This window comes from Aptenodytes patagonicus, chromosome 9 (genome assembly GCF_965638725.1).
Source record: "Aptenodytes patagonicus chromosome 9, bAptPat1.pri.cur, whole genome shotgun sequence".
Classification (NCBI taxonomy): Eukaryota; Metazoa; Chordata; class Aves; order Sphenisciformes; family Spheniscidae; genus Aptenodytes; species Aptenodytes patagonicus.
This window is the reverse complement of record NC_134957.1, coordinates 12,363,451-12,433,040: the sequence shown is the minus strand read 5'-3', so window position 1 is coordinate 12,433,040 and position 69,590 is coordinate 12,363,451. Positions and strand designations below refer to the sequence as shown.

The 69,590-nt window shown below is 47.0% G+C and overlaps 4 protein-coding genes across 13 annotated transcripts; 1 reads left to right on the top strand and 3 right to left on the bottom strand.

Moving 5' to 3' along the window:
* Positions 1-23,501: 23,501 nt before the first annotated feature.
* RBM41 (RNA binding motif protein 41) lies at positions 23,502-31,317 on the bottom strand. The gene is made up of 7 exons (XM_076347199.1): positions 31,266-31,317; positions 30,188-30,304; positions 29,461-29,653; positions 26,848-27,052; positions 25,044-25,420; positions 24,316-24,463; positions 23,502-23,951 (listed from the first exon to the last, which is right to left on the bottom strand). The coding sequence occupies exons 1-7, from the start codon at positions 31,271-31,273 to the stop codon at positions 23,794-23,796; spliced, it is 1,206 nt and encodes a 401-aa protein (XP_076203314.1). The 5' UTR covers positions 31,274-31,317; the 3' UTR covers positions 23,502-23,793.
* Positions 31,318-31,706: 389 nt separating this feature from the next.
* On the bottom strand, positions 31,707-43,644 carry LOC143164516 (nuclear pore glycoprotein p62-like). Of its 3 annotated transcripts, XM_076347196.1 has the most exons (12): positions 43,240-43,644; positions 42,010-42,392; positions 41,048-41,128; positions 40,517-40,645; positions 39,007-39,102; positions 37,738-37,846; positions 37,442-37,586; positions 36,985-37,034; positions 36,727-36,861; positions 35,915-36,026; positions 34,968-35,034; positions 31,707-32,299 (listed from the first exon to the last, which is right to left on the bottom strand). In XM_076347196.1, exons 1-12 carry the CDS (start codon positions 43,518-43,520, stop codon positions 32,208-32,210), a joined length of 1,680 nt encoding a protein of 559 aa, XP_076203311.1. In that variant the 5' UTR covers positions 43,521-43,644; the 3' UTR covers positions 31,707-32,207. The 3 variants fall into 3 exon arrangements, with proteins under 3 accessions (XP_076203311.1, XP_076203313.1, XP_076203312.1); XM_076347198.1 differs by lacking the exon at positions 39,007-39,102; XM_076347197.1 differs by lacking the exon at positions 41,048-41,128.
* Positions 43,645-43,866: 222 nt separating this feature from the next.
* DNAAF6 (dynein axonemal assembly factor 6) lies at positions 43,867-67,598 on the top strand. Of its 6 annotated transcripts, none has more exons than XM_076347192.1 (8): positions 43,867-44,033; positions 44,564-44,675; positions 57,912-58,023; positions 59,730-59,793; positions 61,275-61,380; positions 63,436-63,532; positions 64,314-64,399; positions 66,818-67,598. In XM_076347192.1, exons 3-8 carry the CDS (start codon positions 57,931-57,933, stop codon positions 66,945-66,947), a joined length of 576 nt encoding a protein of 191 aa, XP_076203307.1. In that variant the 5' UTR covers positions 43,867-44,033; positions 44,564-44,675; positions 57,912-57,930; the 3' UTR covers positions 66,948-67,598. The 6 variants fall into 6 exon arrangements, with proteins under 6 accessions (XP_076203307.1, XP_076203305.1, XP_076203308.1 ...); XM_076347190.1 differs by having other exon boundaries at positions 43,867-44,099; XM_076347193.1 differs by lacking the exon at positions 43,867-44,033 and adding an exon at positions 44,314-44,330.
* LOC143164513 (nuclear pore glycoprotein p62-like) lies at positions 45,001-56,992 on the bottom strand. 3 transcript variants are annotated; one of them, XM_076347186.1, is made up of 12 exons: positions 56,588-56,992; positions 55,358-55,740; positions 54,396-54,476; positions 53,865-53,993; positions 52,355-52,450; positions 51,086-51,194; positions 50,790-50,934; positions 50,333-50,382; positions 50,075-50,209; positions 49,263-49,374; positions 48,316-48,382; positions 45,001-45,647 (listed from the first exon to the last, which is right to left on the bottom strand). In XM_076347186.1, the coding sequence occupies exons 1-12, from the start codon at positions 56,866-56,868 to the stop codon at positions 45,556-45,558; spliced, it is 1,680 nt and encodes a 559-aa protein (XP_076203301.1). In that variant the 5' UTR covers positions 56,869-56,992; the 3' UTR covers positions 45,001-45,555. The 3 variants fall into 3 exon arrangements, with proteins under 3 accessions (XP_076203301.1, XP_076203303.1, XP_076203302.1); XM_076347188.1 differs by lacking the exon at positions 52,355-52,450; XM_076347187.1 differs by lacking the exon at positions 54,396-54,476.
* Positions 67,599-69,590: the final 1,992 nt, after the last annotated feature.

Here is a 69,590-nt window from a genome sequence, read left to right as displayed (position 1 = left end):
GAAACCATGTTTGATTCAGGAAGCTTCTAAGCTGAAAATAAGTACAGGCTTGAACAATATTGAACTATATGCACTTGCCCTTGCACTTAGTTTCTTCCCATGAACCATGCTGGAGGCAGGACAAGGAGCTGCAGCATCCCTTGGTCTGAGTGCGACCATTCCCCTGTGTCATGTCTGGCTGCTCTCGAACCCCACATCTTCCTCCAAACACCCTGTTGTCCTCACCATTTCCCAGGTTAAAAGGATGGTCATGCTGCTGGCTAAAGAAGAGTCAAAGAAAATAAGCCTAAAAAGAAAGTTTAAAGGCAAAGCTCCCATGCAGGACATCTGTTGAAAGAAGCTGGGCTCAGCCATGCTAGCCCAGAGCCTTGCAGCAGATCTGACTGCAAGCCCCAGCATCACCATACCACTGACTGTTCCCATAGCTACACGGGAAGATAAATTTAGTTCAAGGAACCTTGTGTTGCTACATTATTTAACAAACAAACAGACACACTCAAGAAGAAAATACAGGCAGGGACCCAGTTTAGCTGCTGCGTGGGCTGATCAGACCTATGAACTCGAGACTGCTTCCCGGAGTGAAAGGGCCCAAATCCTTAACGTCAGCACCATGCTGCTCTAGCCCAAGCCAGTCAGCTGTGTTAGTCACAAGAAGACTCCAGCATGGCCACAGAGGAGTGCCAGGGCTGCACTCTCCTGGGATATTTCTTACACCAGGAGCCGGGCAGCCACTGCCAGGGTCTCCCTGCCTCTCTGCTACTCAACCCAGACTGCTAAGGAGCACAGCAAAGAGGCTGTTGGGGGTGTCTGCTGGCCAGGCATGACCCAGCCTGGCTGTGCTCGGAGCCATGCCCATGCTGCAGTCCCCTCTGCTTACACTGCCTCTGGGTTTCCACCATCTGGGGCACACCAGCCCCCAGCAATGGGGAGCAGAAGAGCCATACCAGTCCTGCAAGACCAGAGGAGGGTGAGAAGAACCCTCTGCCCCATAGAATGATGACCTAGAGCACAAGTAAAGAAACCAGGGTTTTATTAACGATCATGTGCAAAAGGCACAGTGGCAGGAGAGAGGGGACTACTCCAACATGAGGTTTGTCTCCTCCAGTATGGTCTGCAAGATCTCATCCACCTGATCTGACTCAAAGTTAATATCCTGGAGCTCCAAGTGGGGGAGGATGAACGAGAGAAGCCAGCTCACATTCATACGCAGGTTCTTAAGTTTCTCCATAACACTGTGGGCGAGAGGTCAAAAGCCAAGAGGAGAGTCAGTGGCAAGAGCCTGGATCTGATACTTCCCATCACACACCCAGCTGCTATCCCCGTTCCTACCAGGAGTACCATGTGCACTGGGGTTCCTTGCTCCATCCCATTCTTGTCTCCATTACAGACCAAACACTGTGTGAGGGATCCAGCAACAAGGTGCCACAGTATAGGACAGACACAGTATGGACAAAGCGCCTTTCTGTAGGGCATCTTTGAAGCCAGATCAATTATTTGGATTCATCTGGTGATTCCACCTCCTCACAACAGCAGGATCCTCACTTATAACCCAGTTACCTATACAACAGGGTGATGGATACCAGGGAAGCAGTGTCCTATGGAAATAGCAGCCCATGATGACTCCTGCCCTCTCCCCCCACCTTAGGGATGACAGGGACTGCCAACCAGACAACCCACAGCTCTGACCTCTTCACGTCTTCTTTCTCTGAGCCTCTGCAGGAAACCTTTGCCTCCCTCAGCACCCCTAAGTGCATCTCTCTATTCTTGAGTCTCTCTGTCAGTTCAGCCTTCTCCTCTGCAGACCTCGCCAGCTTTGCTTTCCACTTCTGCCACACAGCTTGGCACTAACATGTGTATTTCTTGCTGCAGGGCAAGCCTTCCATCTCCTGAGCTCTGAGCAGCGCCCAGTTCCTGTTGGCATTTCAAGAACTCTGTTTTCAGGCAACACTTCTCATGCTCAGTTTTCTCCACCTAAAATGGGAGGACGGTGCATGCACAGGAATTATATCAGTTGGTGTCGTGGTTTAACCTCGGCCAGCAACTAAGCCCCACACAGCCACTCACTCACTCCCCCCACGTGAGATGGGGGAGAGAAATCGGAAGGCTAAAAGAAAACTCACGTGTTGAATAAAGACAGTTTAGTAGGTAAAGCAAAAGCCATGAGCACAAGAAAAGCAAAATAAGGAATTCATTCAATACTTCCCATCAGCAGGCAGGTGTTTAGAGCCCACATGGAGGTATTGGGCCCCAAAGCCGGCTCAGGTCCAGTCACTGCTGCACTTGCACTGCTCCTTGTAAGGCTTGTCCTCCATTGGTTCAGGTGGTTCCTGCTATAGTAATTCCTGTAACATGCAACTCAAATCATGGCTTACAACAATTTAAAGGTATTTCCATTACAATCTCCACCCCTGGTCACTTTGGGCAAGGTTATAGGGTTTAACATTGCAATGAACTCCTCCCCTTGCCCCTGCTCTGGTTCAGACTCATCTACGGACCACAGACCCTTAGGGGTGTACCTGCTCCAAGTGGAGCCTTATCTATGAGCCAGCCTCTTCAGGGGTATACCTGCTGTGGCATAGTCTTATCCACAGCCACAGTTGCTTTGAGGTACACCTGATCCAGCATGGCCTTCTTCATGGGCCACAATGCCTTCAGAGATATACCTGCTCCAGCGTGGACTTACCCACAGTCCAGTCCCTTCAGAAGTAAACCTGCTCCAACATGGCCTTATCCATGACTGCAGTCCCTCCAGGGGTGTACCTGCTCTGTCATGGGCTTATCCATGGCCACATGCTTTGAGGTGCTCCAGCATGACCTTATGCACAGCCACTGATGCTTCAAGGTGTACCTGCTGCAGCATGGACTTATCCACAGCCACAGATGCTTCGAGATGTACCCTCTCCAGCGTGGACTTACCCTTGGGCCACAATACCTTCAGAGGTATACCTGCTGTGGCACAGACATAACCACGGCCCCAGATGCTTCGAGATGTACCTGCGCTGGCATGGTCTTATCCACGGCCACAGAGGCTTTGGGGTGTCCTGCTCCCGCGTGGACTCATCCACAGGTCACAGTCGTTTCGACTTGAGTTCACACTGGAGTTCCAGCCTGTCCAGTACCGCAGCACAGAGACAGCAGCGGTGCCCTGGCCGTCTGCCAGGCCAGGTGCATGGCCATTGCTGTTATCAGAATGTTCCCAGGCACAGCAGAGTAAGATGATAAGCAGCACAGCAGTACAGCGAGCAGCAAAAGCAAAATGCAGCCACTAATGAGCACTAGACTCTACTATACAGTAAGGCAAGCAAGCCCCATGGCAAGCACAGGAGCCTGCCAATTAATAGCTAAACAGCAGTAACAGCTATTAATTCGATCTAGCACATTCCAATCAAACCTGTCATTATCTCGAACCCTTCGAGCCCCATGTTGGGTGCCAAAAAGGACCGTCGTGGTTTAACCCCAGCCGACAACTAAGCCCCACACAGCCGCTCGCTCACTCCCCCCTGGTGGAATGGGGGAGAGAATCGGAAGGGTAGAAGTGAGAAAACTCGTGGGTTGAGATAAAGACAGTTTAATAGGTAAAGCAAAAGCCGCGCACGCAAGCAAAGCAAAACAAGGAATTCATTCACTCCTTCCCATCAGCAGGCAGGTGTTCATCTCCAGGAAAGCAGGGCTCCATCACGTGTAATGGTGACTGGGGAAGACAAATGCCATCACTGCGAATGTCCCCCCCTTCCTTCTTCTTCCCCCAGATTTATATGCTGAGCATGACATCATATGGTGTGGAATATCCCTTTGGTCAGTTTGGGTCAGCTGTCCCGGCTGTGTCCCCTCCCAGCTTCTTGTGCACCCCCAGCCTACTTGCTGGTGGGACAATGTGAGGAGCAGAAAAGGCCTTGACTCTGTGTAAGCACTGCTCAGCAATAGCTAAAACATGGGTGTGTTATCAAGGCTGTTTTAGTCACAACACTAAAACATAGCCCCATACTAGCTACTCTGAAGAAAATGAACTCTATCCCAGCCAAAACCAGCACAATCAGTAAGACAAAAAGAGCTTTGCCAGGCCTGAAGAATTTAAGAGTCAGCAGATCAAAGCAGCAGCCCACTACCTTCTTTATAGAGAAGTCACTCCTTCTCAACCCACTTTGACCTGCTCTCTCCAAAACCCTCCAAAGTAGCAGGGATGCATAGCCACAGATTCGTTACCTTGCACCTGAGCAAATCCCACTCTGCTGAAATAGTCCTCAGTTCCACAAAGATATTCTCTACTGGTCTTCTCACATTCTCCCACTCCATTATATCCTCCTGTTCCTGTGTGTTAAGGACCTGCAATTCTCCTCCTCCTCTGTCTCCTCTGCTGAGGCAAGGAGCTTTCTCCACCTTTGATCTGTCAAGTCTTGCCTTCCATCCAAAAGGGAAGAGACAAATGGGAGCTTCACCACTTGCAGCAGTCTTCAAAACACCAACTGCCACAAAGAATCCCTTGTCTATGTCTTTCGTGCTCCCGTATGAATTTACACACACACTCAAGTCTGAAGCCTGTCTTTTTGCTATTAAGTTTGGCATTTGCTTTTCCAGCTTCCCTTGGACCACACCAGTCTCCTTCTGATCTCCTGTTGAGCTACTGGGCAATGCTGCAGTGTCTGCCTTGAGGCAGTGTGATACACTGTTAGCAGGGCTGGTGCTGCTCAGAGTGCCCAGCTTTTCTTTGAGCAGACAGGTGTGCAAGCTGCCACCTACATTCATATCCTCCTGTTTTATGTGCAGAAGTTTTTCCCTTTCTTGGTAAGGTACTGCAAAGCTCTTCTGAAGGGGACAAGTAGGGGGGCTGGGACAAGTCAGTTCTGGAGGTGAAGCTTCCACTAGGTCCCCATGCTTTTCCAGTATTTCTTCTTTTATAGAATCATAGAATCATACAATAGTTTGGGTTGGAAGGGACCTCTAAAGTTCATCTAGTCCAACCCCCCTGCTGTGGGCAGGGACATCTTCAACTAAATGAGGTTGCTCAGAGCCCCATCCAACCTGACCTTGAATGTTTCCAGGGATGGGGCATCCACCACTTCTCTGGGCAACCTGTGCCAGTGCTTCACCACCCTCAGCGTAAAAAATTCCTTCCTTATATCTAGTCTATGGTCAACTTGGGCTTGCTAGAGAAAAAAAAAGAAAAAGAAAAAAGAAAAAGAGAGGATGAGCCACCTGGAGTGCCCCCAGTTCACAGCACAGCTGACCTCAGACCTCAATACCTGCTGCAGCTGTAGCAAACTACCAATCCCTTGACTGTGGGGATCAATCCTCCTCCCGGCCAGGCATTTGCTGCCCCAGCACAAAGGATTGCTGCTGAGGGAAACTCATGGCATCAGCCTCTCTCTATAGCATAATGCTCCTGATGCTCACTCTCATTTTAGGACAAGCAGCTATCATGCTCATTTCATGCAGGGGACATGTCAGTAGCAGAGCTACAAAGCCCAAAGACCCTGGCTCCCTACCTACCCAGCCCCACCGCCTGTCTCCCATCTGAGATAGCAGTGAGGTTGAACTGCAGTCCCTGAAGAGAAAACTCACAGAAATTTGCTAAATGTCCTGTCTGAAATACATTTGCCTGACGCATTTCACTAAACATGGCAGGCTGGTATGTTTCCGACAGGCTGCCATTCCAAGCTTTTTCAGCTATAAAATCATTTGGAGCGTGTTTGTCCACAAACCCAACCAGATCTTGTGCCTGTCAGAGCCCTGGATACCTGACCCATTTGTAACGCAATCAAAAGCCTGAATTCAGGAAGGGCAAGGCCAGTCCATCTGCATGTCCGTGTTATGGCCCAGGCCCTCCGATGGATTCCCAACAGCGCTGGGCAAACAGGACAAGGAACATGGGCACAAGGAGGAACATAGGAAAAAGTAGAGTGTGGGGGAGTTATAGGGATGTTGGGAGAGATGAACAGGGGTGGAGGGCAAAGATATTGATGGAGTTTGTTGGAGGTGCTGCGGAGAGCTCATATTTGGAAAAAGTAGTTCAGCATGGCAGCAGTGAAGAGAAACAAGAGCGGCCTGGGGAAGAGCTGAGGCAGGGAAAACAGGAGCAACAGATGTTTGGCCCCACCATCATGATGAGAGAAACAACTTTGAGAACTACTGCTGATGAGCAGGACTGTTCTTCTCACACAATGTTTTCAAAGCTGGTGTAACCCAGTGGCTTTCTCTTTCCCCAAGATCCTGCAAGGAGGAGCAGAAGGTCAACCAGATAGATCTGTGATCCACCAACCAGCTGCATCATGTGCAGAGGGCCACAGAGAGAGAGATGCCACGGTCCACTCGACTGCTCTCAACCCAGTAGCCCCATTGCAGGCCTTTCCCTGGGCAACCAGTGGGCACGACCAGTGGCCAGGCAGAAGGTACAAGTGCAGGACACAGCCGGGCAGCCCTTCAGCCAGGCAAGTAGTGCCACCGTGTGGGAGCAGCCCACATTGCTCTCTCATGACATGGGCAGTAACGGTTTCAGGAGGGGGTGAAAGAGAGAAGTTGAAAATAAATAAATAAATAAATAAATAAATAAATCCCATCTTCCCCCCCCCCCAAAAAAAAAAGTTAAAGAGAATGTGAGACTCATCCAGAGAAATTCTCTCAGCCAGAAACTTGCTTCCTTGCTGGAAGCCAGAAGGTATCTGGCTTCTCTTGGGTAAAGATGTCCTCCGTACAGACCAATTCACAGACAGAACTGAATGCTCCAGCAGTAGAGAGGCAGTCATGTCAGCTGCCATCCAGATTGACCATGGGGCTGGAGAACTGTATGCATGGAGATGAATTTAGCTCACAGGGGTGTGAAGGTATTAACACTGATACACAGAAACCAGGAGGATTTTAAAACACCAACTTGGCAAGGATTTCTGTTCCTCCCTCTGTTCCACCCTGCTCCCCTTCTCTGTCTGGACACAGCAGGATGAAGGAGCATTTGAGTCCTGCAGACCCCTCTCTCAAAAAGGGAGCGAAGAGAAAACTACCCAGGACAGATCCGCTAGCTCTGGCCAGGGCTCCTTCCAGCAAACTGCATCTCACCAAGACCTTCCACGTGGCCTCAGTATGGACCCAAAACAAGGGACGGAAGACAGAACATGGTGTGGGGCAGTAGCTTGCAACCTACCACTTACCTTGCTGTTAAGGGTCTGGTTTTCTCCTGAGGTCCATCTCCTCTCTGGACTGCAGTCATCTTTTTGAGAAAAGGGGGAAAGACAGTAGTCCCATAAGCACCTTTTTCTTCAGTCTCCAGCTTCACAGTGCAGGCAAAACTGCTGGGTCCAAGCAGGCCAGGGCATTGATGCAGGGGGCAACACCTAGAGAAGAAGTGAGATTTAAAAAGTGTGAATGACAGCCCTCAATATGTCAGCTGCACCACAGGAAACCAAGCCTTAGCCAAGAGGAAAGAGGCACAGTAAGACAACTGAGCCTCTTCTGTGCAGGTTCCACCAGCCAGGTATTAAATCAAGATCCCCCAACAATAACAATCCTTGGGACTCAACCAGCAGAGATCAGCTCCCAGTCCCTCTAACACCCGTTTGGCTACCAGGGACATTATCTCCATTACAGACCGAACACTGTGTGAGGGATCCAGCAACAAGGTGCCACAGTATAGGACAGACACAGTATGGACAAAGCGCCTTTCTGTAGGGCATCTTTGAAGCCAGATCAATTATTTGGATTCATCTGGTGATTCCACCTCCTCACAACAGCAGGATCCTCACTTATAACCCAGTTACCTATACAACAGGGTGATGGATACCAGGGAAGCAGTGTCCTATGGAAATAGCAGCCCATGATGACTCCTGCCCTCTCCCCTCACCTTAGGGATGACAGGGACTGCCAACAGACAACCCACAGCTCTGACCTCTTCACGTCTTCTTTCTCTGAGCCTCTGCAGGAAACCTTTGCCTCCCTCAGCACCCCTAAGTGCATCTCTCTATTCTTGAGTCTCTCTGTCAGTTCAGCCTTCTCCTCTGCAGACCTCGCCAGCTTTGCTTTCCACTTCTGCCACACAGCTTGGCACTAACATGTGTATTTCTTGCTGCAGGGCAAGCCTTCCATCTCCTGAGCTCTGAGCAGCACCCAGTTCCTGTTGGCATTTCAAGAACTCTGTTTTCAGGCAACACTTCTCATGCTCAGTTTTCTCCACCTAAAATGGGAGGACGGTGCATGCACAGGAATGATATCAATCAGCAAAATAAAAAGAGCTTTGCCAGGCCTGAAGAAGTTAAAAGTCAGCAGATCAAGGAAGAAGCCCACTACGTTCTTTATGGAGAAGTCACTCCTTCTCAACCCACTTTGACCTGCTCTCTCCAAAACCCTCCAAAGCAGCAGGGATGCATAGACATAAATTCGCTACCTTGCACTGGAGCACTTCCCACTCTGCTGAAATAGTCCTCAGTTCCACAAAAATATTCTCTACTGGTCTTCTCACATTCTCCCACTCCATTATATCCTCCTGTTCCTGTGTGTTAAGGACCTACAATTCTCCTCCTCCTCTGTCTCCTCTGCTGAGGCAAGGAGCTTTCTCCACCTTTGATCTGTCAAGTAGAATCATAGAGTATCTCGAGTTGGAAGGGACCCATAAGGATCATCAAGTGCAACTCCCTGCTCCTCGCAGGACTACCTAAAGCTAAACCATATGACTAAGAGCATCGTCCAGACACTCCTTGAACTCTGACAGGCTTGGTGCCATGACTACTTCCCTGGGGATCCTGTTCCAGTGACCGACCAATGTCTCAGTGAAGAATCTTTTCCTAATGTCCAATCTGAACTTCCCCTGACACAGCTTCATTCCATTTCCTCGTGTCCTGTTGCTGGTCACCAGAGAGAGGAGATCAGCACCTCCCCCTCCACTGCCCTCCTTAAGGAAGTTGTAGCCTGGGATAAGGTCCCCCCTCAGCCTTCTCTTCTCCAAGCTGAACAAACCACGTGACCTCAGCCGCTCCTCCTAAGTCTTGCCCTGGAGGCCTTTCACCATCTTGGTTGCTTTCCTCTGGACACACTCTAATGGTTTGATGTCCTTCTTATATTGAGGCACCCAAAACTGCACACAGTACTTGAGGTGGGGCTGCAGTGTAGATTGGGGCAATCACCTCCCTCGACAGGCTAGCTGTGCTGTGCTTGATGCACCACAGGATACTGTTGGCCCTTTTGGCTGCCAGGGCACACTGTTGACCCATATTCAACTTGCCGTTAACACAATCCCCCAGATCTCTTTCCACAGGGCTGCTCTCCAGTCTCTCATCCCCCAATTTGTACGTATAACCAGGATTACTCCACCCCAGGTGAAGAATCCGGCACTTGCCCTTGTTAAACTTCATGTGGTTGGTGATTGCCCAGCTCTCTAGTCTATCCAGCTCTCTCTCTAAGGCCTCTCTACCCTCAAGGGAGACCACAGTGCCTCCCAGTTTAGTATCATCAGCAAAATTACTTAATGTATATTCGATTCCTACGTCCAGATCATTTATAAAAATATTAAAGAGCACTGGCCCTAAAATTGAGCCCTGGGGAACCCCACTGGTGACTGGCCGCCAGCCTGATGTAACCCCATTTACTATAACCCTTTGAGCCTGACCCATCAGACAATTGTTCACCCAATGTATTATGGACTTGTCTGTCTGTGTGCTGGACATTTTATCCAGGATACTGTGAGAGACAGTATCAAAAGCTTTGCTAAAATCCAAAAAACCCACATCTACTGGCTTCCCTTGGTCAACTAGATGGGTCACCTTGTCATAAAAGGAAATTAAGTTTGTTAAACAGGACTTTCCCCTCGTGAACCCGTGCTGGCTACGACCAATGACTGCATTGTCTCTCAAGTGTTTTTCAGTAACTCCCAGCATAAACTTCTCCATAATTTTACCAGGAACTGAAGTGAGACTGACAGGCCTGTAATTACCAGGGTCTTCCTTCTTACCCTTCTTGAAAACTAGGACAACATTTGCCAGCTTCCAGTTGACTGGGACCTCTCCAGACTCCCAAGACCGTTGAAAAATAATGGAGAGAGTTCCCGTGATGACATCAACCAGCTCTTTCAGTACCCTGAGATGAATCCCATCGGGCCCCATAGACTTATGCGCATCCAACTGGAGCAGCGAGTCTCAAACAAGTTCAGGTTTGGCTGCAAGTTTATCATCCCCCCAGTCAGTCTTCCAACACAAGGCTCTGGGGGTCCCAGGGACCATCATTGGTGTTGAAGGCAGAGGTAAAGAAGTCATTAAATGTCTCTGCTTTGTCTGTGTCCCTATTTGTGAGGTGACTGACCTCATCAAGTAATGGACCAATGTTATCTCTGATCCTCCTTTTGCTGTTAACATATTTAAAAAAGCCCTTTCTGTTGTCCTTCACAGTACTGGCCAGCTTGAACTCCAGTTGAGCTTTGGCCACATGAATTTTCTCCCTACAATAGCAAACAGCATCTCTGTAGTCATCCTGTGTCACCTGTCCTTGCTTTCAATGTCCATACACTTTCCTTTTCCACCTAAGTTCTAGAAGATCCCTGCTCATCCAAGCTGGCCTTCTGCCCCACTTGCTTGACTTCCAACACTTTGGAATTGCCTGCTTCTGCGCTCTTAAGAGATGCTTTTAAAAAGTGACCAGCATTCATAGGCCCCAATACCTTCAAAAGCAGATTCCCAGGGGACCTTACTAACTGGTTGGCATATTGGGCCTTCTGTTCCACTCAGAAGAGTCTCCTATGACAATAACTTCTTTTTTTCTTAATGGAAGTGGTTTTGATGTGGTGCGCAGGCCGACTTGACCTTGGCAACGCCTCCAACCTAGATGGACCATTGTCCTTGTTACTGTTCAGTTCCACTTGCAGAGCCTCGTATCTATTATGCAAGGGCACCTGGAAAGGTGGGGTAGTCACGGATGAGATGCGCCTGCTGCGCCGAGCAGGAACTTGTTGCCATTCCCCCCTATACCTTAAGTCACCGCGTTCTGCCAGGCGAAGAGAGGATAGGGAATCCTCCGTATCGTGCGTCCTGCCTGCCTGTTGGGCCTGTCCCAGGGAACGTAGGTTGCGGTTCCCTCTCGCACTCCCGGATACTCCTCAACCTAATCACCTCCTCCCGGAGCTCTGCCACTAAGCTGAGGAGTTCCTCTGCCTGGGCGCACCTCCCACAGGTGTGCTCACTGCAGCCATCCGGTACTGGTGTAACAGAAGGGCACACCCTGTAGCCTGGCACCTGGGAAGCAGCACGTTCCCATCGGAACTCTGGGAAGCTGCATCAGTTGCGGACATAGCACTGCTCCCTGATTGAGCTGGCAGAGTTACAGCGCCCTTCCTGTGCACCCTGCCACGCCATGCCCTGGCTGATGCTCCCCAGGGGTTTCTTTTATAGATGTGGGGGCTTGGCCACGGCTGCTCCTGGCACCACCCAGGTCTTGTTAGCCGCTCTCACATGAGCTGCCAGCTCCTGGCGGGTCCCTCTGCTCCCCTGAGGTTTCCCCAGTTCAGGAAACCTCCTGGTACACCGCACCAGAGCGCTCCACTGTGGGTCGTGCCAGCACCGGAGCTGCTCACTTCATCTCGCCTTCCATCCAAAAGGGAAGAGCCAAACGGGAGCTTCACCATTTGCAGCAGTCTTCAAAACACCAACTGCCACAAAGGGTCCCTTGCTGCAGTGTCACAGAGCTGCCCGGAGAACCCATCCTGGGCAGCCGTGTCCAAAAGACACTTCTCAAAATTCAAAACATCAGAGTCTTTAATATAACCAGTTAACATGAAAATGGGAAAAGAGGCCACACAGGACCAGTGCTGCAACCCCAGAAGAGGAAGCATGCAGCTTTCTGCATCCTCTTCTAGCCAGGAGAGGCACGAAGGAACACACTAGGCCTAGGCAGGACAGGGTAGGATTGAGCGCAGGGACTGGAACTGCCCTGATCCCTGTTACTGTTAAGAGTAAAGCACATCCAAGCTGTACACAAATAAGAATCAAAGTCTCATTTTGTATGATGCTCCAACATCTTCACGCGTTGACATCTCTCTTGGCAGAAGGGAACAGGAATAACAGCAAGGCAGGGCTGAGAACCTGTCAAGCCCTGCAGCATCAAGCATCAAGGCTTTCCTTGTGGTGGCTCCTGCAGCCTTCTCCCTCCTGCCTCACTTGCTGCTCCATGCTCTCCCCTGATGATGACGACAATCTCCTCTTCCTCTCTCTCTCCAGCTCCTTAGACCAACAAAAGGGAAAAAAAAGAGCAAGTTTCTCCTTGCTGCCTTACCAAGGGGTAAAACGTTCTTTCGCCTGGAGAACAACAGGACAAGAGAAAAGCAGCAGACATCTCCTGTATGCAGGACACCCAACACCTCTTTCCCCCATCCTTGCTCCAGCTAGCTGAGCTGCAAACTGGAACTGGATATACTCACCCCTTCTGGCATTTCTGTTTGTATCTGGGTCTCTTCTCATCACTGCATTCCTGCTCCTCGGGTGCCAAACAGCTTCTGCAACAAGAGCAGTCAACCATGCCTGAGTGTGTGAAAGAACAGTTTGACTCCCTTCTCCCACCAAAAATCTCCATGGTTTGGACATGTTATGCAATGTCTCTAATCCTTTAGGATTTCAGGTAGAAGATCATCAAAAGAACAGCTGAAGAATCAAACACTGTGCTTAAGGGCTAAAGGGAAAAAAAGCCACATGAATCCCAAAATAACGTAGATGAAATGAAGTACAGACTATGAGACACAGTTCAGCACATCACATATTATGCCAGTCATTTCTGCTTCAGTTTTGAGTTGACAGAGAAATGCATCGTAACCCATGTGGGCAGCATAGACCACTAATACCAGCTGCTTCAAAGGAAAGGAACTGTCACAGTCATGAGTTACATGGAAACAGTCTATAGGAAAAGTTCTCTCTATGCACCACTATACATTTGCAGTGATGTCCCAAAGCACAAGATAAAAATCCTGCACGTACAGGTTTAAAACAGAATGTAACTATTACTTTTCTGGCAGCCACAAGTACTGCACAGGTGTTTTCACTGAACTGTCCAACACATTCTTAGGTCTCCATCCTCAGACGATACTGCTAACTTAGAAATTATCTGTATACCTAGGCAATCCTAATTACTCCTTCTACAGTACCTTACTTGCTTGCTCTGGTCTGCCACCACCTTGCTGATTGCTCAGTTGAACAAGGTCAGTCTGAAGGTACTCATGAATCCCACAGTCTGTTTGTCTGGCTTGACAAAGAACTGTCTCCCATCTGCAATCTGTGCTGCTTCCTCTTCCAGACCATTGACTTTTAATGTATCAAAGAGCTTTAAATAGAGGCAGTCCTGTATTAGCTTCCTCCTCTGTTGAAAAGTGGCTTTATTATCTAGTTTCTAGGCTATAAAAACTTACTCCTCAGCCTCTAGAGCTAACTGATTTCCTTAATATAATCTCCTTGATCATGAAGGCTATCTTATCTATCTTTGTGGAATGCTGAACTTCAACAGATAATAGCAATTCAGCTGTATAAACTGGTTGCATCCTGGAATTTGTTGATCAGAGAAAAGGATTTTCCTTCAGTAACGTCCAGACAGTTGGTCTCAGTCCCAACTCTACCAGTTCTTTCTGCTTAGCATTTGAGCTGATATTCTCGGTAAGGAAGGAAAGCTTTTTTATTCTCCAGCAGGTCAGGAGATCTCAACAAGAAACTGTATTTTGTTATTAGCAGTTTTGCCATTTGACTGTAATTCAATCAGCACATTTAACTAAAACCCATCCAATCCTTCAGAAGCACTATAATGTAAATGGCCAGATTCCTTTAGATCAAAGACTGTTATTTTAAAGGCATCAGGAAAAAAGGGGTCAGTCAGTGACCAAAGCAAGCATGTACTGAAACATGATCCTATTTTAACATCGCCTATTTTAATGAAGATCTGTATTCACAGGTATGCGGAAGGATAGCAGGAAGTCAAGCATTTGACAGAAACCATTTGTATTTCAAGGATGTGAGATGGCATGCAAAAAGTCATCCAGGACTCAATTCATGAGTCTCCTACTTGTATTTGGGGAGGGGATGGAGACGACAAAACCAGCTTTCTGGTAACAATGTAGGGTCAGGGAGCTTCCTCCACTTCAGACACTCTTCACATCATACCCATGTCTGGTCCGGTCTCTCTCTGCAAAAACCAATGCTCAGTCTGAGTATTTCAAGTGTGGAGTAAACACCAGGAAAGGCTGTTCAGAACAAGCGCTGCCACCTGACCCCAAAGCAATCCCAACCCATTTGGCACAGGACATGGGATGGTCCAGGGCAGCCAACGTGTCTCTGTTCTCACGGGGATACCCTACCCATGGTGTGGCATCCCTGTAACCACCAGGCCAAACTCCACAGGTTCAAATCTCATTTCCCTGTAGGAAGGAGGAGTCCAGACACCCCTCGGCAGCCTCTGCTCCTCCTGGTGGCACATTCCCACCCCACCTTGGCCAAGGGAAACCCCCAGGCCTTTAACACTGGCAAAGATCAAAGCAGTGGCAAACTGGTTCCTACGCTATCATGCAAGCTGCGTCCACGTTTCCCAAGTTCATCTGTGCCATCTTTGCCTTCCAATAGCTGTTGAGTTTCTGTCCCAGCACAGCAATCATCTGTCTGGAAGGAAGAACTCCGTAAGAAGCTGGGCAACTCCCACTGGCACAACAGGCAGCACAAGGAACAACCAGGGCAAACACAAACCCTTTCCCCAAGTTCCCCAAGAACTTGACTTAGACTTGTGATTGCAGGTTTTAGTTTGGCACCTTAGCAGCCTTTCTGTATCACCCACCCCACAGCTGCAAAAAATGGGCCAATATCATCATAAAAAAATTCAAGCTACAGGTCCCTTTCCCCAAGTGCAGCCTTTCCCGAAGTGTGGATTGCTGCACCCCCAGGAGAGCAGGGGCTAGTGCCTGGAGGGAGGATGTTGCCTGCTTCTGCTGCACCCCTTAACTGGAGGCTCCACATGAGCATCTGACTTTTTCTTTTGGCTTTATAGGTGTGTTCCCAGTTTGGGCGGCTCTGCTAAAGTGTACACGAACACAGGCTCCGTTTTATTTTGGAGGAGTATCCTCAGGGCTGGAGTCCTGAGGGAATGAGCTGGAGGAACACAGAGACTGTGTCCTTTCCTTAGCCCAAGGCTATATGTTTGCACCAGACTTTCAGGATAAAATTCTCCATGCTCTCTAGGGGCACTAGAGAAGGAAAAAATGGACCAGTCTGGAGCTACTTCACAATAAACAGACCTAAGAACAGGTGCAGTGCTCAGAACAAAGGGTGTATCACAGCGAAACCCTCTCCAAGCAGCAGCCTTGGGCACAGGTCTCTCTTACTGGTACTCTTTGCCTTCTTCAAAGTCCTCTGTTGTGTGCTCGATTCAGGAAGTTGCATTCAATTACACCAATCACACCTACACCTCCTCCCTGCACCAGGGGCCGGAAATGAAGCGAAAGAGATGCTTTAGCCAATTCTGCTCAGAACTAAAAAAAAGTAGTCCTTCAGGGAGCACTGACACCCCAAACCCCTGATACAAAAGTTGATGGCAACACCATTGCCTGTGCATTGCATGCCAACAGCACACATGAGGTACAAACACCTGGCAAACCCCCCTGCAAGGGTATTTTGGGCATATAATACTGAAGCTTTTTCTTCCAGAAAGCAGAGCACAGGCTGGCTTAACTAACAGACCAGAATTATCTGTGGCAAAGACGGTCACCTCCAAGGCATGCCATAGCTCTGAGATACTGCTGCAAGATAACACCTAGAAGCAAATGCTTCAGCGACCACTTCCTAACAGAGTCCAGGCTATCCTGCCAGAGCAGATCCCCTTCTGGAAATCACCCTGGAGGAGAGGCAGGCTGCCCATCCTCTGGTAGCACCTCCAGACACAGCAGTATTAAACAGTAGCTGGACATCTCTAGTTACCTAAAACCCGGACAGGCACCCATTGTGCAGATGCACACATTGATCTGATCCTAGGGACACACCAGGTCTCCTTGTTCAATGCTGGACACCATGCAATGTAGAAGCAAGGAGCTAAGACAAGGCTGCTTTTTGCAAAGCCCCATTCTCCCGTCTCCCAGATAAAAAGGAGTAGAAGACAAGTCCAACTACTCACCTTCCTTTGACAGCCCACCTTCTCATAGGATCTGATGAGCTGGTTGTTGTGGTACATCATGATCCTGTAGTGGCTTTTGTTCTTGCAGGTGAATCCAAAGGTGATCTTCACCCTTTTGCTCTGAGGGAAAATGCGTCAAGGATGAAATAAGGAGGAGGAGTGGGGGAGATGCCCAAGTTCCACAGGAAGGAGTGAAACACTCTGGAGAGGCCACAGCTTCAAGCAGCCCACACTTCCCTCAGCACACCACCTTCCCTCTTCAGCAGGGAAAAAGCGCTCAGCCTTGGCCTGCTAACAACAACTCCGTGCACGCAGCCAACAATCACAGATAAGAACAGGCATAACTGACTGGAGGGGAGTTGGATACAGCTGTACTGAGCAGAGCCAGTCTGTCACTGCCAAGTCAAAATACGCCTTGGTTATAGCTTTAATAAAAATGCTGATATGCATTTATATTACCCTGATAATAGAACAGGCAAGACCTGGCCAAAGGAAACTGCCTTGGAGTATACCACAAATGAGATAACTAATGACTAATAATTTTACTTGTGATTAAAAGATAAATGACCAACGTTTACAAAACCAAATCAAGCACATCCGGTCAGGGCTGAAGAAATCTTAACAACTAACAACACTAAGGTTCATCAAAGAAGAACGAGCTCTCCTTCAGCAGACTCCAGTTTCACAAATTCAGTTCTAAACAGGCCACTATTAGATGGGGAACTGTGGGTTTAGGATTAAAATATTTCATTAACCACTTTTTGTCTACATATATTTTAATTTGCTTACTTCTTAGAATCAAAGCTCATGTGTTTGTAGTGTACGTAGTCATCACGTGCTTTCCAATACAATGCTACTCTTTATCTGTACACAACAGGTGCTAAACTCCAAATATGGAGGATCTGTTATTTTATGCACACTGGCTATGCAAGGTCAAAGCACCTTTGAAAGCAAGTGGAAAACCACTACTGCTTGGGCACTACCACTACAGGTTTCTAACCTGCTGCATTTCTGCAAATCATCTCAAAACACAGTGGCTGTGCAATTCCTGGAGAGAGCATTAGCACACAGATGTGAACTACTGTGAAGCAACAAAAGCAGGAAAGTGGCTTTGTTGGTTCTCCAATTCCTGACTAAGTACATAGGTACAGACTTTCGGTAACGCCTTTTCATCTTTGGTCAATCTTTTCATATTAACATAAGCACAGAAATTCATGACACAAAATGACCTTTAAAGCACGTCAGAGGAAGGGGGATAAAAGATGCTCAGGTGCAGTTCAAAACAGCTTAAGCAAAGTTCTTTCCGGAAGAGGTTTGAAGGGTAGATTGTTCTTTGCACTTAGCTTTACTTGGGGATACTGGTTTCTGTTCTGTGGACACTGCTCTCCAAAAGCACATGTCAGCAGGTAAGCCGAAAAAGTCATCTTACTCCCAAAGAGCTGGGATGGACTAGGAGTGGGCATTGGGAATAAGAATCAACATGCTCCAAGAACTCAAATGACCAACTTCTAGTCAGCTGGGAAAAGTCAGCAACCAGCTGATGATGAACAGGACAGAGGGGAAGAAAGGCTTTTCTGATCTCATTATACATTTTGATAAAGTGTTTTTTCCACTGAACTGAGTAATACTGTCATTTAAAATACTTTTCAGCAGATATTTTCCCAAGCAAAACTGACCAGTCAGCAAAAACCTCAAGCCTTTCTCCACCTCATTCTCCCCTGACACAGCACATCAGCCTTGGGGTATGGCAGGAACTGGCTCACATACAAGGTGAGCCGTGAGCCCTATCACCCACTGCTCTGGCAGAAGCAGCTTTGAGGGCTCCCTTCTAAGCTTCACATCAGGATTTGGCTTTTCAAAGGTGACCAGAAGATAGGAAGGAGAAGATAATTCAGCCTCTCTATTCATTTAAAACCTGGGTTTTTCTATACATCAGACCAGACAGGCCTGAGCCCAGCTGTGAGGTTGGTCTGGAACCCCTCAGTGTGCTGAGGCTGCTGTGGGAGCAGAGTGCCAAGAGGTGGCAGGGAGGATACAATGAACCTTGGCTTGTAAAAATCATATTCAATGTTGGCCAGGCTCTTGGTGATCAGTTGAGTGTTCACCTTCTTGTCGCAGGACAATCTGCATGCGAGGCTTCAGGTACAAGATATTGCAGTATGCCTGGGAGAGGGGACAGCATAACAGAAGAGGCAGGAGAATTCTAGTCACATGTAGTCTTTTCCAGGTGAACCCAAAATCTAGTTTGGATTTAATGTCTTTCATCCCCTGTGAGTCATGCACAGAACAAAGCTGGGGAAGGGCCATCCTGCTCCCTTTTCAGCTCTCACCAACTTATTCCATCTCCGGACCAGGAAACTCAGGAACCATCTTCTGAGAGTGCAGAACCTTTCTGCTGGGAATCTCCCCATTGTCTGCAAGGAAGTCTGCTATCCAAATATCATGCTCATCCGTATCAAAATCCAGCTCCAGCTTCCCGTCTTTATTTCTGAAAAAAAACAAGCACAAAAATAAAGAAAGTCTCCTCCAATCATCAGCACCCTGGTCTGCTCTTCTGTATCAGGATTCCAAGGGGAAGTTCTGCTCTGAGGAGCAGATAAAACAGCGTATTTCACACGCTCCATGGATCTCATTAGTCACTCATTTAATTACACGTATTTCTGTGCAAAACACCAAAGTAACAGAACACTTCGGAACAGTCTTGATAACACAGAAATATGGAAGTTCCATTGCACAGATGGGAAAAGGAAGTAAATGTATTAATTGGTTTCCTCTGAAAAAAAGAGCATACCTGTAACAGACAGAACTAGACCCATCTCTCCTAACTCCCAGCATGGCACCCCAAGCACTCAGTCATACAGAGGGAGAAGGGAGAAATCCCTGCATTTGTTCCTCCAGTGGCCAGGGTGGATGACAGTGGGCTTATACCACCCAGGCCAGGCGCTGTCCTGAAGCTGTCTCTGCTTTTAGCTCTTGCCCATCCTCGGGGCACCGCTGCCTCACCGCACGCCCCAGCCCCATACCTGCGAATGTTCCAGATGAGGATGCGCATGCCCTTTTTACCTGGAACAGCATCGAACTGTGCCAGCAGCTCCTCCCTGGTGTTGAAGAGGGTATGCTCCAGAATGGCCTCCAGGCTAGGCACAGAGTCTTCAGTTACAATCACTTTCTCTAGAAGCCACAGAGTCAAGGAGAACAGGGTTGCCCTACCTCCCTTTTGCCACAGGGGCACAAAAAAATGCAGCTGCAAAGACCTGGCCACAGGCCTGACACTCCAGAGAAGTGTGACACAGGAGAGACTACAGGAGGATGGTCTCAGAGAAAGACTGAAGCAGGACAGACATGACAGTAGGATGCTTTGAAGAAAAACACTTAAAAGAATCAAGCTGAGTCGGGGGCAGCAACATCATGCCAGCTGATAATATACAAGTGGTGCCTGGCAGCTGTATATTCTCAACTCCCTTTGGCATGAAGGAAACACAGCCTGGAAGTATGCCAGCATGCCCAGGCAGCACCAAAGGCCATTACAGGTGCAGAAAAGCAGCAGAGAGCAGAGCTCCTGGGCCAGGGATGTGTACATGGGTCTGCATGGCAGGGGGAAAGGGACAGAAACAGGTAGCACATAGGTTGGTGGCATAACTGCAAAGGCTTTCCAGGAGCCAGGTTAGCAGAAGATACCCCCAAGCAGATGCACAACAAGTTCTAGCCCCAGGAAAAGGGAATAATGCTGTATGGCAGTGTGTTAACAGCAAGGCCTGCCACAAGGATTCTCCAGGTGCAGCACTGATGACAGTTATTCTCACCCTCTCCAAACATTGTGCTGTGCACACATGGGCAAGGGACAGCCACAGGCAGCCTGTGCCCTCAGCATCATGGCAGTGCCACTGGCCCCCCATGTCCCTTTGGAGGAGGGTAGCAGCTCAGCCACTCGGCCAAAGGAGGATACCATTTTGCTGGTTGAATGACACCAGTGGGATAATCACTGTCTCAGCATGGACACAGTCCATGTAGGTCTGGGAAAGCAGCCCCACGCTGAGAGCCCCTCCAGTCTTGGTGAAGATGATGGCATCCTTCCCCAGCCGCATGGAGCCAGACTTGAAGCCATACAATCCAATGGACGGGTGGTCTCTTTTCACAGCCTTCTCCATGAAACCGAAGCTGAAAGCAAGCAAAGCAGAAAGGGGCTGGAAATAGGGAGTGCCTGCCTCACTCCAGGCACAGGTCCACATTACCACTCTCAACTTTTGCAAAGGGAGCTTAGCTCCTGTTCAACAGAGAAGACTTGGGATGGCTGCAGTGCTGGTAAAGAAGCCAAATCCTGCCAGTCCTATACTGCCTTCACCACTGAAGAACCACATAAATGGTCAGGAAAAGTTACTCACAAGGAGGATTTCTTTAGCACCTAGGGAAGGACTCCAAACCCTAATTTACCCTAAGCACCTCCACAACATTTTTTACATTACAGACAGGGAAATGAAGAAGCAGAGGAGCAAGGCAATCTGTTTCCAGCACTGCATGCCCAGGCCAACAGCCGGCCCGGGAAACCCCCTGTGCCTGTTCTTCATAATTCTGCACCAAGCCCCACCTCTCACTGTCCCCTCTGGGATGGTTTGTACCAGCAAGGGGATAGCCCTCCTCCACTGCACACAATGACAGGGCAGGAAGGGGACAGGGCCTCTGTTTTTTATTTCCTGAACCCCACTCACTTTTCTGAAGTACTGTGTTTATGTGTCTTCTGCATTTAAAGAAACAATTTTCTCTGCTTTACTCCCCCGCATTTTGCTTATATCAAACAGAATGGTCGGACAGAAACAAAACCAAGCTCCAGCCCCTTCACCCCTGCAGATAAGCTATAGCAAAAGAGAAAGGACAGGAGTTTCATAGCAAAAGACTCCTTCCTCCAGCCTTAAAAACCTCTAGTCCAAGAGGCAACCAAAGGAGCATCAAGAAGGCAGAGCTGCTTTGGCAAAAAAGCCTCATCCTGGCAAAGCCTTTCTGTGTTTGGGCTCAAAATGCCCTGGTAAAGTTATACCCTCTCTGTAAGACTCGCATCACTGATTGTTCAAGTAAAAGCTTGAAACCCATTTTCATTGAAGTTAGTTGTGCAATTAAAAGACAAGTCCTACTGAACTGAAATTCCTTATCAGACAATATCACACTTTAAATCTCTTGCCATTAGCCTGCCTCATTCTCTCTCATTGCTATAGAAAAATACTTCACATAGAAAGATTAACATGATATAAACACGTCCTTTAAAGCCATGACTCATTTCAGCATCCATAGGGTAGGACAGACAAGAGGGGAAACTCCTCTGTAACATGAGTCTACAGAAAAGGACTCTTGGTTTGACTTCAGGCACGTATGTTCAGTTTTATGCGGACCTTCTCCATGTCCCAGCACAAAAGCACCTCCTCTGCTTGTTACACAATTTGCACACCAAGGAGCCAAATGGCTTATGTTAGGGTGGTTAATGACAAGCAAAAGTTTGCTAGACCACCCATTACACATTGAGGCAGATTGTGTACATGTATAAGAGCAGTTATTTTGCACTGCTGCATACTGGGAAAGTAAAGAAGCAGGGAGAGGTTTATACATTAATGCTGGATGCTTACAATAGGAAGCCAAAGGCCAGTGGCAATGCTCGCAGGAGAGAGGAGAATCCAGCCCAGCAGTTGGGTGTGGGAGGGATCACAGCTCATTACCTGAGCATGCGGTAGAGTTTGTGAGGAGTCATTCCTGCCCCGTTATCCGTAAAGTTAGACAAAGGTGACCCTTAAGCTCTGCAACATCACACTGCGACACAAAGCATCGTCTAAGGAAAGAAGAAATCTGGGCAGTAAGAAATAACGATATTTCACCCTCGTTCCCTCCCAAACCCTCTTTGCCCTCAGGTCAGTTCCAGGGAGCAAAAGCAGCTTCCCAAACCTCCTCTCTTCCAGAGGCCCATCCCGATCCGGCCCGCACTTACGGCGCGGAGGCAGATGCCCCCCTCGGTGCCGGCCATAGCCGCGCCCCGGCTCCCTCAGCCCGCTGCCTGCCACAGGACGGCAGCCCCTGCGCGGCACGCGCCCCACAGCACGGCAGCAGCTCCCACGCGGGTGGGCGGGCGGTTGAAAGCGTTAACGCCCCTCCCTCCCCCGCCGGGCGCGGCGACATGGCGGCGCCCGGTGCCGTGCAAGAAAATGGCGGCACCCGGTGCCGAGCCGCAGCTGGGGCGAGCTGGCAGCACCGGGGGAACAGCGTGGGGAGGCCCCAGCCTCTCCCCTCAGGGGGTGAAGGTGCCAGAAACCAGAGGCCGGCGGCGGTCCCGCTACTCAGGCCGGGCTTGCAGGGGTTGTGCCAGCAAACCCCAGCATGGGCAGGTGGCCGGCAGCAGCCTCAGCCCAGGGCACGGACCTCCAGGGGCGCATGGGTCCAGATAGGCCTGGGCAACTCTCCTGGGGATGGGGTTGAAAGCAGCTCCAGGGGCCTACCTCTGCCATGGCCCCGCTCTCCTGCAGGGACAGGGCAGGCAGAGTGTGGTCTGTTTACAGCTCTGGGGCACTGGGGCCCAGAACAACCGCGCAGTGACACTGGCTCCTCTGGAGCTTGGACAGGGCAAAGCCTGCCAGCACCAGGGCAAAGCTGGCGCTCAGCAACACCACAGCCCCTTTTCTCTTTCAATTTTTCAGTTTGCTCTGAACCAGAATTACTTCCTTGTAGATCCAGTGCAGCCTTGGCCAGATTGGTGTATCTGTGTGTTGTTGCAAGTGCATTTACCAGAAGGACAGTTGTAAGGGGAGTCATGCAGCCTGGAGGAGGAGATGGCAACAGGGAGAAAAACAACAGCTCTTGGGAACATTCCTCTTCTCCGCATGGCTGTATTTAGGTACACAGAGGAAGCCTGCAACTCGGCTCTGCTGGGAAAGCCTGGGTTCCCTCAGCCACCATCACCAAGAGCTTGGATATTGCTCTCCCAGGAGCACTGGGTTACTGTGAGAAGCATATGACATTAGCTTGCCTCATTCACAGAAAGCACTAAAACAGGTCAGCAGATAAACCACGGCGTCTGCCACAATGGTACCCCACCAGAGCAACCATCCTCCATGCCACAGGGTTTTATCGGGATCAATAGTGAGGAGTCAAGATGTATTTGCGATCATAAAGCACCTGTGTAATTAGATACCTGTGCAGCCAAAGTGTCTGGAGGAAGAGGGACAGCCTTTTTTCTCGTCCTAAAGCAACATATCTGCTGCCACCAGAGACAGGGCAGCAGCCCCACCAGTCCCCCCATCAGTCAGGTACTCCAGCTCCCAGCACAGAGGCCAGGACTGAACTCTGCTGACACAGTCCTGCATCAGCAGAGTGCAGCACACTTGGCTCTAGATTTGTGCAGCGCAAAGGTGAATAAACACACACTAAGGAAATACCATAATAAATATATTTATTTACATGGTTTCCTCCCTCCCTCCTTGCCACAAAGGGCTGAGAAGGCAGACACGCATATAGAACAGGAGGAAAAAGCCAGTACACCCCAACAGTGTAAAGACAGTGCCCATCTCTCTCAAGGAAGAGCCTAGTCCCCCCAGTTCTCTTCCTTCCCCACTTTGAGATTTATGGAACTGCATGTTAACTCCCAACAGTCCTTCATTGTCCCAGTTACGACCAAGGAGTTCCCACGGCCCATGCAAATCCACAAGGTTCCCCATTATCCATCCCTTACTTGGCAGGGGGGTTCTCTCCAGCAGAGGAGCAGGGGATGGCAGAGTCAGCCTCTGGCAAATGCCCCTTGCTTTTCCCAAATTCAATCACCAGCGGCTTCCCCTGCAGATTGTACCCGTTCACCAACAGCATGGCGTCCTGGGCCAACTGAGTATCTGCAACAAGAGAGCAAAATGGGTACAGGTTACACGGCAAGTTCTGGCACAGACACATGTGGTGTTCACACAGATGTTCCTGGCTCATGGACCCTTAGCCTGCACCACGATCCAGTGTGGCGCTGGGATCCTCCAGCTAGTGATGTGCTGAATATAAATACGGCACGTAACACACTACATCCCTTCTGTTTCAGTGAATCTTCCTCCAGTCCAGGGAAAAGACTATGACATGATAGGAAGAAGAGGGAACGAACTTCCCTTCTTCTCCTTGGAGAGCAGCTTGGCACCAGCCCAGTGCCCTGCAGGAAGATGTGGCACCTTCATGGGTCAGGGAAGAACTGAGAGGCACAAGGCAGCGACTCACCAGGGAAGGTGATGAAAGCCTGACCCCTCATCCGGCCACTCAGGAGGCGGAACTGGATCGGTGGGCTGTCTTCCTTCTGGAACCGAGCAAACAAGGACACTAGGTCCTTCATCATCACTCGAGGGCCCAGGTTCTTCAAATACAACACCTGTTCCAGAGAGACAGAGGGTCAGCTGGCCTGTGCCATGCAAACAGACACCTTTCAACCTGGTCCCAAGTCCATACACCTCAAAGGTATGAATGAGTTCAGTCCCTCTGCCATCCCACAGTCCTTCTCCCACACGGTGGAGTTTGGAAGACAGGTGGGCATACAGAGAAAGGCAGCTCTGGACTCAAGGCATCATCATGCTTGCCTGTGCCAAGTGCTGATAGCTCCAGTTATTTATAAAACACAACAAGCTCCAGCTACCAGTTAAGCACAGTTGAGTAAAATCACAGCTAGTCTGTCAGGCTGAAACAGGGAGAGGGCATCTTGACTAGTGACCTGCCAGAGCCAGGAAGGGCTGGGGTCTGAAGTACAGCTCTTTGCCAGGTCGGGCGACTTCCCAATAGATCCAAAGGTCCCCTTCCCTCCCAGAGTGGAGGCTGCTCTCACTTGGCCACGGGGATCAACCAAGCACCCTCCAGGCAACAGCCAGTCCATAGCAAAGAGGAGCTTTTGCCTGCTGAAGCAGCTTCAGGGCATGCTAGTGAGGAAGAAGAATAAATCCTGGTTCATCTCAACATACCTTGTTGGGCTCCCCAGGATGGTAGGATGAGAACCTGGGTATATTCCGGAGTTCTTCCTCTGAGAGACGGTTCTTGCAGATCTCCTCTTCAGGGACAAACTCTACAGGCTCTTTGATAATCACAAGCCTTGGAGGGGACTGGTGGGGCATTGTTGCAGGAAGGCTGGGACTTCTTGCCTGTTCTGCCTGCTTTTCCTGGTCTGGAAGTGATGACTCCTCAGCCACAGGTCCCTGCAGGGCCAGGGAAGGGTACAAGCATGGGTCACTCTTGGTAGGTTGGACTTCTTCAGGCCACTTCTTGCTCAGCAGCTCTTGGTAAACACTCTCCAGATGAACCATGGGGTCCTTTTCATCTGTTACCCTCTTCTGAGTGTCATCTAATCCACAACGGAGAAACATGGTAATGTGACTACCACCAAGAACCTGGAAAATGCACAGATTGCAGGAAGAGACACAGACAGGAGAAACCCTGTTCTGACCCAGCCTCCACGCATCTGCCAGGCAGGCCCTGCAGGTTATTTAAAACAAGAAGAGTAGCCCCAGCAGCCAGCAAGTGCTGATGTCCCAGCTCAGGATGAACATGCACAGAGCAGCAGCTTCACCAGTGCTCTGTACAGAGCTCATTTCTTCCAGAGATGTCCTCACGAGCTTATCTGCAGCCACATTTCAGCACATTCTAGTGACTCCTTCAACACACCTTTCTCCTCCTGCGTGCATGGCCAGGATGTGCCATGCTGCCTTTCTACACTGCTACATGGAATATAAACTTTTTGCTTCCAGGGACATCAGATTAAGCTCCTGGGTTTAAAGACGGTCCTTGGCATGGACTGACCAATGATATCTCCTTTACTCTATTTAATGGAAATGAGGACAGAAGTGAGAGGGGCATCTCCCAGCTTACAAGCCTCAACCTTGCTGCCTCTTGGGTTTGCTAAAGGCCGTAACACTGACACCAAAGGAGGGAGCAGGGGCCAGAGGACGCTGGGTCAGCTGGACATCATAGCTTGAACAGCGTCAACACTGATCACAGTGGTGTTTTCAGAGTTAGGAGTTGGAGTTTAGAAGTTCCTCCTCATCTTCTATTTAATAGTCTTACATACAAAAATCAGTCTGGGCTAGAGCTTCATGCCCGCATGTTCTCCAGCTAAAGCAGATTGGAGCAGTTTTTGCCATCTCTGGACAACACTTGACTCTCCATCCAGAAAAGTCACATTAAGCCAGAGGCTTGGGGACTACACTGCTGGGGCGAGAAGTGCTGTCATTCCATGGACATGGTACTGGGAATCAGCAGCTGGGCTCCATTTCCACTTCAGCTACTTGGTGGGGCCTTTAACAAGTCACTCCTACTCTTTCCTGCTCTGTGCCTTTGCTTCCCTCCCACCCTTGTTAGACTGCAGTTAAATCAGAGAAGGGATGATCTCTAGCCCCACACAGGCACCTCATGTCACTCAGTGCAACTCAGTGGGGACCTCTGGGCTCTACCAAAGCATAACGCCGGCTGCTCTTCCAACATAACAAGCTGGGCTCTGCAGTACATGCAGCACGTCAATGAGATCCATGCTCTCCAAACAGAGATGGACTTTACAAGCCTATTAAAGCCTTACAAGACTCTACAAGCCTATTAAACCCTTCAGAGCCCACTCTCTATCTGCTCATGTAAGAGAGGAAAACATCTCCTCCCACACAGTGCCAAAACGGAATCATGTCTTCAGGGACAGAAGGCCAGACAGAAATGTGTTGGACTCCCACACACCCTAGCTCTCCGTGCTGGAGCAAAGGCAGGAACAGCCTTGAGCCCACAAACCTTGGTGGTAGAGCGCCCGGAGGAAGGAGTGGCGGTCTGTCCCCTGAAAGAGGGCGTTTTCAATCTCCATCTCCCGCCGGCTCAGCTGCTTGCTGCCAGCAAACCTCTGGGGCAGAGCAAGTATGCGCTGACGCTCTTCCATCTTCTCCTGGATGGCATGGAGTCGGTCCTGCGTGGCCTCTGGGGCTGCTCCCAGCCCAGAGCCCTGGAAGACAGGCACAGCTTTGCTCAGATATGGCACATGCCTCCCTTTCGGAGACTTGGCCAGCAGTCAAACTTCACATCCTCCAGCCCTGGAGTGGGTGCAACTAGGAACCATACCCCAAAGAGGAAGTCACCAAGATGTCCTGTTACTGCAAGGGCAGGACAGAAATACAACCACTCAGCAAGCCTCAGTTCTTGAGAGAAGTGGAGAAACAGCCCCTTTCTCCTGACCTTTCTGTGCTGCTTTCCTTCCCCTGGCCTCACTGTCTGATGGTGCCTGCGTCCCTCTGTCCCAGCAGTCCCTGCCTCTGCCAGCTATAGCCATTTTCTAAGGCCACCTACAGTAACTCCACAAACCCCCTTTGGCATTTCTTTTGCCACGCCTACAGCATCCCTGAGCTCAAGTTTCCACCAAGCTTTTCATCTATGTCCCTGGCATCACTGACAGAACCTTATTTGCTGAAAAGTGAACCCCAAGATGCTGTTTGGCACCCGAGGGTAGGTTTATGCTGAGGACTAAACCCCTGACCGGCTTCACATGAGCCAGCTCCCAGAAACCACCCAGCTACTGCAGCACAGACCTCGTAGCTAAACTGGCTACAAGCAAGCATTCCTGTATAAATAAGCCTCACTGCACAGGGCCAGGGCACTGCTAAGATTCACCAGACTCGTGCTGCCAAAGCACAGAGCCATACCCCAACTTCTGGAGGGGCATTTCTGTTCCCCCATCCACCTCTATCAGAATCCAGAGAACATGCTTTTATGGGGCTGTAGGTGGATTTTCTCTTCTCAAATTCAGTTCAAGAATTACTGTGGCAGATCCTTCTGCCTCAGGCAAGAAACCAGGCTTTCTCCCTGCACTGAGCCCAATCTAACAAAGACTTTCCCATGGGTACCTCTCCCTTCCTGCCTGACTGCATGGGCTTACATCTGCATGGCTTCCATTCACCGTTTCACAGCTTCCCTGGGGCACAAAAGGCTGTATATATATACACACATTTATATACATACATATATATACACACACATATACATATACATACATATACATATATATATACACATTCATATATATATATATAAAAATATATTCCATTCATAAATATATATGAAAAGCAATTCCGGGAAATCATTTGTAGAACTTTGTTTTCAAAAAAGATGCAACTTAGCAGCTGAAAATAACAGAAGCCTGCACTCAGTACTTTGCTGAGAGCTCCACAGGAAATGTGAACTCCTCTCTGTCTCAGCTGATTCCTCCTTGGTGGAATCTTTCCCTTGGGGCCTCTAGATACAAAGCTGCACATTGCTACCTGACCTGGGCTTTCTCTCTAAATATTCTTCTTCTCTCACAAGCCGGAGATGATGTACCCTAATGTCACTGGTTCCTTCTGTCAGAGTAGTGTTTTCCATGCTAATCTTTATTTCTAAACATCCCAGAACTGATTTCATACCAAATACAACAGCTGGTACTGTTGACATTCATTTTCGTTCTTAAATTAACACCACCCCTCTCTAACCCAAGCTTTAATGCAGGCCACACCAGGGCTGGGTTTGCATTTAAACACCAAAGCAAGTAATGACTTCAGCTGAAGAGAGGCAAACCCATGATTACCACAGACGGCTTCCTCCTGCACACAGCTATTGCTCAGGAAAAGGAGGAGAGACAGAGGGAAGCCAAGGGTCAGCCCACGTCCTGTTTTGCACCTTCTGGTTTACCAAATTAAGAGCAGGACACTCCAGTGCACCTGACGCAGGACAACCCCAAAAGCTCCTTGTCTCTGGAAAGTGAAAGAAAAGGGTGAAGGTAGGGGAAGGAGAGAAACCTGCTTTGGCACTGCTCTGCTGCAAACTGCACCCAAAGAAGAGCATGTCATTGCAATCACACACTTGGTCTAACAGCTCTGCACTGCTATTTTTACGTGACTGTTTCAAGTCCCTTGAAGCATCTGCAAGCCCCTGAGGAGAATGTAGAAAATCCTCCCTACAGACAGCTATCCCAAGCCAGCCATGGGATCCAGGGATGTGTCAGAATGCAGAAAGATGAGGTTGAGGCACTTTGAGATGTTTCCTCCTTTTTCTCCTCCAGCCTTTAAATCCTTCTTATACAGGTATAAACAGGTGAAATTATTTGCTTGAGACCATCAAGGCAGAAGCAGGAATATAATCAGGCCCTGGTATGTTCCAAAGGACCAACTCTTCTCTCCACCATAGCTTTTAGCACAGACCATTCCACCAAAGAAAACAGGCCGGAAGAAATGTGGGATCATGCTGCCCTAAAGGCAAGAGATACATGGAACAGCCATTCTTTACCAGAGGGCTTACAAAGGACTTGAATTTTCTACCAGGGTGCCACAGGCCATGGGTTTAGAGGGACTTGACCACGTTCACATCAGAGCACAGCATGCCTACCTTCCCTGTTGAAGCCTGGTTCTTCCAGAGCAGAATCTCTGAGTCGGAGAGCCCCAGTTCCCGGAGAGAGGCAGTTTCTTTGTTGCTCTCCTGCAGGGCCTGGAACTGTGACAAGGTCAAAGCCCCCGCAGCCTCTTCCCCAAAAGGCTTGTAAAAAGCTGCAGGGGCAAAGCATCTCCGCTTTGATTTGCACCTGTACCCAAAGCAACAGAACAGCAGAAACAACTTAGTACTGAGAAACTGGGGGAATAGGAAGGGGCTGGCCTCTCCCCCCAACCACACTTGGTCCTGCTGCACATAGGCAGAGATGCCATGTTTCCAAAACACAATTGAGCTACGCTCTCCTGACCCTTTTCCAAGCCCATGAGATCCCACAGGGCAGGATACTGCCCCAACACAGGCAGGAGGCAGCTCATGACACTGTAACACCAAGCACCCTGCACGTGCAAATGCTCGCCAGCCTAGAAACTCACTCCTGTGTCTGGCCCAGGCAAATCGATTCTTTTCACCTAACGGGTGAAAATAAGTTACCACCTGGAGCATTTGCTCCAGGAGACAAGAAGTGCTTATCTCCTGCTGGGGTGTCCAGGCAGGACAACAGCGTGCACCAAACATCTCCCCAGGGAAGAGGCCCCAGTGAGGCGACATTGCTGCTGCGCCTAACATGGCCAGACTCCACTCACCAGCCCCTCCAGCAGCCGCCCACAGGGGCCAGATCAGGACTTACTGCTCGATGGAGACAGTGGTATCAAGCTGGTGGTGAAGGAGGCTCTTCAGCTGCCTCTCTCCTTCTGTCTCCAAGTCTTCTAGGAGGAGCTCATCGCTGGACAGGCTGCTGTTGACCCTGGGGCACACAAGCACAGCATGGAGGTGGTCAGTAAGGCAACAGGGAAAACACTGCTTGAAACGCACCACTGCTACGGCCTCTCTACCTCCTTGACTGTTTTTACAGGATTTAAAGCACAACAAGGAACCAAAACTACTTGACCAAAGCTCCCATTAATGTTATACTAGAAAAGCCAACAGATTTGAGAGTACTTTGAGAACATTAGAAATGCCCCAGGGAGCTTTTATTTAAAAAAAATCACATGCAATCTTATTTTTAGTACTGGAAAGTTGTTTTGTATCACTATCTAAACAGACATTGCTAGTTTCAAATGACTCAAAAAAGAAAGAAAACTGTGAGGGAGAAACAGTGATTTGAGCAGCACTCTCTGGAAAGCTCCCTTTTCCCTTCCTGGAGTCACCTGCTTCCACGCAGAGGGACACTGCCTCCATCGTCACCCCACGGACAACACGCATTTTCACTTGGCAGTGGGGGCCCTGCTGACCCCTCTTTTGGAGGCAGCGCTCCTACACCGTGAGCTTCTGCCGAGCCGTTGGGTGCCCCAGAACCAGGCCATTAGCAGCAGCTTGGCTCAGCCTTTCTGTGGGCTGGAAGGAGAAGCCCACGCCTCTCCCGGGAAACTGTTTCGGGCCGACTCTGCACCGGCGAGGGGTGGGCACGCAGCCCAGTTTCAGGTGGAAGCTTTCACTGCCACTTTTGGGACCACGGCAGCTCCAGGAGGGTTTGATGCCCCCGGCGGACCGCCCAGAAAGCAGCTTCCCAAGGCACCGCCGTCTCCACAGGAACGTCGTGCCCAGTGAGGCACCAGATGAATCCCCGGGCCATGCTGTCACCCGGAGGAAAGGCTGACAGGAGCTCCACGCTGGCTGTTCTGAAACACGAGGAAACCTCGCCCCGAGCCAGCGGAGACCAGCCCGTGCCCGCTCGCAGCCCCGCACCCCCCGTCCGCCCCGCTCACCTCCGCATGGCCGCGGCCCTCCCAGCCTTCGCCGCCGCCCGCGACTCCAACTCCCAGCAGCGCCCGCGAGCGCCGCCCGGCCGCGGCGCAGGGGCCGCTGGGAGGCGTAGCGCTGAAGGGACGAGCGGGCCCGCCGCCGGGCAGCAGTCACGGGCTGCTCCGCGGGAAAACCGCGGCCGAACGCCGGGGTTAGCCTGACATTTCCGTCTTCCAGTTCATTGCAAGCCTCAAAGTTAAAATTCAGTTACTACTAGCAGCCGTTGAGGCAGCTGAACGGCTCCGCTCCCAGATGAAAACCCACCGTGAAGTGTCTGGAGCCCTCTGCAAGGGCCTCCCACATGTCCCTCAACAACAGTCTCATCTATAGCGTCTGTGGGACTCCCCTCGGTCTCCTTTAAAGAGTAAGATAATTTTTAACTGCACAGAAATTCTGCTTACAGGTACCAGCGCAAACACAGTTTATTGCCAAAAGTACAGAAAACAAGGCCCACTTTCACAAGTGGAAGCATACCTAATTTAAACACAAACTCCAGCTAGCAATGTGAAGAATTTGAGTCTTCTCAGACTGCTGCAGCTCCTTCTGAGGACAGCTCTTCATTAAACCATCTCTGTAAAGACCTGAATAAAAGCTTATGAAGTCCCGATTGAACACATTCAAGTTACGTTTAAGTACTGGGCAGCATTTACTGTATATCTCACCAGTCTGCATGCAGTTATAAAGAACAGAGACGAAGAGCACATACTTTCTGCACAAACTTCATGCAGTCTCTCAGACTGGAGTGGGTGAATTCCAGTCAGACACTGCAAAGACTGCCTTTGGAACAAACAACAAATTTTATTGCAAGAAAAGAAACAAACCCAGATCATAATTTGAGACCTACATCCCCAACAACCTCTGTTTTCTGTGGAGACTTCAGGTTAATCCTTTAAACTTTGAGTCATTCAATCAAACGTGATCCGAAAACTGCGCTCTTGCTCCTTGCGGCGGCTCTCGCAAACCTTTGTCACCTCTTCTACCTTCCTCTGCAACACGGCTGTGGGAGAAACAAGTGATTAATCTTACAATCCCCCTAAAACACAACCCTGCACAGTTTAGCCTGCAGAAGGAGAAAGAAAAACATGTTAATTTTGACAGTCACTCAGATTTGACAGTGCACAAAGAAGGAGGGAAACCCAACACAAAGCACTGCTAACCCTCTGAGGCAGAGAAGATTGTCTAAAAAGTACTCTGAGGCATTCAGGGACTGGCAGGCAGAATCGGAAGAGTCCTGGGACACGTTGTTGACACTTTTTGCCATGCCACTTCATTGCAGTGTCAGGGCACTGCATCAGAGAGCAGAGCAAACCCTCCCTGAACAGGAACTGCAAGCTGGTCTGCAGCTTGAGAAAAAGCAATTGCTCTATAAACCAGTTTCCCCTACCCGCCACCTGCTAAACCAGCTTTGAGTTATGCAAATTACAGGTGAACCACACAACCCGTTAGAAGTATACACCTATTTTCTTGCAGGATATCACACAGCCATAACAAGCTTTTAACTGTAAATACAGAAAAGAGAGTGCAATCGCACAGAAGAGCTGCAGAGCACTTGCAGCCACAACACAGATCATCTGTTATTTGCAGATCACCCATTTGGAAACACATAAGCCACTGATTGATCATCAACTTTAAATGCAGCAGGCATTGCAATATACAAAAAAATCTTGGCACAAGCTAAAGCCATTTCTGATTTCATTCCATGAAAGCTTATCAGAAGCTATTCAACAGGGCTACGGCATCACGTCAGCCTCCATATTCCAGGTTAGGTTTTATTTCGTACAGCATGCCAAACCCAGAATCTTCCGGTAACATATTAAGCAGCACACTTCAGTTTGTCACTTTTCAAAAATTCACCATGCAAAAAATGATTACGGCATAAAACGGCAGTCTGCTTCACTGCCTCACCGGTCTCTCTCGCTCAACTCGGAATTCAGTGGTAACTACGAAAGAGAAGACTCTGTGGTTCTCTCAGGAGGCGGCAGAAGGTCAGAACAAGGCTTTGTCCAAACACTCCTTTCACTTGGGGAAGCAGCACCGCCCTGCGTCCATGTTCAGCAAGTCCATTTAATGGTGGCAGTGTAGGTTAATAGTAATTCAAATAAAGTGCCACAGTTGCACATAATTGTTTAACAAGTCAGACAAGTTAATAGCCACTGTGTATGAGTATGCCTAGAAAAGATCACTGGCTGTTGTGAAACAGTCCTGGAGGTGTTCCACAGGAAGCAAAACTGATAACATTACCTACAGCACAGATGCCCTAGTTCTGGTTTGGGGGGGGGAGGTTTAGTACTTTTTTAATACAAAAAGAATGTTAAGGAATGTGTCCTTCCCAGGCCTACTCAATTACTAATTGCAAGGGCTGTGTGAAGGCTTACTTCAAAATTGCATCGTTTTTCCACCATACCACTTCAGTGCACACAGTAATTCTGTAACAGGAATTCTTCTCCTTGTTAAGGACCCCACAGAAACAAAGAAATACATTAACCTTTTTTAAAAACTGCAATTTCTTAGGCTTATTGCTTCTTTCTTGTTTGAAGGTGAACTGAAGATGAACTGTTTCTTTAGATGTACATTTCCCAGCAAAGAGAATTAATTGTTATTAACTGATAAGACAATTTCTTCGGTACTGAATCACAGAGGAAAAACTGGGTCTCCTTTCTAGGAAAATTTAAAGGTACCAGGTTGCTATTTTCACACACATTCTGTAAAGTCAGAATTCTGATGCCACAGGAGCTGCACCAGATTTCCCAATAAAGCCATGTTTGGAATGCAGAAGTTAGCATCTATGTTCTGGAAGAAAAAGCCAAATTAAATCCTGACCTAAGCCAATAATACTATTTAAACATGGACAGTAGTATGCCTGCTTTCACCCAAGAAGTACACCAGCTGTGAGCACTTTCACAGCACTGCAGCCAGACAGTGCAATTTGGTACTGGTGAGAGGAGCACTGCTTTATTCTGCCATGCCCTTGTGTGGCTGCTAACATCAGTTAAAATCAAAACCATGTCAAATTCTCAAATCCCTCACAAGGAGGCACTCCCTGTGAGAAAAGTTCCTTTCTTCTGTTTTAGTATGGCATCATGGTATACTAGTTCAGGGTGAATCCAAGACAAGAAACAACAGTAACTACACTATCAGGTTTTCACTATTGAGTGCATCTTCTGCTCTGCACTACATCTCAAGTTATTGCTACCGTGAAAGTTCCACACTATTACTCCAGAGTTACCACACCTGCAGATAAATGCATGCTGCTCAGTCTTACCTGGATTTGGCTTTCCCATTGCGGGGGAGAGGATGATAACATTAAACACACACACACACCCCTCACCAATTGTCCTATTCCAAAGGGAAACCCCATAACATTTTAGAAGTTGAAATATTTAACCTTAGTTTCACAGAACAATGCATAAGGTTTTCGAGTCCTCTGCTTTGCACTGATGCGTTGCACTGCTTGTGCTTTTTTGTAAAACACTAGCAGCTGCCAGGAATTACTTCTCAGCAGAGGCCTTTAATGCACATCAGGAGAATTCAAGCACAGAAGGGACTGTGTCATTGAAGGTGAGGAGCAGAAGATTCCTCAGGGATCTTCAGGAATTCATTTATGTTCAAGAAACACTTGCACACATGCTACATGCTTTCCCAAAAAGCTGCAAGATGACACTCACCTGAGTTCTGGTCAATCCACTGCAATGAATCCATGTGCGCATTCAAAATTTTACAGATCTGCTGAAGCTGAGCAGAAAGAGAAGGAGCAAGTCATTTGTTACACTACATAGACACTAAAGAGTAGTAAAAGACAGCCTGCCTGTCCCTGCCTTTGGAACATGATGCAATCAAATTTCTCATATGTACAGCTCCACTAACTTAGCACAGCCAGTTTCCCAGGGAAGTCTGTGCAGCAGCTGTGTTGCTTTGCTTCTCTTTACCATTAAGAAAACACTGGTTTAGAGTATATGCCTGTGGCTTAGGCTTATTCCAATTCAGACCTAGGAACCACCACAACATTAATCACCTTAGGCCCGAGGTGGCAAAAGTAAAAAGGAATGGGGAAAAAAGTCTGCAATACTGAAGGGAAATTTTACTGAAAAAAAAGCTTCTCGGAAAAGCCACAAGGAATATCAACATCATTTTAATACATATCAGAAAGAGCTGGTAATTCAGATCTTGTTTTCATGAGGATACAAAAGTAGTATAAGGAAAAAAATATCAGCAGTTACGGAGGGCATTCTGAACAAAATTTAGATTTGCCTCAAGAAAGATGCAAGCGGTGGAGCAGGTAGCTGGATCAACGTTAAGAAATACCTCTGAAACAAGTTGTAATCTAGGCAAAAATTAGACAACAAGTAAATAACCAGAGTTCCTACCAGAATGAGATACTTTGAAAACTATTATCAGAACTGCAGAGTAAGTATGTGAGTCAGGCTGGCTTGTGCTGTGTTATAATGCAAGTCTTACCAGAAGAGAACCAACCCAAGGACGAAACAAAAGACCCTTCCAAGGTTGAAACTACAAGCACCAGAGTATCCACGAGTGGAGAAATGAAGAGTTAGAACTGTTTAAATATCCTTTGCCTCTTTACCAACATACAAAAAAAAGTAAAGCTTGGATTTACCGGGTCACTCGTGTCTGCTGGGCCTCCTGATGTATTCAAATGCTCAATGATGTCCTTCAGATCTTGTGCCATATGCTTCAACTGAGCATCTATGTTTTCAGCCAGTTTATAGCTGCAAAATGCACGGGAACCAAGGTCAGAATATTTAAAGTGAACTTCTGACTGGGCAGAAGACCTGCTCCCAGTCACACCAACTTTGGGCAATCAGAATCAGCTTCTATGCCTTTCAACCAAGGCTGGCAGGTACGTGGGAACAGCACCATGAGAGGCATTCTATCACACAGATGAAGTAATCCCTAACCTCTCTCTCTCTCGATAGATACAGGGAGACAGACAAGCAATGGAGGGCTTTTGGAAGGTTTTGTCAGAACTGAAGGAACCAGCTAGTCCAAATTCTTCAAGATTCCTATCTCTTGAACCAGACAAACACTTCTTTTAATTACCCTGCTACGATTCAACACTTAAGGCTTACAAGGATGCTTGAGCCACACATAGTGCATTCTGCTCTCATCACTTCTGTCACTAAATAACCATTATTTTTCAGAGATTATGCCAAAATCAGTAACCTTTTCCCAGACAGCTGATTAGACCAACATCCAAAGAGCTTTTCATGCTGATTCAAGGGCTTCCAGTTGCAATTCCCCTGTTTCTAATGCGTAAAATCTAAGTTGCCATGCATAAAACAGGATTACATGTTTGACAAAGGCCGTTGATAGATCAATATTGTCATGCATCCCAACTCTACTTCTTGCTGATTGATCATCACCACATTAGTCTGCTCATCACATGTTCAAAGCAGATTTTTGTCTTACGTCCTCTCCCGTTCTTCATCTGCATGCTGCAAGTAGATAGTTCCGCTCTGCTCCTTCACAGACTCCTCCAGAGGGGTCAACAAGTCTTCAAGCTCTTTCTGCTGTGACAGAATGAAGTCCAGTTCCTGATCCAGTCTGAAAAGAGAAAGTGTTAACTACTCCACTTAGAAGTTATATGCATTCTAGATCTGCCATAGAACAACGCAAGAAGACGCAAAAAAAGAAACAAAATCATCTCAAGTGTTCATAGTTTCGTACCTCTTCTGATCAAGCTTCACTTTCTCTACTTCTCTGTGTAATGAAGTAATCTGGAAACAGAAGACACTTAATTATACTACGAAAATTCAAAACTCAACTTATGAAAGAAGAGTGGTGGAACTGAGAAAGCCCGCACCATACAAATGTCTACTAGAAACAAGAAGCAGTTACATAAAGATTTACAGACCAAAAATTGAATAATGGAGGTTTGGCTTTGAAAGCTCCACCCTAAGATAACTTGTTATCATAGTGTAAACTCACAGAACAGATTTCCAAGCTCCAATGCCTACAGACCAGACCAGACATACAGTGAGTCTTTCACAAGCATCCAGATGTAATTCACATCTCTCTTTTTTACAACTAGGAAGTCCCACTAGATGGCTTGCTGCCTCTGTAACACTTAAAGCCTTTAAGGATCTAAGCAAGCAAAAACAGGTTACATTGCACGTCACCTTACCTTCTCTCCATTCTCTATCAGCATCCGATCCCAGGCATTAACTTGCGTAGCTTGATGGAGAAAGTGTTTCTCTTGGTCTTCCAGTTCCAGACTCCACTTGTTTATCAAACTCTCCAGCTGGGCATACGTCATCACTGGAGGTGCACTGAGAGGAAGTGCGAGACAGTACAGAGCACAAGATCAAAAACCAAAATGTAAACATGACAACACTCATTTCCCCTTCCTCCACCAGATACCAGCATTAATACTGCCTCTTGCCCCAGTCGGGAAATAGTCGGTTATAACAAATTTCTCACCTGGTTGTGGTTGTTGTGGTTATGGCAGCTGTAGAAGTCCCAGCTCCAATGGCACCGGTCGTAGTTAATGGCTTAAGATTCAAAGCAAAGCCAGAAGCAGAAGTAGTGCCTGAAAGAAGAGGTTCAAGTCAAGCAACAGAAGAGGACACATCTGCTATCTAACAAACCGAGAACAGGTCCAATATACACTTCTAAGCACAGTGCTGTATGAGCTCAAATAGGTCCCTCTGAAGGAACAAAAAGCAAATCCCACGTCTGTCAAGAAGGGAACGAAGCACACCTTGACACAAAAGTAGTGGACTGTAAATGCCTGACTCGTAGTTCTAGTAAGAAGAGGAACTGTCAGCCTGCACTTAACCTGGGCATTATTCAAAGAAACACAGCATTAGCCCACACCCCTCTCAATCTCCTCATGTTTTAATATTAGGCCTAATAACTACCAGCACACCCAGTTCCTCTCCTGCGTCTTTGCAGAACATGAGATTTCTATGTTTTCACAAAGCTAAGAGCATCTATCAGATGGAACCGTCAGTCAGTCACGCGGCACTTCTAGGCACTGCGCTCAAATTCTTCACAGTCACTCCAGAAACAAGCTTTAGAAAGACCTTGAGAGCTGAGCAGCATCCATGTTATTACACTGAAAACTGACCAGTAACTGCATCCAGAAAAGGATGTTCAGTCCTGAATCCCAACACTGTGCAGCAGCAAATTCCACTGCAGGTTTTCACATGACGGTTGCCACTTAAACACAGCACTCATCTCTGCTTTTTTGTTTTGTTTTTGAAGAAAAGTTAATGAAATCCAACGCTTTGAACCTCACAATTAGGAAGAAACAGATTAACGGGGAAGAACTGAAACATAAAACATCTCTCCCTAACGCTCCCGGCAAGTCTTTGGCCTCTCCCTTCCCCCATCAGGACACCTCTCCCTCCCCTCTTAGAGCAATCTGCACCTACACAGGCAGGCTAGAGAAGGAGCAGCTCGTCTATTTACTTTACTTGCTCCAGACTAGAACATCAAAGCCTACGGGCCTTCCTTCACCCAAAGTCCCTTTGCTGTGGACAGGCTCTCAGAAGTCATAAGTAACTGTGCATTTGGGGAGATGGAAAAGGAGGATCAGAGAAAGAAATACTGTGTTATTCTCAGTTATGGGAGGGCATTAGAAATTAGAACTGCTGTGCTGCTACGCCAGCGTGGCCCTTTACGCTACTACAGAGCGCTGAAGTCAGGCTTCCTTCTCTGCAGTTACTTTCAGCATCTAGTTCTTACTAGTGGCAGTGCTTGTCGCAGCCGCTGTTGTTCCAGGAACTTTTAATCCAAACCCAAGCGTTCCAAGACTGGCTGTCCCAGTGGAAGGGGCACCAACTGCAAACAGAAGACAACATTAAGAGTTTGCGTAACCCATTAAATACAGTGCCCCTCTGAAAAGCTCTACCCTGCCTGCTCACCCATCTCCATCTGGTCTTTATTTGTATTAACCAGGATCACTGTTTAGGTGAAGGATCATCCAGACACAACGTGAAAAAAGGCAGGCTGAAGCCATAAAATAGCCAGAATGCTCTGCGATTCTTCCAGGAAACTTCATCAACCCAGGGTGCCAAGCTACTGTCACTTCCCTTTACCTATTTTCAATTATCTAACATTTAACTGCTATCAAATGCTAACATAAGCAAAGGGTGCTGGACACTGGCAGGCAGGAAATGTAATCTCTGCATGCGGCTACTTGCTAAAGCAATACAACTGCACATACTACAGGAAACACGCTGGTCACATCTCAGTTGCCTGTAAACAACCCACCTATTATCATCTAAGAACAAGGTTTCAGGCATCCTGAAAACAGAGAATGCCCATTAGCTTAAAAGCATTCTTAAACACCAAGATTAAGGTCAGCTTTGGAACTACAGTAGCAATGCAAGCATTGTAGAGCTACTAAAAATACAAGTTGTTAGGCTGGTATATACGGCGTCTACAAATTGCAGCTGATTAGTTAAAAGTAATCAGTGTGGCTTTAAAACTTGTGAAGGTCCTTGGGAGCAGCTGCCTAAATTTTCAGAAGTAGGTGTAAGACAGCACTACGTGTGGAATAGTTGTATTAAGTCTGGTAAACATTGGCATTTACTGTAGCTAGTCTCCATAATCAAAGGCAACTGAAGCATTAATGTCTCATTGCAGGCTGAGGAAGAAAGCTGTTAGGACTGTCTTCAAACCTGGGCTACTGCCTTAAAGCTATCAGAAAAGAGACACTATTTCCTGCCATAAAACTAACTTTGCAAGAGGAAACTTGCCAGTTATTACCAGAGGAACTTGCAAACATACAGCTGTGTGAATACTTGTTTTTAGCACGCTGCATCTCCACTGTCACAGGCCACTGTTCTTGAAGAAGCGTGAACACCTAATGCAAGAGTCAAAGGCAGACGTAACCAGACTCAAGGCACTGGGGTCTGGAAGACAGCAGCTAAAACATCACTAGAAAGCTCAGTTGTGGCGATACTACCCAGACAGAGAAACAAAAAATTCACATACAGCTACAACTGCCACGTGCTGCTTGCCCACTCTGAATCTAAAGCGTGCTTTGGTTTGAACAAAACCCTCCGTGCCTCACCACTGAAGAAAGTTTGCCAGAAATCACAAAGAGGGAGGGTGGCAAACAGCGAGAAGAGCTGGCCTTTTGAATGCTCCCGTATTACCCGAGCATCTGCAGCTCCACTACTGACAGGTAGCACCAACCATGCTGCTCATTTATTTCCCCAACAGATAAAATCTGTACATTGTGACTTACGTGAGAGGCCCGTGGTGGTAGACGACGTCGGTGCTGAAGAACTCGCTATAGATGCAAACAACGTAGGCCCCGCTGAACCAAGAATGGAGGTTGTGGTGGTAGCGGCAGTTGTAGCAGCTGTGGACATTACTACAAACAGAAAAAGCATAGATCTTGTACAGTCATGCTGAGAACGGGATACAAATTTGCCTATCTACACCAGTTTTTTATGGGTGTAAGAATTTTAAACTTTTTCCCTCTTATTCTACCTCAACTCTATCTCTCTACCAAAATACCCTTTAAACCTGTGGCTCCCTCCCACTATGCTCCAGCAAGAAGTACAGAACAGAATTTGGTATGTGGGACGCAATAAAAAGTACAAGATACCGAGTTCAATGGCTGCGTGAACTGCCACGGATTACTGATGCCATTGCAAATTCACAGCAACAAACACTTCTAGCCCATTTCCAGACTCCAGTTCAGAAAACTATTCCCAGAAGGACAGCAGATTCACAAAGTCTCGAGTAATTATTTCCTAAAATCACTTCCTACCTCCAAGTTTGGTTCCAAAGGACAGAGTGGGTCCCTGGCTGGTACTAGTGGTCAGCGTTGCCGCGGGTGCACTAGTGGCTGCTGTTGAAGGCAATGACCCAAAGTTTAGAACTGGAACAAGTAGCGTAAGTAAAAGGCGAACCTTTTACTACAGAGACATTGTGGTTTCTGCTGATCGCAGTAATAGTCAAGTTAGAAGCAGTAAGAGTGTAAGAAAAAACCTTAATATTCAGTGTAACAAATACTCTGTGTTATCCAGGAAATGAACGAGGGCTAACAAGCTCGTTACCTACAAAGACTTTCAAGAACGATTCTAACACAGATGAACATCACCCTCACCCCAGAGCTGATGACCTTCCCTCCGAGGCCTGCACTGTCACCAACAAGTAAATCAAAAGCTGCAAACTGAACTTTTACCAGACTCTGCAGGAGTGGGCAGGTTCCTGCTTCTGGGAAGGTGAACAGTGGTTTATCACAGAAATCAGCCAGACCAAGGTGCTGTCCTGAGAAAGTTCCCCAAATACATGCTTTGCTTGGCCAGACTGGCCTAGACAAGAGACAAACTCACTAGCTCATTTAAACACGTATTCAAACTCTGCCAGTTACTGTAAGGTGAAGAAACAAATGGATTCAGTACACCTGCAGGGATCCTAATGGATGGGGTTTTCTGTCTGTATTACCTGCCGGCCTCAGGAAAACAAGTGATCAATACAAGTTCAATAACGCTTGAGGTTGGAGACATCTACTTCCCATGAAAACAGTGTGCCGAAGGCTAAATAGCACTTGTTACTCATCGCTGAAGACCCCGGGCAAGCATATCAGAAAAACCACTGATTCCAGCCACTTGCTTCATTTCACACCAGCAGAAGCAGGAGGCTGCAGAACCTCCACACCATCCCCAGTTGCCCTCCCTGCTGACAGGCTACCTGACTACAGCTGCCATGTCAAGCCCAGGCGCTCACCGGCAGACTGCCCCCCAAGGCAGAAGGGGGTTGTCGACTGGGTTGCAGCTCCTAAGGTGGCAGCAGTGGTGGCAGCAGCTGCAGGTGCTGTTCCAAAGGTCAACCCGGTGGGCGCTGCCTGTGGAGCTGCAGTGCCAATGTTGAAGCTGGGCGTTCCGGCCTGAGTTGTGGTACCACTGGAGAAAGTAAACGTTCCAGTTGTCCCAGACTGAGCGGTGGTGGTGGTGGTGGTGCCAGCAGATCCAAACACAAAGCCAGAAGGGGCAGCTGCTTGACTTGAGGGCACGCTGGTCGGTACAGAGCTACCAAATCCAAAGCCCCCTGTGATTCCAGTAGCTTGAGTTGCAGCGCTGCCTCCAAAGTTTAATTTTGGTGCGTTTGTCCTGGAGAAGAAAAGAAAAGAAGCCCATCTGTTTGAGACGTGCAGCCAGTCAAGTACTGAGTCGGCCTTCTTACAGACCATTTGCTGACAGCAGAAGCCACCTTTCAAAAAGATGCGCACTTGTCCAGCTTTATGCTTCAATTTTGACAAAGACTGTATCGCAACTCCTGTCACCTGCAATCCTCTGTCAAGTCTCTTTATACTGACTCCCCCTTAATTACCTCCACCCATCCAGGCACCAGAAGACATTTATGGCAGCGTAAGCAAAGTTGCTTATTCTCTCAGCTCCCGAGCACCCTTTTCACTTCCTCTACATAAGACTATTTTTTTCAACTAACTTTTGCTGCTAGTCCCCATTTGAGCTCCCTTCCCACTGCTCCCATCTGGCAAGCTTCAACAAGAGCAGTTCTGAAGAACCACCTCAAAGCTTACAGCCTTTCCTAAGGACAAAACGGTCCCACTTGGCTGAAGAAACATTCTGAGCGCTCCAGTTTCGGATCAGAAAAAACAAGACGTTTCATGCTCGGACGCAAAGTTTTGTAATTTCTTCACGCAAGCATCAATACCCCAATTACAGACTGAAGCGTGGAACAGCTTATTTTTAATACCCATCTGAAAAAGCCAGCATTGACAAATAACAGGTCTCACCGAGCGCTTTCCCGAATGCGCCACAGTGCAGCGGGAATTCTAAGGCACAAGAGCAGCAGGTTTGCTCCCTCGAGAACTACTTGCAAAGCACTTCCAAAGCAACGAGGAGGACCTCATCCATTCACGCTCCCCAGTGGCCAGGGCCGCTCAGCAAAGCCAACAGCCCCACCCCGCGACCGGCCGACCCCCGGGCCTCTCACCCCAGCGGGAACACGTTTGCTGCCGGAGCCGCGGTGGCCGTGGCCGGCGTCCCGAAGCTGAAGCTGGCAGGCTGCGCGGCAGTGCCCGGCGTGCTGAAGGAGAAGAGCCCGGCGGGCTGGCTGCTGGCAGGCGTCTGGGCCGCGCTCCCGAAGCTGAAGCCCCCCGAGGCGGCAGGCGTGGAGAAGGAGAAGCCGGTCGTGGCCGTCGTGGCGGCCGTCTTCGGCGTGCCGAAAGTGAAGCCGCCTCCCGCCGCGCCCGACCCGAGGTTGAACTGGTTCATGGTGGCCGCGGCCTGCGGGAAGAGGGACCGCCACCGTCAGGAGGCCCGGGCCCGGCGCGGACGATGGCGGCGGCGGCCCAGCTCCCACAGCCCGCCCCCCAGCCGGCCGGCCGAGCCGCCCACCGCCCCGACCGCCACCAGGTGCCGCGCGGGCGCGCGCGCAGGGATGACGTACGTTACCGCCACTCCGCACCCGCCCCTCTCCCCCGCCTCCCAACCACCGGCCGGGTCTTCCCGCCTTCAAACAGCTATTGGCTAGTCCCGCCGCCGCTCGTGGGCGGCCCGGCCGGGTTGGCCCGCGGGGCTACGAGAGGCGAGGAGGGGCAGCGGCGCCCCGTTGCTGCGGTGACGGGGGACGCGGCCGGTGGCGGCGGGCGGCTGCAGGCCGTGCGGCGGCACCGGGGCGTTTGGGTGGGCCGCTGCTAGCCGGCTGCTCGCTGCCGCTGGAGAGCCGGCCGCCCCGGGGCGGGCCGCTGCGCCGAGCCGGGCCGCGCCCGCTGCGTCCGTGGGAAGGTGGGCTGCCCCGGTGCCCGTACCGCGGGGCCGGGAGCCGCCGTGCAGCCTGAAAGCAGGGCCGTGGTGAGGGCGGGTTTCCCTGGCACTGTGTTTCCGTTTGCCCTCAGCTTGGGCCTGGAGCTGGGGCTGTCCTAAGCCTGCCTGGAGCAAGGCGGGTGGGCAGAGAACCTGCGTGAAGACCTCTGCCTGCCCCCTCGGTGCCAGGCCTGAGCTGAGGCCTCCTGCTGCCCTCGCCCTGGCTGCAGTAGCTGCGAATCCATGTTGACATGGGGTCTGTTAGAGCTGATAGTCACTGTAAGGCTTGAGCTGTGATTGCAACTAATACCTGTGGGGCAAAAGAGTCTATAATCTCAGTACAGAGAGGAAAGGTTGATTATGTTCCATTATATATGTTTTGACATCACACATGTAAGAGTTTGGCTAAACTTTATCCTTCCAGAGCACACAGCAGGAAAATTGTGCTTTACAGACAGTATAGAACACATTTTGTTCTATCTTCATCTGTCCCTTTTTTTTTTTCTGCATAGGTGAGCAGGGGGTATTGATATGGACAGTGTTTCCTCAGGCTCTTCTCTGCAGTTCCTTGCCAAACTGCTTCATGATGCTCAAGAAGATGATGATGATGATGATGAACATGGGGTGAGTCTTTCATAAGAAATGCTGCTTCTTTTACATGTTGTACCATAGCCTAACCTTGTAATCTGAGGAGAAACAGATCTCTCTTTTACCAGAGTGAGTAAAAAGAGAAATGAGTATGAGGGCAGTTCTGCTAAATATGGCATCATTCACTTCCCTCTATCAGTACAGATACATTGGAACGTGCATTATAATCACACTTTATCAAAAAGCAGTGATACAAGTCTGTCTCCTTAAAAATCTTCGCAGTAGACTTGTTGACCATGTTCATTCCCACACCCTTGCGACTGAACAAGTTACACTGCACCAAATCACCACACAATTACCATTTTTCTACTGGCACATCTAATAATTTTTAATTGCATAGAAATTCTGCTTACAGGTACCAGCACAAAAGCAGTTTATTGCCAAAAGTACAGAAAACAAGGCCCACTTTCACAAGTGGAAGCATACCTAATTTAAACACAAACTCCAGCTAGCAATGTGAAGAATTTGAGTCTCTCAGACTGCTGCAGCTCCTTCTGAGGACAGCTCTTCATTAAACCATCTCTGTAAAGACCTGAATAAAAGCTTATGAAGTCCCGATTGAACACATTCAAGTTACGTTTAAGTACTGGGCAGCATTTACTGTATATCTCACCAGTCTGCATGCAGTTATAAAGAACAGAGACGAAGAGCACATACTTTCTGCACAAACTTCATGCAGTCTCTCAGACTGGAGTGGGTGAATTCCAGTCAGACACTGCAAAGACTGCCTTTGGAACAAACAACAAATTTTATTGCAAGAAAAGAAACAAACCCAGATCATAATTTGAGACCTACATCCCCAACAACCTCTGTTTTCTGTGGAGACTTCAGGTTAATCCTTTAAACTTTGAGTCATTCAATCAAACGTGATCCGAAAACTGCGCTCTTGCTCCTTGCGGCGGCTCTCGCAAACCTTTGTCACCTCTTCTACCTTCCTCTGCAACACGGCTGTGGGAGAAACAAGTGATTAATCTTACAATCCCCCTAAAACACAACCCTGCACAGTTTAGCCTGCAGAAGGAGAAAGAAAAACATGTTAATTTTGACAGTCACTCAGATTTGACAGTGCACAAAGAAGGAGGGAAACCCAACACAAAGCACTGCTAACCCTCTGAGGCAGAGAAGATTGTCTAAAAAGTACTCTGAGGCATTCAGGGACTGGCAGGCAGAATCGGAAGAGTCCTGGGACACGTTGTTGACACTTTTTGCCATGCCACTTCATTGCAGTGTCAGGGCACTGCATCAGAGAGCAGAGCAAACCCTCCCTGAACAGGAACTGCAAGCTGGTCTGCAGCTTGAGAAAAAGCAATTGCTCTATAAACCAGTTTCCCCTACCCGCCACCTGCTAAACCAGCTTTGAGTTATGCAAATTACAGGTGAACCACACAACCCGTTAGAAGTATACACCTATTTTCTTGCAGGATATCACACAGCCATAACAAGCTTTTAACTGTAAATACAGAAAAGAGAGTGCAATCGCACAGAAGAGCTGCAGAGCACTTGCAGCCACAACACAGATCATCTGTTATTTGCAGATCACCCATTTGGAAACACATAAGCCACTGATTGATCATCAACTTTAAATGCAGCAGGCATTGCAATATACAAAAAAATCTTGGCACAAGCTAAAGCCATTTCTGATTTCATTCCATGAAAGCTTATCAGAAGCTATTCAACAGGGCTACGGCATCACGTCAGCCTCCATATTCCAGGTTAGGTTTTATTTCGTACAGCATGCCAAACCCAGAATCTTCCGGTAACATATTAAGCAGCACACTTCAGTTTGTCACTTTTCAAAAATTCACCATGCAAAAAATGATTACGGCATAAAACGGCAGTCTGCTTCACTGCCTCACCGGTCTCTCTCGCTCAACTCGGAATTCAGTGGTAACTACGAAAGAGAAGACCCTGTGGTTCTCTCAGGAGGCGGCAGAAGGTCAGAACAAGGCTTTGTCCAAACACTCCTTTCACTTGGGGAAGCAGCACCGCCCTGCGTCCATGTTCAGCAAGTCCATTTAATGGTGGCAGTGTAGGTTAATAGTAATTCAAATAAAGTGCCACAGTTGCACATAATTGTTTAACAAGTCAGACAAGTTAATAGCCACTGTGTATGAGTATGCCTAGAAAAGATCACTGGCTGTTGTGAAACAGTCCTGGAGGTGTTCCACAGGAAGCAAAACTGATAACATTACCTACAGCACAGATGCCCTAGTTCTGGTTTGGGGGGGGGAGGTTTAGTACTTTTTTAATACAAAAAGAATGTTAAGGAATGTGTCCTTCCCAGGCCTACTCAATTACTAATTGCAAGGGCTGTGTGAAGGCTTACTTCAAAATTGCATCGTTTTTCCACCATACCACTTCAGTGCACACAGTAATTCTGTAACAGGAATTCTTCTCCTTGTTAAGGACCCCACAGAAACAAAGAAATACATTAACCTTTTTTAAAAACTGCAATTTCTTAGGCTTATTGCTTCTTTCTTGTTTGAAGGTGAACTGAAGATGAACTGTTTCTTTAGATGTACATTTCCCAGCAAAGAGAATTAATTGTTATTAACTGATAAGACAATTTCTTCGGTACTGAATCACAGAGGAAAAACTGGGTCTCCTTTCTAGGAAAATTTAAAGGTACCAGGTTGCTATTTTCACACACATTCTGTAAAGTCAGAATTCTGATGCCACAGGAGCTGCACCAGATTTCCCAATAAAGCCATGTTTGGAATGCAGAAGTTAGCATCTATGTTCTGGAAGAAAAAGCCAAATTAAATCCTGACCTAAGCCAATAATACTATTTAAACATGGACAGTAGTATGCCTGCTTTCACCCAAGAAGTACACCAGCTGTGAGCACTTTCACAGCACTGCAGCCAGACAGTGCAATTTGGTACTGGTGAGAGGAGCACTGCTTTATTCTGCCATGCCCTTGTGTGGCTGCTAACATCAGTTAAAATCAAAACCATGTCAAATTCTCAAATCCCTCACAAGGAGGCACTCCCTGTGAGAAAAGTTCCTTTCTTCTGTTTTAGTATGGCATCATGGTATACTAGTTCAGGGTGAATCCAAGACAAGAAACAACAGTAACTACACTATCAGGTTTTCACTATTGAGTGCATCTTCTGCTCTGCACTACATCTCAAGTTATTGCTACCGTGAAAGTTCCACACTATTACTCCAGAGTTACCACACCTGCAGATAAATGCATGCTGCTCAGTCTTACCTGGATTTGGCTTTCCCATTGCGGGGGAGAGGATGATAACATTAAACACACACACACACCCCTCACCAATTGTCCTATTCCAAAGGGAAACCCCATAACATTTTAGAAGTTGAAATATTTAACCTTAGTTTCACAGAACAATGCATAAGGTTTTCGAGTCCTCTGCTTTGCACTGATGCGTTGCACTGCTTGTGCTTTTTTGTAAAACACTAGCAGCTGCCAGGAATTACTTCTCAGCAGAGGCCTTTAATGCACATCAGGAGAATTCAAGCACAGAAGGGACTGTGTCATTGAAGGTGAGGAGCAGAAGATTCCTCAGGGATCTTCAGGAATTCATTTATGTTCAAGAAACACTTGCACACATGCTACATGCTTTCCCAAAAAGCTGCAAGATGACACTCACCTGAGTTCTGGTCAATCCACTGCAATGAATCCATGTGCGCATTCAAAATTTTACAGATCTGCTGAAGCTGAGCAGAAAGAGAAGGAGCAAGTCATTTGTTACACTACATAGACACTAAAGAGTAGTAAAAGACAGCCTGCCTGTCCCTGCCTTTGGAACATGATGCAATCAAATTTCTCATATGTACAGCTCCACTAACTTAGCACAGCCAGTTTCCCAGGGAAGTCTGTGCAGCAGCTGTGTTGCTTTGCTTCTCTTTACCATTAAGAAAACACTGGTTTAGAGTATATGCCTGTGGCTTAGGCTTATTCCAATTCAGACCTAGGAACCACCACAACATTAATCACCTTAGGCCCGAGGTGGCAAAAGTAAAAAGGAATGGGGAAAAAAGTCTGCAATACTGAAGGGAAATTTTACTGAAAAAAAAGCTTCTCGGAAAAGCCACAAGGAATATCAACATCATTTTAATACATATCAGAAAGAGCTGGTAATTCAGATCTTGTTTTCATGAGGATACAAAAGTAGTATAAGGAAAAAAATATCAGCAGTTACGGAGGGCATTCTGAACAAAATTTAGATTTGCCTCAAGAAAGATGCAAGCGGTGGAGCAGGTAGCTGGATCAACGTTAAGAAATACCTCTGAAACAAGTTGTAATCTAGGCAAAAATTAGACAACAAGTAAATAACCAGAGTTCCTACCAGAATGAGATACTTTGAAAACTATTATCAGAACTGCAGAGTAAGTATGTGAGTCAGGCTGGCTTGTGCTGTGTTATAATGCAAGTCTTACCAGAAGAGAACCAACCCAAGGACGAAACAAAAGACCCTTCCAAGGTTGAAACTACAAGCACCAGAGTATCCACGAGTGGAGAAATGAAGAGTTAGAACTGTTTAAATATCCTTTGCCTCTTTACCAACATACAAAAAAAAGTAAAGCTTGGATTTACCGGGTCACTCGTGTCTGCTGGGCCTCTCGATGTATTCAAATGCTCAGTGATGTCCTTCAGATCTTGTGCCATACGCTTCAACTGAGCATCTATGTTTTCAGCCAGTTTATAGCTGCAAAATGCACGGGAACCAAGGTCAGAATATTTAAAGTGAACTTCTGACTGGGCAGAAGACCTGCTCCCAGTCACACCAACTTTGGGCAATCAGAATCAGCTTCTATGCCTTTCAACCAAGGCTGGCAGGTACGTGGGAACAGCACCATGAGAGGCATTCTATCACACAGATGAAGTAATCCCTAACCTCTCTCTCTCTCGATAGATACAGGGAGACAGACAAGCAATGGAGGGCTTTTGGAAGGTTTTGTCAGAACTGAAGGAACCAGCTAGTCCAAATTCTTCAAGATTCCTATCTCTTGAACCAGACAAACACTTCTTTTAATTACCCTGCTACGATTCAACACTTAAGGCTTACAAGGATGCTTGAGCCACACATAGTGCATTCTGCTCTCATCACTTCTGTCACTAAATAACCATTATTTTTCAGAGATTATGCCAAAATCAGTAACCTTTTCCCAGACAGCTGATTAGACCAACATCCAAAGAGCTTTTCATGCTGATTCAAGGGCTTCCAGTTGCAATTCCCCTGTTTCTAATGCGTAAAATCTAAGTTGCCATGCATAAAACAGGATTACATGTTTGACAAAGGCCGTTGATAGATCAATATTGTCATGCATCCCAACTCTACTTCTTGCTGATTGATCATCACCACATTAGTCTGCTCATCACATGTTCAAAGCAGATTTTTGTCTTACGTCCTCTCCCGTTCTTCATCTGCATGCTGCAAGTAGATAGTTCCGCTCTGCTCCTTCACAGACTCCTCCAGAGGGGTCAACAAGTCTTCAAGCTCTTTCTGCTGTGACAGAATGAAGTCCAGTTCCTGATCCAGTCTGAAAAGAGAAAGTGTTAACTACTCCACTTAGAAGTTATATGCATTCTAGATCTGCCATAGAACAACGCAAGAAGACGCAAAAAAAGAAACAAAATCATCTCAAGTGTTCATAGTTTCGTACCTCTTCTGATCAAGCTTCACTTTCTCTACTTCTCTGTGTAATGAAGTAATCTGGAAACAGAAGACACTTAATTATACTACGAAAATTCAAAACTCAACTTATGAAAGAAGAGTGGTGGAACTGAGAAAGCCCGCACCATACAAATGTCTACTAGAAACAAGAAGCAGTTACATAAAGATTTACAGACCAAAAATTGAATAATGGAGGTTTGGCTTTGAAAGCTCCACCCTAAGATAACTTGTTATCATAGTGTAAACTCACAGAACAGATTTCCAAGCTCCAATGCCTACAGACCAGACCAGACATACAGTGAGTCTTTCACAAGCATCCAGATGTAATTCACATCTCTCTTTTTTACAACTAGGAAGTCCCACTAGATGGCTTGCTGCCTCTGTAACACTTAAAGCCTTTAAGGATCTAAGCAAGCAAAAACAGGTTACATTGCACGTCACCTTACCTTCTCTCCATTCTCTATCAGCGTCTGATCCCAGGCATTAACTTGCGTAGCTTGATGGAGAAAGTGTTTCTCTTGGTCTTCCAGTTCCAGACTCCACTTGTTTATCAAACTCTCCAGCTGGGCATACGTCATCACTGGAGGTGCACTGAGAGGAAGTGCGAGACAGTACAGAGCACAAGATCAAAAACCAAAATGTAAACATGACAACACTCATTTCCCCTTCCTCCACCAGATACCAGCATTAATACTGCCTCTTGCCCCAGTCGGGAAATAGTCGGTTATAACAAATTTCTCACCTGGTTGTGGTTGTTGTGGTTATGGCAGCTGTAGAAGTCCCAGCTCCAATGGCACCGGTCGTAGTTAATGGCTTAAGATTCAAAGCAAAGCCAGAAGCAGAAGTAGTGCCTGAAAGAAGAGGTTCAAGTCAAGCAACAGAAGAGGACACATCTGCTATCTAACTAACCGAGAACAGGTCCAATATACACTTCTAAGCACAGTGCTGTATGAGCTCAAATAGGTCCCTCTGAAGGAACAAAAAGCAAATCCCACGTCTGTCAAGAAGGGAACGAAGCACACCTTGACACAAAAGTAGTGGACTGTAAATGCCTGACTCGTAGTTCTAGTAAGAAGAGGAACTGTCAGCCTGCACTTAACCTGGGCATTATTCAAAGAAACACAGCATTAGCCCACACCCCTCTCAATCTCCTCATGTTTTAATATTAGGCCTAATAACTACCAGCACACCCAGTTCCTCTCCTGCGTCTTTGCAGAACATGAGATTTCTATGTTTTCACAAAGCTAAGAGCATCTATCAGATGGAACCGTCAGTCAGTCACGCGGCACTTCTAGGCACTGCGCTCAAATTCTTCACAGTCACTCCAGAAACAAGCTTTAGAAAGACCTTGAGAGCTGAGCAGCATCCATGTTATTACACTGAAAACTGACCAGTAACTGCATCCAGAAAAGGATGTTCAGTCCTGAATCCCAACACTGTGCAGCAGCAAATTCCACTGCAGGTTTTCACATGACGGTTGCCACTTAAACACAGCACTCATCTCTGCTTTTTTGTTTTGTTTTTGAAGAAAAGTTAATGAAATCCAACGCTTTGAACCTCACAATTAGGAAGAAACAGATTAACGGGGAAGAACTGAAACATAAAACATCTCTCCCTAACGCTCCCGGCAAGTCTTTGGCCTCTCCCTTCCCCCATCAGGACACCTCTCCCTCCCCTCTTAGAGCAATCTGCACCTACACAGGCAGGCTAGAGAAGGAGCAGCTCGTCTATTTACTTTACTTGCTCCAGACTAGAACATCAAAGCCTACGGGCCTTCCTTCACCCAAAGTCCCTTTGCTGTGGACAGGCTCTCAGAAGTCATAAGTAACTGTGCATTTGGGGAGATGGAAAAGGAGGATCAGAGAAAGAAATACTGTGTTATTCTCAGTTATGGGAGGGCATTAGAAATTAGAACTGCTGTGCTGCTACGCCAGCGTGGCCCTTTACGCTACTACAGAGCGCTGAAGTCAGGCTTCCTTCTCTGCAGTTACTTTCAGCATCTAGTTCTTACTAGTGGCAGTGCTTGTCGCAGCCGCTGTTGTTCCAGGAACTTTTAATCCAAACCCAAGCGTTCCAAGACTGGCTGTCCCAGTGGAAGGGGCACCAACTGCAAACAGAAGACAACATTAAGAGTTTGCGTAACCCATTAAATACAGTGCCCCTCTGAAAAGCTCTACCCTGCCTGCTCACCCATCTCCATCTGGTCTTTATTTGTATTAACCAGGATCACTGTTTAGGTGAAGGATCATCCAGACACAACGTGAAAAAAGGCAGGCTGAAGCCATAAAATAGCCAGAATGCTCTGCGATTCTTCCAGGAAACTTCATCAACCCAGGGTGCCAAGCTACTGTCACTTCCCTTTACCTATTTTCAATTATCTAACATTTAACTGCTATCAAATGCTAACATAAGCAAAGGGTGCTGGACACTGGCAGGCAGGAAATGTAATCTCTGCATGCGGCTACTTGCTAAAGCAATACAACTGCACATACTACAGGAAACACGCTGGTCACATCTCAGTTGCCTGTAAACAACCCACCTATTATCATCTAAGAACAAGGTTTCAGGCATCCTGAAAACAGAGAATGCCCATTAGCTTAAAAGCATTCTTAAACACCAAGATTAAGGTCAGCTTTGGAACTACAGTAGCAATGCAAGCATTGTAGAGCTACTAAAAATACAAGTTGTTAGGCTGGTATATACGGCGTCTACAAATTGCAGCTGATTAGTTAAAAGTAATCAGTGTGGCTTTAAAACTTGTGAAGGTCCTTGGGAGCAGCTGCCTAAATTTTCAGAAGTAGGTGTAAGACAGCACTACGTGTGGAATAGTTGTATTAAGTCTGGTAAACATTGGCATTTACTGTAGCTAGTCTCCATAATCAAAGGCAACTGAAGCATTAATGTCTCATTGCAGGCTGAGGAAGAAAGCTGTTAGGACTGTCTTCAAACCTGGGCTACTGCCTTAAAGCTATCAGAAAAGAGACACTATTTCCTGCCATAAAACTAACTTTGCAAGAGGAAACTTGCCAGTTATTACCAGAGGAACTTGCAAACATACAGCTGTGTGAATACTTGTTTTTAGCACGCTGCATCTCCACTGTCACAGGCCACTGTTCTTGAAGAAGCGTGAACACCTAATGCAAGAGTCAAAGGCAGACGTAACCAGACTCAAGGCACTGGGGTCTGGAAGACAGCAGCTAAAACATCACTAGAAAGCTCAGTTGTGGCGATACTACCCAGACAGAGAAACAAAAAATTCACATACAGCTACAACTGCCACGTGCTGCTTGCCCACTCTGAATCTAAAGCGTGCTTTGGTTTGAACAAAACCCTCCGTGCCTCACCACTGAAGAAAGTTTGCCAGAAATCACAAAGAGGGAGGGTGGCAAACAGCGAGAAGAGCTGGCCTTTTGAATGCTCCCGTATTACCCGAGCATCTGCAGCTCCACTACTGACAGGTAGCACCAACCATGCTGCTCATTTATTTCCCCAACAGATAAAATCTGTACATTGTGACTTACGTGAGAGGCCCGTGGTGGTAGACGACGTCGGTGCTGAAGAACTCGCTATAGATGCAAACAACGTAGGCCCCGCTGAACCAAGAATGGAGGTTGTGGTGGTAGCGGCAGTTGTAGCAGCTGTGGACATTACTACAAACAGAAAAAGCATAGATCTTGTACAGTCATGCTGAGAACGGGATACAAATTTGCCTATCTACACCAGTTTTTTATGGGTGTAAGAATTTTAAACTTTTTCCCTCTTATTCTACCTCAACTCTATCTCTCTACCAAAATACCCTTTAAACCTGTGGCTCCCTCCCACTATGCTCCAGCAAGAAGTACAGAACAGAATTTGGTATGTGGGACGCAATAAAAAGTACAAGATACCGAGTTCAATGGCTGCGTGAACTGCCACGGATTACTGATGCCATTGCAAATTCACAGCAACAAACACTTCTAGCCCATTTCCAGACTCCAGTTCAGAAAACTATTCCCAGAAGGACAGCAGATTCACAAAGTCTCGAGTAATTATTTCCTAAAATCACTTCCTACCTCCAAGTTTGGTTCCAAAGGACAGAGTGGGTCCCTGGCTGGTACTAGTGGTCAGCGTTGCCGCGGGTGCACTAGTGGCTGCTGTTGAAGGCAATGACCCAAAGTTTAGAACTGGAACAAGTAGCGTAAGTAAAAGGCGAACCTTTTACTACAGAGACATTGTGGTTTCTGCTGATCGCAGTAATAGTCAAGTTAGAAGCAGTAAGAGTGTAAGAAAAAACCTTAATATTCAGTGTAACAAATACTCTGTGTTATCCAGGAAATGAACGAGGGCTAACAAGCTCGTTACCTACAAAGACTTTCAAGAACGATTCTAACACAGATGAACATCACCCTCACCCCAGAGCTGATGACCTTCCCTCCGAGGCCTGCACTGTCACCAACAAGTAAATCAAAAGCTGCAAACTGAACTTTTACCAGACTCTGCAGGAGTGGGCAGGTTCCTGCTTCTGGGAAGGTGAACAGTGGTTTATCACAGAAATCAGCCAGACCAAGGTGCTGTCCTGAGAAAGTTCCCCAAATACATGCTTTGCTTGGCCAGACTGGCCTAGACAAGAGACAAACTCACTAGCTCATTTAAACACGTATTCAAACTCTGCCAGTTACTGTAAGGTGAAGAAACAAATGGATTCAGTACACCTGCAGGGATCCTAATGGATGGGGTTTTCTGTCTGTATTACCTGCCGGCCTCAGGAAAACAAGTGATCAATACAAGTTCAATAACGCTTGAGGTTGGAGACATCTACTTCCCATGAAAACAGTGTGCCGAAGGCTAAATAGCACTTGTTACTCATCGCTGAAGACCCCGGGCAAGCATATCAGAAAAACCACTGATTCCAGCCACTTGCTTCATTTCACACCAGCAGAAGCAGGAGGCTGCAGAACCTCCACACCATCCCCAGTTGCCCTCCCTGCTGACAGGCTACCTGACTACAGCTGCCATGTCAAGCCCAGGCGCTCACCGGCAGACTGCCCCCCAAGGCAGAAGGGGGTTGTCGACTGGGTTGCAGCTCCTAAGGTGGCAGCAGTGGTGGCAGCAGCTGCAGGTGCTGTTCCAAAGGTCAACCCGGTGGGCGCTGCCTGTGGAGCTGCAGTGCCAATGTTGAAGCTGGGCGTTCCGGCCTGAGTTGTGGTACCACTGGAGAAAGTAAACGTTCCAGTTGTCCCAGACTGAGCGGTGGTGGTGGTGGTGGTGCCAGCAGATCCAAACACAAAGCCAGAAGGGGCAGCTGCTTGACTTGAGGGCACGCTGGTCGGTACAGAGCTACCAAATCCAAAGCCCCCTGTGATTCCAGTAGCTTGAGTTGCAGCGCTGCCTCCAAAGTTTAATTTTGGTGCGTTTGTCCTGGAGAAGAAAAGAAAAGAAGCCCATCTGTTTGAGACGTGCAGCCAGTCAAGTACTGAGTCGGCCTTCTTACAGACCATTTGCTGACAGCAGAAGCCACCTTTCAAAAAGATGCGCACTTGTCCAGCTTTATGCTTCAATTTTGACAAAGACTGTATCGCAACTCCTGTCACCTGCAATCCTCTGTCAAGTCTCTTTATACTGACTCCCCCTTAATTACCTCCACCCATCCAGGCACCAGAAGACATTTATGGCAGCGTAAGCAAAGTTGCTTATTCTCTCAGCTCCCGAGCACCCTTTTCACTTCCTCTACATAAGACTATTTTTTTCAACTAACTTTTGCTGCTAGTCCCCATTTGAGCTCCCTTCCCACTGCTCCCATCTGGCAAGCTTCAACAAGAGCAGTTCTGAAGAACCACCTCAAAGCTTACAGCCTTTCCTAAGGACAAAACGGTCCCACTTGGCTGAAGAAACATTCTGAGCGCTCCAGTTTCGGATCAGAAAAAACAAGACGTTTCATGCTCGGACGCAAAGTTTTGTAATTTCTTCACGCAAGCATCAATACCCCAATTACAGACTGAAGCGTGGAACAGCTTATTTTTAATACCCATCTGAAAAAGCCAGCATTGACAAATAACAGGTCTCACCGAGCGCTTTCCCGAATGCGCCACAGTGCAGCGGGAATTCTAAGGCACAAGAGCAGCAGGTTTGCTCCCTCGAGAACTACTTGCAAAGCACTTCCAAAGCAACGAGGAGGACCTCATCCATTCACGCTCCCCAGTGGCCAGGGCCGCTCAGCAAAGCCAACAGCCCCACCCCGCGACCGGCCGACCCCCGGGCCTCTCACCCCAGCGGGAACACGTTTGCTGCCGGAGCCGCGGTGGCCGTGGCCGGCGTCCCGAAGCTGAAGCTGGCAGGCTGCGCGGCAGTGCCCGGCGTGCTGAAGGAGAAGAGCCCGGCGGGCTGGCTGCTGGCAGGCGTCTGGGCCGCGCTCCCGAAGCTGAAGCCCCCCGAGGCGGCAGGCGTGGAGAAGGAGAAGCCGGTCGTGGCCGTCGTGGCGGCCGTCTTCGGCGTGCCGAAAGTGAAGCCGCCTCCCGCCGCGCCCGACCCGAGGTTGAACTGGTTCATGGTGGCCGCGGCCTGCGGGAAGAGGGACCGCCACCGTCAGGAGGCCCGGGCCCGGCGCGGACGATGGCGGCGGCGGCCCAGCTCCCACAGCCCGCCCCCCAGCCGGCCGGCCGAGCCGCCCACCGCCCCGACCGCCACCAGGTGCCGCGCGGGCGCGCGCGCAGGGATGACGTACGTTACCGCCACTCCGCACCCGCCCCTCTCCCCCGCCTCCCAACCACCGGCCGGGTCTTCCCGCCTTCAAACAGCTATTGGCTAGTCCCGCCGCCGCTCGTGGGCGGCCCGGCCGGGTTGGCCCGCGGGGCTACGAGAGGCGAGGAGGGGCAGCGGCGCCCCGTTGCTGCGGTGACGGGGGACGCGGCCGGTGGCGGCGGGCGGCTGCAGGCCGTGCGGCGGCACCGGGGCGTTTGGGTGGGCCGCTGCTAGCCGGCTGCTCGCTGCCGCTGGAGAGCCGGCCGCCCCGGGGCGGGCCGCTGCGCCGAGCCGGGCCGCGCCCGCTGCGTCCGTGGGAAGGTGGGCTGCCCCGGTGCCCGTACCGCGGGGCCGGGAGCCGCCGTGCAGCCTGAAAGCAGGGCCGTGGTGAGGGCGGGTTTCCCTGGCACTGTGTTTCCGTTTGCCCTCAGCTTGGGCCTGGAGCTGGGGCTGTCCTAAGCCTGCCTGGAGCAAGGCGGGTGGGCAGAGAACCTGCGTGAAGACCTCTGCCTGCCCCCTCGGTGCCAGGCCTGAGCTGAGGCCTCCTGCTGCCCTCGCCCTGGCTGCAGTAGCTGCGAATCCATGTTGACATGGGGTCTGTTAGAGCTGATAGTCACTGTAAGGCTTGAGCTGTGATTGCAACTAATACCTGTGGGGCAAAAGAGTCTATAATCTCAGTACAGAGAGGAAAGGTTGATTATGTTCCATTATATATGTTTTGACATCACACATGTAAGAGTTTGGCTAAACTTTATCCTTCCAGAGCACACAGCAGGAAAATTGTGCTTTACAGACAGTATAGAACACATTTTGTTCTATCTTCATCTGTCCCTTTTTTTTTTTCTGCATAGGTGAGCAGGGGGTATTGATATGGACAGTGTTTCCTCAGGCTCTTCTCTGCAGTTCCTTGCCAAACTGCTTCATGATGCTCAAGAAGATGATGATGATGATGATGAACATGGGGTGAGTCTTTCATAAGAAATGCTGCTTCTTTTACATGTTGTACCATAGCCTAACCTTGTAATCTGAGGAGAAACAGATCTCTCTTTTACCAGAGTGAGTAAAAAGAGAATGAAAACCTTAGAAGGTTTTGGACTGACTGAAACAGCTAGAAGTTATTTTTAGGGTAACAAGCTCTTGAAGGAGAGAATAAGGAAAATGCCGCAGGAAAACAAGGAGAGATTGTGACCACAAAATGGGAGGGAAATTTAAGTTTTCAGCCTGAAGGAAATAAGAACACATAGTTGAAAGAGCTTTAGATACTTTAGAGTTCCCCCTACTTTTCCCTGAAGTCTACCAGAGATGAAGGTAATTACAGCTAAATACTTCATATGAAGGGAAAAAAGTTGCTGCTCAACTTCTGAGTAAAGACTAAAATATCCAGAGGCGACTGAGTGTGCTAAATCTGTGTTAGGCATTGAAGAACTGTAGAGATAATTGACCCTTGAAGTACCATAGATATGTTGGTGATTGTAGAATAGGGAAGGTTGGGTAATCATTCTAAGGTGAATGATTTGAATGATTAATGAGAGAAATACCTTTCCGTTCTTCTATATAATTCATCTCGGGACTAGATGAAAATCACAGCTTTTGGAAAATATATGTTGTTCTTGCAATATGCAACTGCTTTTATCTAGGCACACGTGTGCTGAGGAGAAATATCCCCGGGGGCCACAGGTGGCAACAATCACAATGTAGAAGGCCTCTGTGAAGGCTCAAAACTTTGCCATGTCTCTTAGGATTTTCAACAAGTCATGTTATGACTTGGATGACAAAAATGGCAAATGCCTCAGTGCTCTTCCAAATCACTCCTCGACAAAGAGCCAGCTGGATGACCCAGCAGTTGTGCACTAGTAGTGGCAATGGTAGTAATATTTGGGATAAAAGGGATGTATATCCCTCGAAATTGCCTTTCAGTAGGTGGTAGATGTGGTCCTTCACACTAACTACCCTTCAGCTGTTTAATGCCTGCCTTTTAGAACTAGCATTATTGCTGTACATCTTTGCAGTAAACATCCTGATTTTAAAAGAATTTGTTTACATCTTATTAATAAAATGAATGACACTTCAGAGACAGAAATGGAAAATTGCCACAAGGGATGTCAATTAAATCTGAGTCAATCTGGTGAAATTGAAATCTTTAATTTGATTTAATTTAATGTTCTGTGCATATGAGGCACTTTTATCAAACCAAGGAATCTTCATATGTAGAGAAATGCCTCACATTTGCCTATCAGCACTAAATGGATTCATAATTAGAGGAAAATGTTGTTGCCTCATATGATCTCTACTGTCAAAAGGAATCCAAATGCTCTGATGGGGTTTTCATGTAGCACCCTTGGTTTCCTGCAATGTTTTCATGGCAGGCAATGCATGGAAATTTTGCCAAAATGCCGTGGAAACTAATATTCAAAAAGCACATCTGTCTGTAATACTGTGCTTCTGGGAGTCCTGCTTAAACCCAGTGTGTCAAGGTCGCTTTCTGCTGTGTGAGAGTGAAGAAGAGAGAATGTTCAGTGGTTCGGTCATGAAATTGTGGGATAATATTTTTTGGATTCTAGCAGGGATTTGTTTGACCTCAGATAACATTTTATATTTATTGACATTCTTGTTGTTGCTGAGCTGGGCTCTGTGAAAATTGATTGAAGTTCCATTTGCCTTTTTTGCAGCCACACTGTTCTGTTAGCGCCATGACTCCTGGTAGTATTGGGCCAGTAAAGAAAGAGACCACTGGTAAGGAGAAGTGTTTGTATGTTTTAGCATTCAGTCCCATGTTAGCAGACTATAACAGCTATAGTAAGTTACCACTGATCAGGTTTGCTTCAATAAGAGAGTGGTCACTGACCTTTGAGATGGAAATAGCATTACATTTTTACAATTACACTGTAAAATTCTTCTTTTCCTGAAAGCTTAACTGCAAAATATACAAAGAGAAGCAGAAAGGGTGACTCCAGAGCACAGCAGCCTCAAGTGGTGATGATAAACAGAGTACAGAGCACAGCCTGGTCACGGGCTGAGGGGAATCATAACTGAACAGCAAAAAGCTCCATATAAGTACTCTCATGGAATTGTTAATGCTTAACTTAGAGCAAACAAGGAAGATGGACTTCTAAGTACTCACCTGAAAGGATCTTCATGGAGTAAACTGTGTGGAACTGAGCCTATGCCTATGAGGAGGAAGAGCTATGAAGTGTATTGTGAAATGCAGTCATACCATATTCCCCCCAAAAGTTTCACAACCCTATTTAGACCACATGGGAAGAAAAAGAAGCTTTGTTCAGTGCTGTCCTCAACAGACCAAGAGATTTTTTCAGTTATTCTCCTTCCTGCACCTAGTTCTTTGCCTGGAAACCCCGGACAATTACATGCTTTAACTGACTCCAGGTGTTCTGGCATCATATAGAAAGGCAGACTCTCAAACAATGAGAACAAATATCTTGAGAGTTCCTAAATTTGTGTCAACATCTTGGATTGTACTCAGGAAAGAAAGGAAGACGAGTTTAGTCTTGGCAAAGTTAAAGTTCTTCCTGGAGCTAATGCTGTCACATTATTGGGCAGCTTAGTTACGAGCCATAAGAAAGGTCAACAAGGACCAGGATGAGTGTAGCAGGAAAGGAACTGGGGCGAATATAACAAATAGAGTATTTTTGCTTGGGATTCCAACAATAACCAGCGATTCTATTATAAAAACCTTCAAGTTGCAGATTTACCAGCTCATCAGAAAATATGTTTTTCCATGTAGGCCAGGCATAAACCATCATATTCTGCCTATGAACTTTCATGTGTCTTCAGTACTTTATCTGGGCTGTGCTCAGTAATTAATGGGAAGAACTGTTTTTTTATGTGAGGAGGTGGTCCTTTTGTATATGACTGTGCTCGCTTAAAAATCTCATGTCAGGGGGCTTGGGGAAGATTGATTTTTTATCCTTCTACACTTTACCCATTTTGAAGTGCTTGACATTTTATGCCTGAAAGGAGGATTTCCTTGACATAGAGGCTGGGTGAAGGAGATTTAAGGGAAAGGAAGAGAAAACATCCTCCCTCTGCAAATTCTCATTCATGAGATACTGAGGTGAAGGAGACTGTAATCATTAACTAGAATGCTTTTAATACAAAGATTTTTCTAAAGCCCAGAAAAATCTAAGTTTTCAGCAAACCTAGAGGAACAGAGACATTCCAAAATATGACAGTGTGATTTTTCTCATCACTTACAGGTACTTTTCAAGTGAAATCTGAAAACAGGAAAACTATTTGGAATACAGAGGAGGTCCCAGAAGGATCTGAATTTGATGATACCTGGGACCCTAGAGAACAGCCAGAGTAAGTGAGCTGCGACTGCCTGCATGGGATTTACATAGCATTAATGGAAATATGAGTTAAACAGCACCTACTGCATTTCAGTGAAACAGCCATTTGAAAAGCTTGTGTCATGGAAGGAGAAAGGAAGGATATTGGTGTTGCATCTAAAACAACACGTGAGGAGTGATGTTAACCTCTCCCTTGGAAACCTTCTGATCTCATAACAGAAATGTAGAGTTGGTTTTTCTCATCGTAAGATTACTTGCAGGTTGATACACTTGTATAAAGTGAGATTAGGAGGAGAAGTAGTCAAGCAAAATTATTTACTAGCTTTCAAATATGCCATTTGGGTGAAATACCTGTCTTTTCCCGCTGCAGCCGAGATGCATTCATTTTTCATACTCATAAATTCATAAAGTACTCCAACTTATATTTGCATTTCAAAGAATTAAGCTCTCTAGACACAAATAGTACTACAGGAAGGAAGGTTATATGCAGGCAGTTTTGAACTTTTAAATCTTGTCTTCAATCTTAATCTGTCAAGGGACAGCCCAAAATCAGTCTTTTCCCTTGCTTGTAGAAAAACAATAATAAAAACATTCTTGAAATAGCTACAGTCAGGCATGTTAGTTGTAGTTTGTAGAGGTCAGAAAGCCTTCAGGGTCAATCCACAAAGCAGCCTTTGCATTTCTAATCATTGTGTTCTGATACCATATCCTGGACTGCTAAATGCTGGAGCAGATGGACTGAAGCCTATGAAGCTGCATATTGTACGCTAGTTTGTAGTCCAGAATCCTCATTTTTCTCTGCACATAAGTCATGCCATTAGGTGTTCAATTTCCTGATCTAAACATGGAACTGAGACCCACTTGAACTTAGACTCAGCATTTCTGAAAATGATTTGGCATTCACCAATAGCCTCACATACAGTTGTTCTTGAAACCGTCACCTGTGAGGTATAGAACACGCTCTCTTTGTATTGTGGGCACAATGGAAGCTTTTCTCATGCCATCTTTTGACCCTTCCCCTCCATGCTCCATGCTGGGTAAAATGCAGTGTTCTCTAGCGTCAAGCAATTATGACCTGTGTTGCACAGATGAAGAGAGTATGAGTCTTTCTAAAAATTCATCAAATTGAATCAAGGAAAATGGCCCAAAAGGAAAACAGATGGCTAGAGAGGTGCATCCAGAGCTATTAGACAGAATTCTCATTGACTTAGGAATTATTACATACACATATGAACACTGGAGATGTGAAAAGACTTTCCATACACTCTTTCCAACAGCTTAGAGAAGTGACACACTCCACTTACTTTGCTCAATTTAGTAGGAGTAATGCATGTTCTAAATACAATCTTTAGTTTGTATTTCCTTATTCATTATCAAGAGCAAGGGAGTATGTGATTCTACATTTTGTAGATGTGGAGGGGTAGAAAATAAATGTTGGCCGAATGCAGAAGAATTAAAATTTGATAAAGGAGTGTTATGCTCAGGCTGCAAGAATATAGAATCATAGAATCATAGAATCATTGAGGTTGGAAAAGACCTCTAAGATCATCGAGTCCAACCAGCAACCCAACACCACCATGCCCACTAACCCATGTCCCTAAGCGCCTCATCTACACGTCTTTTAAATACCTCCAGGGATGGGGACTCCACCACTTCCCTGGGCAGCCTGTTCCAATGTTTCACCACTCTATGTTGAATGACAGAACAGAACACATGTAATTGTGACAGCATCCTTTTCAAATCTGTTTCCCAATAGTTTGCGGTGTTTGACTAGTTGATAAGTATCATATTCACTTAGGATGCATTTCCTGATCCTGCAAAGGCTGGTTAGTGAAGTGGAGGCAGCAAAGTGAGTGCCTTGGAAGGTGGTGATCTTCACCTGTTTTCTAGCTAACTCAGTCACAGCTCTGAACGGAAACCCAGTGCATATGGATTGAAGACTTGAAGGGAGACTGAAAAGGAGGAGAGACAATGCGATGAGGATGTTTATGGTCCTCTGAGAAATACAATCTCCTTTAGTCTCCTGCCCCTTCTGCAGTATTATGAGGCAACTACTTCTCTTTGTCAGGTATCAGATTTTATTCAAACAGTGTGTGGGAACAGAGGATGTCTTCTTTGGGATGAGCAGGAAAGACCCCTCCACAGCCTGCTGTGAAGAAATGGTGGTGAGCTGAACCTGTATCTCCCATCCCTTCTTTGTGCTCTTTCTCTGCCCTTTTTAATCTTGCCTCCTTCTTGAGGGACAGAATGTAAACACTAAACTGTATTGCTGCCTTTGGCCTCCTGGAGTATTTTCTTGTAGTTCTTCAAGCGTTTGTAGATGATATTTACACTTGCTAACCTAATGTGTATCTCCTCAAGGACCTAGTGTACTCAAGAGAATCTGTGCAAATGCATATGCCACATACAGACTTGAGGAAAATAAAAAGTAGCTCTAAGATGAAGTTTCATATTGGACACAATTTTGGAGGGGAGAGGGGCTGGGAAGGAGAAGGTTTTCATCTGCCTAAATTTATTACAAGCTATGTAAGTTAGCAGAATGCTACAATATTAACAGTCTTTAAAGTTACAGGTATCAGATCCTGTTCCATTATTATATGATCAAAGACCTCCCTGATTTCTGAACTTCAGGACAGGTAGAACTGCTGTGCAATTTTTCTAGTAGCAAGCTGTCCTTGGAATACACAAAGCCAGGGGGTTTTGCTGCATGTAGAATACCTGTCAAGTACATTATCAGCTCAGGATTTTGCAGAAAATAGGATATCAATACACATCACTAAGCTATTGAAAACAATGATTATCGCTGTCATATTTTCTCTGATACAAATTACCTACTCAGAATGTCGCTCTTTGACACTAGCATCAAAATATTGATGAAGATGAGATCTTTTATGGCTTGTAGGGCTACATATCTAATCACAGCTTTAACTCTGCTCATCATTTCAGATTAAAATCAAGCTGCCAGAGACAAACTACTCAGACATCGCATTAGATATCCAGGACAAGGTTCTTGACCTTCGAACTCCCAAAAAGTAAGTGAAACACAATTGATAGAAGTACAGTTAATATATTGTTTGAAAGGAGTTTTAACCAAGCCTTCAACTGAATGCTGTGTGGAAAGCAAAGCTAAAGATGAAGATCGGATTATTAATTGCACATGAGAAAGATAGAGACAAAAACAACCATAGTACATCCGTAGGTGTATAGTGTGCTAGCTTTGAATCTGTGCTACTGTTCTAGCAAAAATAGCTTTAAGACAGATTTTGGCTACTTAAACAGTAAGGCTTCAAAGGCCCAAAATGTCTGGCAAAAAACTGCCCACGGTCTTGAAGGACTTGTTGGGAGTTTGCTTTCTAAATACTAATTTGTACAAATATATAACAGGAGATGGTAAAAAATGTGCAGATACATTTTCAGAAGTTGAAAGCCAAATTGTGGACATATCCAGGCATGGATGCAGAGACAGAAATGTTACAAAGTTTCCCTAAAAAGATTTCCTTTGAGTTCTTTTTTTATAGGGCTATTTCAAACCTACAAAGATAATCAACTGACTGATATACTCTCAGACTTCTCAGTCTTCCTCCGTATTTCCCTCAGTGTGCAATTGCACTGCCTGAGATTTCCAGGTAATTCCCATGTCTGTTTTGCTTTAAGTCCTCCTTCACAGTAGAGCGCTTTCATAGGAAAGCTTAATCCTCTCTGGGCTGACTTGCTGCATTGAATGGGATGTGGGAAGATCCATATGTGAATAGCTTCCTGCAAATAAATTCAAGGTGCAGGCCATGGATTAAGGCCCAAATAAGTTCTGTCTCTAGTGGACTAACTACAGAAAAGCTGCCTTTCTCACAGACAAAACCAAGCTGAGTTGGTTACCCCCTGCTTGGATTTAACCCAAGATGCAACAGGAGTGGAAGAATGTTTGGAAGTGCTAGCTCTGAAACTGGAAAATCAGGAGGAGTAATTGCTAATAATCTGCTAATGACTTGCAGAACCTATAGGTAGTAAACAAAGTAGCTTAATGCAATAGTGCAGATGAAGGAAAACCTCAGCATCCTTTTTCTTTTGCAGTTCTATCTTTTTGGTGACTCAGATCTGCCATTATCTTCTTAGTATCCAGCTGTCTCTAGTCACAAGCCGAGAAAATAAAAAGTTTGCTGTAAATCTAATGGTTGCTTGGGTACAGCCTGAGCCAGTGCTACTTTCACAAATATAAGTGCAAGTCTTCTCAGTGTGAAAGAAACAAACAAGATTTCAAGTTCTACATACTGAAAAACACTGTACTCTCACAGATGCGTAGGAGGGCTCAAAGGAACTGTTTCCAACTCTGTAGTCCTGGGGCTGATTCTAAGCCAAGCTGATTTCAAGGACTTCTCCAAATTATAGCAGATGGCTGCCTTCAGTAGGTGTGGTGCAAAGGTGTTTTGACTGTACCTCTTTCAGTCATGGCTCCTACAAGACAGCTGAAAAGGTCTGAAAAAGAATCAGCATGACTTAAAACCCAAATTAAAGTAACCCCCATCAATGCTACCATGTTGTCTTGTTGGGCTTTATAGAGTTTGGCTGGGCAGATCTCTTGATTCTAAAGCGTCCTTGATTCTGTTTGCACTGTCAATAGAGTGGAGGTCCAAGACTGGCCCATCATTCATATTGTTAATATATAAGCCTGGGATAAGAGGGGAAAGAGTCCAGACTCTGCATGAGCAAGTAAGTTTGAACTGTTGTCAATGAGAAGAGTTGAATGGGTCCAGACTAGACATCCTCATGAGGAGATACACTGGAAGGCTTGTCAGCCATTCCAGGAAAAGCCATCTGTCTAACATAGCGAGGGACTAGCGGAATAGCTCCTGAGTCTGAGACCCAGCCTTTCGTTGTGTATTATGTGCCTGAGCCACAGGTAGGGAATCATTGAATTAATCTTCAATGTGGGTTAAAAGCTCAGCAACTTCATAACTGTAAGTCCGTTCTCATACCTGAACTGTGCTTTGCTGTGTAGACATATCCTTTGTGAAACTGGACTGGCCAGAATCTGATTAGGCTGTACCACTTATTTCTTTCTACTAGAGAAGACAAACTCCTGAAGACACATTCAGGCTTTAGGCATTATTCAGATTTTTATCACCAGGAGAGCATTACCAATGCAGCTCCTCCTTCCTCTGCATTTAAAATGCAGCACTGTGCAAAAGCAAGAACAGTGGGAAGAGCCTACAATCCATCATTGGAAACCCTTGTCATAGCCACAGCCAAAAGAAAGGAATAGTGTTGGAAATATGAGGGCCTGTATAGCTGTGCACCAGGTATTGCAGGAACGCCACAACCTGACATGAGAACGAGATATATGCAAAGAACATTCCTTGGTATACTGATTGGTCAATTGCAAGAGTAACTTGCAATGCCATCTCAATTGCTCACCTGGTCTGAGACATTGAAATTCACTGTGTCCTCTTTTACAGGAAGCTGCTGCTGCACCTCCCCTACCATGTAGACAGCAAGAATGGTAAAGCTTGTTTTCTCTCTGAAGAGGAGACCTTGGAAGTCACCTTGAGAGTATTGAGGAAGTTTGATTTCATAAATTTTGCCTGATGGATAGAGAAATAGAGAAAGTTTGCAAAAACTAGTATCTTAGTTTGAAGTCTTCTTGAAACCTAACTGGTCATGAAATAGTAGATTGTTTCCCTTGAACAGTCCGGGGGAATATCCCTGGAGAAATTGAATGAGTCAGGAGGAACATAGCACCCATAGGTTCTATAAGCTGAGGCTGTCCAGCTCTTGTGCTGCTCTGGTTAATGTTCTGCTTCCTTCAGTCTTATACAGGCTCTGTGAATCAGAAAATAGATTCCAATTCTGTAAGCCAGAGAAAGTCTTTTTGTGGTCATGGCTGATAAGTAGCGCAATGAGGCTCTGGCCAAGGTGTCTGGTGCTTAGTTACTGTTGCAAGACTTGCAAGTGGTAATATTCTTGCTTGGCCTCTAATGCTCTGACTGGGACCAGTTCAGAATCTCCTCTTAGCTACTTCTTGATGAGAAGATCAAAGCTCTTCAGGGATCCATATCCACATCTGAGGCTCCTTTACACTGGCAGAACAAGGTAACCAACTATAGTTGCATTGTTGAACAGCTCAGCTCTTTTGAACAATTTTTGACAATGTATCATTCAGTGTAATCTATTCACCAGCTGTCCCTCCAGCTATTTTTCTGATCTTTCTTGATTAATAAAAGAATGTGTTCTAATGAACAGTTCCAGTTACCTTTCACTCTGCCTTCTCTATATTATGTCCTGAGAGACTTCCTAAAAGTGAGATAAGAGGAATTTTGCATAACAAAGCATCACTTAAAGGGCTGAAATGTGGCAAAAGCTTTTCTTTGGCCTTCAGGTCCAATCTAGAGCTACAGAGATGGGTAACCACAATGTTTCTCTTACTAGCTGCTGGGCAAATATATTCATTTAACATTGTTAATCATGCAGGAAACAAAGTTATTTGCTCAATGATCAAAGTGGAGAGGACAAGCTGGGCCTTGCATGTTGATGGACTTTAGGTACACTTAACCAAAAGCTTGTAAGCACTTTAAAAACAAAATGGCTTGGGTTCTGCATTCTTCTGGTGTAGAAGTAGGGGAAAATAATTGACCAGCTAGGTTGCAGACAGTACCCATGCAGCTAAATTTGTGGCAGGCTGTAATGAGAAGATGAATTCTCCATGATGGATTGAAGACACTGACAATGAGTTTCCAAGTATATTTTTTGTTTTGTCAGGAATTTTCAGAATTCACAGTATGTTTGTCATATACTGCATTATAACTCTAGGACAAATTAAGCTAGTTTCTAGACATTTCAACCACTTCTCTTAAAAGTGGACCCATTGCTTGGGTCAGAATAATACTACCCGACCTCTGCTTTAGTGTTAATGCACTGGAAAGCAGATGCCTCGGTTATGATTCATCACAAGCTGTCTAATATACTGATAACTCTAAGGGGCCACTCCAATTTGTATTTGCTTAAGTTTCCATAAATTGCATTTGAATGTCTCTTATTCCTACTCTACAAAGCTGTGGTGGAGGGGAACAATGCAGATGTATGAAAAGGCTGAGATCATTCCTCCTGACTCAGTTTGTACGGCCTGTGGCTGCCAAGAAGTTACAGTAAGGCTGTTTCTTGGAAAAAGGTTGTCTTTGTGATCCCTAGACAATATGCTGCTTCATTTTTGCATTTCTTATACTGATTACAAGAAAAGTGGAAGATTGACCTGTATTTATATACATGTGAATATAACATTTGCCCAGATTCATTCAGTAAATCCACGGCAAAGCAGAGTATAACTCTGTTCTTCCTGAGCCCTATTACAGTGCTCTACCCACAAGGTAATGTTGCCTTTATAGTTGGCAGTAGTAATTTACTAAGCCTTGAATCATCAAATTCTGCTTAATTTAATGTCAATGTTTGATACTGAAAACAATTATGAGTTTGGCTCATCATGCACCTCTCCAGTGTTGTAGTTTCCTATGGAAATGAGCATATCCACACTGGTATCCATGTCCTATTTCCTCCCTAAATATTTTTTAACCTGGGGGCATTTTATCTGCATTCAAGAGACAAAAATCTGAGGTAAGTGTGTTTTATAAGAAGGTTGGCTGCTGAATAGAAAAGGGAAATAGAAATTAGTACTGCCTAAGGGGGCAGTTCTAGCGTGATTTCTTGCACCTGCTGGCCAGTCACTCTGTACACCCATACTCCAGGCTACAGTAGGGCATCCACACCACTCCGTGAAGGGAAGCTGGCAAGTTGGTGACATAGCAGGATAGGGAAGATATTGCAGGGAAAGGGAGATATCCTGGTGGGGGGGAGCAGAAATCACAGTGTTAGGGTATATGAACACAGGGGACAAACTCATAGGAAGCCAGGCTTTGTGTTTTCCACTGCTCAGAAGGACAAGCTCTACTGCTGTTTTCAATAGAGTAGAAACATTGGTCTGGGGGTGGGCAATTTGCTGTTCTGATCAGGTCCATTGCCTGAATGCACCATCATCACCTGGAGATCCTCTCACTTTCTTACTTTCTTCCTATCAAGGAGACAGAGGCTGCCCTAGGCAAAAGGTTGGAGTTTGGGGGTTTTTTTTTTCCATAGATCATCACAAGAGGAAACTGGTGAAAAGGACATGCAGGCTTGCTAAGCTTCCCAGAAACCTGGGGGCTACTGCCAGCTGCAAGAGAGTTAACTTTTCTGCAAGGG

Coding starts and splice junctions, on each gene's coding strand:
- RBM41 (XM_076347199.1), bottom strand. Junction 29,654..30,187: donor ACCACTGTCTCCATCGAGCA/GTAAGTCCTGAT, acceptor CTTTGGGTACAG/GTGCAAATCAAAGCGGAGAT. Junction 24,464..25,043: donor ATCCTGGGGAGCCCAACAAG/GTATGTTGAGAT, acceptor TCTCTGGAACAG/GTGTTGTATTTGAAGAACCT.
- LOC143164516 (XM_076347196.1), bottom strand. CDS start 43,520: ATGAACCAGTTCAACCTCGGGTCGGGCGCGGCGGGAGGCGGCTTCACT. Junction 36,862..36,984: donor GTGAAGCTTGATCAGAAGAG/GTACGAAACTAT, acceptor TTCTCTTTTCAG/ACTGGATCAGGAACTGGACT. Junction 35,035..35,914: donor CAGCAGACACGAGTGACCCG/GTAAATCCAAGC, acceptor CTTTCTGCTCAG/CTTCAGCAGATCTGTAAAAT.
- LOC143164513 (XM_076347186.1), bottom strand. CDS start 56,868: ATGAACCAGTTCAACCTCGGGTCGGGCGCGGCGGGAGGCGGCTTCACT. Junction 55,741..56,587: donor GCAAACGTGTTCCCGCTGGG/GTGAGAGGCCCG, acceptor TTTCTTCTCCAG/GACAAACGCACCAAAATTAA. Junction 54,477..55,357: donor CCTTGGGGGGCAGTCTGCCG/GTGAGCGCCTGG, acceptor TGCCTTCAACAG/CAGCCACTAGTGCACCCGCG.
- DNAAF6 (XM_076347192.1), top strand. CDS start 57,931: ATGGACAGTGTTTCCTCAGGCTCTTCTCTGCAGTTCCTTGCCAAACTG. Junction 58,024..59,729: donor ATGATGATGATGAACATGGG/GTGAGTCTTTCA, acceptor CCTTTTTTGCAG/CCACACTGTTCTGTTAGCGC. Junction 59,794..61,274: donor AGTAAAGAAAGAGACCACTG/GTAAGGAGAAGT, acceptor CATCACTTACAG/GTACTTTTCAAGTGAAATCT.